Consider the following 72,089-nt stretch of genomic DNA (forward strand, 5'->3'; position numbering starts at 1 on the left):
ATGATGCTAAAGCTGAAACTCCAGTACTTTGGCAACCTCATGCGAAGAGTTGACTCATTGGAAAAGAGTCTGACGCTGAGAGGGATCGGGGGCAGGAGGAGAAGGGGACGACAGAGGATGAGATGGCTGGATGGCATCACTGCCTCGATGGATGTGAGTCTGAGTGAACTCTGGGAGTTGGTGATGGACAGGGAGGCCTGGCGTGCTGTGATACATGGGGTCACAAAGAGTCGGACACGATTGAGCAACTGAACTGAACTGAACTGAGGGAAGGCCAGTTAGAATGTAGAAAAGCTAAGAAATGGTAGGGAGAAGTGGAGAAACTAGCAGGAAAAAAGTGAAAAACTGAATTTAAGAAAAGCATAATGTATAGATGAAACAGCAACTTTCAGAGTTGATTGGACCAAAGTTTAAGAAGACTGTTACATTGTTGACCTCCAGTGGTCCACATCTCTCAATATTTGCCTTTGTATACTTATCTTTGAATCTGAGTTGCAACTATGATTTATTTTAATTAAATGGAAGTGGTAAAGTGATGTGGTGTTAGTTCTTGTTCTAAGCCTTAAACAGTTTGTGTTTTGTTCTCTTCAGAGCCATGATCTGCTTTACAAAATTCTGTTTACCTGCTAGAGCTATATGGAGAGGCCATTGGAGAAGCCACATAAGAGGGAGAGGCCCTGAGAGAGAAGCCTGGTCATCCCAGTATCCCAGCCAAGTCCAGGTCCCTGATGACCTACCAGCTGGATAATCCACATGAGCAGCCATTGGTAAGATCAACAGAAGAATGACCCAACTAAGCCCAGTCCAGACTGCAGAATTATGAGCAGATAAAATGTCCATTGTTTTGAGCCACTAAGCTTTGGGGTGATTTGTTATACAGCAAAATATAGTTGCTGGATGATAATGAAGAGTCAGGGATCAAGACCCAGTGACTGCCCTCTGAGACAGCATTGTGGGGACTGAAGATGCATACCTAGGCCCAAAGCAAGCTTGGTTCAAATCCTTTAGTTCATCACTTTTTAGCTTTTATGGCCTTGGACAAGTTATTTAATCTTTCTGGGCCTCAGTCTTGTTAGCTGTGAAGTGAGATAAATATTCTCTCACAAGATAGTTAAGAAATGAATGAAACTTTGGGTAACAAATTAAGTACCCACCAAATCTTAGTTCTATTCCATTTCTTTTCTAACTCCCTCACTCCCTACACCCACACTGAGGGGATAAAAGTGATCCAAACTACATTAACTACTTAGGGCAGCCATGTGATCTACTAAAGGCAGTTCTCTTTTGCACTGTGTATGTATATTTGATGAACAGTCATTGTGTTTTTATGAACAAGAAGTAAACACCTAAAATATAGGTGATGGATTTTTTAACTGATAGCAGGCTTGGGAGGCATTGCTGGAGTCAATGCATATTTGTGTCCATGTCCCATACTACCTACACCTGCTCCTTTGAAGTACTGCTGTTTATTAGACTAAGCTGGGGTCATAAAGGAATGTTGAAGTTACATTCAGCTTACTTTATTACAGAAGGCATGAAGGCATATGTTGTATTTCCATTTGGTTTTCACAAAGAAGCATTAGCATGTTAATTGCTTGTGAAGTTCACTTGGGCAAAAGTTACAGATTTTTGAGGTAGTACTGGATAAAATTTGGTGTTTGTTGAGTCCTTGTCTTCATTTTTTTTTAATTTAATTTTTCAACTTTACAATATCTATTGGTTTTGCCATATATCAAAATGAATCCATCACATGTATACAGAGTCATTGTCTTCATACTGAAAAGAAAAAAGCCCTATAATGTCTAAATTATCTGCAGATACCAAGTTTCGAAGTCTTCCAAGAGAAAACACACACACACACACACAAAATAAAGGATTAAGGAAAAAAGAAATAAACCTGCTCTGGCCTCAGTTTCCAATTTTTAAAATGAGAAAGCCAGACTAGACGGTTCTCCAAGGTCACTTCCAGATCTGAGTGTTAGCTGACATCTCAAATCCTGTGCATGTATTAGCCCTTTGTGAGATTAAAAACACAGGTTGTTCTCCAGCAAAACTTTAATTGCAAAGCTTTAATTAGGAAAAAAAAATAAAAATACTCATTCAGATTATGCTTTTTTAATTTTATTTTTAATTGTATTTTTATTGTTTCCATTTTATTTTAAAGGAGAGATGAGAACTGCAATTTGCCAAATTGCTACACACGTTTCCTTGCCATACAACTGCCCTAGCAAGTTAACTTAAAACAATTTTCTAAAATGCATTTTTAATGAGAACCTGAGACCCCTGAAATTTGTCTTAAACACTTTTTTCCCCCTTCAGACCTCTTATAGGGTTGTAGAGTTTCCATACCTCAGTGCCAAAAGCATGGCAGAGGAATTTGGCTCAGCTTAGTAATTGCCTTGTGTTAGTCTAGCTCAAAGTTGTTTTTCTCTTAATGGTTAAAGAGAGCCATTCAAATGCTTTGATTCTAGTAATAAAAGTCCCAATGGGCAGGATAGGTGAATGCCCATGTGATGTTTAGCCTATTAAAATGGCCATATCCAAGCTTATGCAGAGTAAATGTTGCTAGGACAGGTCAGAAAAAAAATATGAGAAAATAAGAGAACTAAAGTAAGTACAAGAGTGTCCTTCCTCTCTCCAAATAAGATCCTACAATTATAACGGACATTTATTTTTGCCTTTTCTCATGGCAAGAGGGAAGGATCTCCCCAAAGTTTCACTGTGTGCTTCCAGAATGCTGTCAGCTATAGGCTTCACAGTAGTGCACAGTACCTGAGAGCACAAACTATCTTTGGTGAAGGACCAGTTTGTTTTATCTCCCACACTCCCATCCACTGAGGACTGGTACTTGTGTAAAATACAATGAAAATGAAGTACTGGAAAAATGCCTTTCAAACAATGACATATAAAATATATGCCTCAATTTTTTAATTATTAGATTTAATTACTCTGTCAAATTGTAATAAGTTTCTAGCCATTCTCAGTTTCTATAGTTATCTTGCTTCAGATGGTAACAAAAATGTGGAAACAGGCACTGGTCCATGGACCACTAGGCCAGTAGTATTCTTTGATTCCCACTAATTATTTCAGGGGTGATTTTATGACCTGAAAGTGTGAAAGTGTTAGTCGATCAATCGTGTCTGATTATTTGCAACCCCATGGACTGTAGCCTGCCAGGCTCCTCTGTCCATGGGATTCTCCAGGCAAGAATACTGGAATGGGTAGTCATTCCTCTTCTTCAGGGGATCTTCCTGACTCAGGGATGGAACCTGGGTCTCCTGCATTGCAGGAAGATTCTTCACCGTCTGAGCCACCAGGGAAACCCCTGGTGACCTGAGCTGGTCCCAATCACTTGAATGTCTGGGCTTTAATTGAGAAACTGGGACAGTTCTGTTTTCCCTGGCTGGATACCACCTTGAGACTACAAGAGAAGGGATCAATACCATGAAAGCAGAACCAAAAGATAGTGAGTCAGATGAATCTGCTCCTGTGTTGTGGAAAAACAGAAGCCAGTAAATTAAAATTTTTGCTTAAGCTAGAGTTCAGGTTTTCTATTATCTGCAAGAGAAAGAGTCCCGTATGATAGAGTGATTGATATGCATACTTCCCTCTAATTCTCAATCAGCTTGCCAGTCATCTTTCCAAAACAGAGATCTGGGAAAAACATTCTTCTGGTTATGAAAACCTTAGCTTCCCACTGCCTTGATACAGAATTCAAGCTTCCTAAACCATCATTTAAAGTCTTTCACAACTGAGTACCCTTCTTTTTCACCCTTTTTTATTTTTTTGCTACTCTCATCCTCAAGTACATGCCTGATGCTTTAGGGTAATCAGACATACACTTTTATGTATGTTTTAGGTCTGCTTATATTCCCTTTGGCTGAATTGCATTTTCTCTTCCTACACTCTTTTCTGGTTTTCTAAGGATAGAAGCTTGAGAACATAAGGTATTCATTACTTTTAAATGTTAAGCATTATGCATCACCACCATTCCTGCTGATTCAAGGGCTAATTCGGAGAGTGTTGGCATAAGGGCAACTTGACACATCCAGACATTTGATAAAAACTGCATCTAGACCCCAAAGATTTCATTTCATAAGGAGTCTGACATGGTTATATTACCAAAATCTCAGAAAAACAACAAACTTAGATAAAGTGTGAGTTTAAGTTATGGCAAAAATAAATAAGAAATAAAAACATACATTTGCACCAGTATGTGTACACATGTTCATAGCAGCTTTATTCATAATAGTCAAAACTGGAAACAACCTAAATGTTCACCAACTGATTAATGTATAAACAGAATGTGGTATATCTGTACAATGGAATATTATTTGCCATATAAACAAATGAAGTATTGATACATATTACAACACCGACTAACCCTACAAACATTGTGTTAAGTCAAAGAAGCCATATATGAAAGGCCACATGTTGTATAATTCCATTTATATAAATGTACGGAATTGACAAATATATAGAAGAGGTGGCAAAAATACACAGAAGAACTATACAAAAAAGATCTTCATGACCAGATAATCATGATGGTGTGATCACTCACCTAGAGCCAGACATCCTGGAACGCGAAGTCAAGTGGGCCTTAGGAAACATCACTATGAACAAAGCTAGTGGAGGTGATGGAATTCCAGTTGAGCCATTTCAAATCTTAAAAGATGATGCTGTGAAAGTACCGCACTCAATATGCCAGCAAATTTGGAAAACTCAGAAGTGGCCACAGGACTGGAAAAGGTCAGTTTTCATTCCAATCCCGAAGAAAGGCAATGCCAAAGAATGCTCAAACTACCATACAATTGCATTCATCTCACATGCTAACAAAGTAATGCTCAAAATTCTCCAAGCCAGGCTTCAACAATATGTGAACTGTGAAATTCCTGATGTTCAAGCAGGATTTAGAAAAGGCACAGGAACCAGAGATCAAATTGCCAACATCTGTTGGATCATCAAAAAAGCAAGAGAGTTCCAGAAAAACATCTATTTCTGCTTTAGTGACTATGCCAAAGCCTTTGACTATGTGGATCACAATGAACTGTGGAAAAATTCTGAAAGAGATGGGAATACCAGACCACCTGACCTGCCTCCTGAGAAATCTGTATGCAGGTCAGGAAGCAACAGTTAGAACTGGACATGATTGAGCCACTAAACTGAGGGCTGGGGAGAGTGAAGAGATCGAAAGGTGAAGGCTAAGTGTAGCAGAGTGTCTTTTTTAGAGTGATAATAACAGAAGACTCTACACATGGACATCACCAGATGGTCAACACCGAAATCAGATGGATTATATTCTTTACAGCCGAAGATGGAGATGCTCTATACAGTCAGCAAAAACAAGACCAGGAGCTGACTGTGGCTCAGATCATGAACTCCTTATTGCCAAATTCAGACTTAAATTGAAGAAAGTAGGGAAAACCACTAGACCATTCAGGTCTAAATCAAAATCAAATTCCTTATGATTATACAGTGGAAGTGAGAAATAGATTTAAGGGACTAGATCTGATAGAGCACCTGATGAACTATGGACGGAGGTTCATGATACTGTACAGGAGACAGGGATCAAGACCATCCCCATGGAAAAGAAATGCAAATAAGCAAAATGGCTGTCTGGGGAGGCCTTACAAATAGCTGTGAAAAGAATAGAAGCGAAAAGCAAAGGAGAAAAGGAAAGATATAAGCATCTGAATGCAGAGTTCCAAAGAACAGCAAGGAGAGATAAGAAAGCCTTCCTCAGTGATCAATGCAAAGAAATAGAGGAAAACAACAGAATGGGAAAGACTAGAGATCTCTTCAAGAAAATTAGAGATATCAAGGGAACATTTCATGCAAAGATGGGCTCGATAAAGGACAGAAATGGTATGGACCTAACAGAAGCAGAAGGTATTAAGAAGAGGCAGCAAGAACACACAGAAGAACTGTACAAAAAAGATATTCACAACCCAGATAATCACAATGGTGTGATTACTCACCTAGAGCTAGACATCCTGGAATGTGAAGTCAAGTGGGCCTTAGAAAGCATCACTACAAACAAAGCTAGTGGAGGTGATGGAATTCCAGTTGAGCTATTTCAAATCCTGAAAGATGATGCTGTGAAAGTACTGCACTCAATATGCCAGCAAATTTGGAAAACTCAGCAGTGGCCACAGGACTGGAAAAGGTCAGTTTTCATTCCAATCCCAAAGAAAGGCAATGCCAAAGAATGCTCAAACTACCGTACAATTGCACTCATCTCACACGCTAGTAAAGTAATGCTCAAAATTCTCCAAGCCAGGCTTCAGCAATACGTGAACTGTGAAATTCCAGATGTTCAAGCTGGTTTTAGAAAAGGCAGAGGACCAGAGATAAAACTGATAACATCCGCTGGATCATCGAAGGAGCAAGAGAGTTCCAGAAAAACATCTATTTCTCCTTTATTGACTATGCCAAAGCCTTTGACTGCGTGGACCACAATAAATTGTGGAAAATTCTGAGAGATGGAATACCAGACCACCTGATCTGCCTCTTGAAAAACCTATATGCAGGTCAGGAAGCAACAGTTAGAACTGGACATGGAACAACAGACTGGTTCCAAATAGGAAAAGGAGTATGTCAAGGCCTGCTTATTTAATTTATATGCAGAGTACATCATGAGAAACGCTGGGCTGGAAGAAGCACAAGCTGGAATCAAGATTGCTGGGAGAAATATCAATAACCTCAGATATGCAGATGACACCACCCTTATGGCAGAAAGTGAAGAGGAACTCAAGAGCCTCTTGATGAAGGTGAAAGTGGAGAGTGAAAAAGTTGGCTTAAAGCTCAACATTCAGAAAACGAAGATCATGGCATCTGGTCCCATCAGGTCATGGGAATTAGATGGGAAAACAGTGCAAACAGTGTCAGACTTTATTTTTTGGAGCTCCAAAATCACTGCAGATGGTGATTGCAGCCATGAAATTAAAAGATGCTTACTCCTTGGAAGGAAAGTTATCAACCTAGATAGCATATTAAAAAGCAGAGAGATTACTTTGACAACAAAGGTCCATCTAGTCAAGGCTATGGTTTTTCCAGTGGTCATGTATGGATGTGAGAGTTGGAATGTGAAGAAAGCTGAGCGCCAAAGAATTGATGCTTCTGAAGTGTGGTGTTGGAGAAGACTCTTGAGAGTCTCTTGGACTGCAAGGGTATCCAACCAGTCCATTCTAAAGGAGATCAGTCCTGGGTGTTCTTTGGAAGGACTGATGCTAAAGCTGAAACTCCAGTACTTTGGCCACCTCATGTGAAGAGCTGACTCGTCTGGAAAAGAATCTGATGTTGGGAGGGATTGGGGGCAGGAGGAGAAGGGGACGACAGAGGATGAGATGGCTGGATGGCATCACCGACTCAATGGATATGAGTTTGAGAGAACTCCGGGAGTTGGTTATGGACAGGGAGGCCTGGCGTGCTGCAGTTCATGGGGTCGCAAAGAGTTAGACACAACTGAGCGACTAAACTGAATGATAAAAATGTTCTCAAATTGATTGTAATGATGGATGCACAACATTGTGAATATACTAAAAGTCATCGAATTGTACACTTTTAATGGGTGAATTATATGGTATGTGAACTATGCCTCAATAATGTGGTCTTTAAAAACAGTTTAGAGGAGCTGTATTCATAAGTGTCAAAACTGAGAAGAAACAAGATATCCAGTTGAATGGATAAATCAACTGTGGTACACCCAGGTAATTGAATAGTATTAAGCACAAAAAGAAATGAGCTATTAAGCCACAAAAATACATGCAGGTAGCTTAAATGCATATTACTAAGTGAAAGAAGCCAATCTGAAAAGGCTACATGCATACTATATGATTTAAACTATATGACATTCTGAAAAGGCAAAACTCTGGAGACAGTAAAAAGGTTGGTGGTTGCCAGGGGGTGTAGGATGGGGTGACTAGGCAGAGCATGGAGGATTTCTAGGGCAGTGAAACTACACTGTATGATACTGCAGTGGTGGATACATGCCATTAGACACTTGTCTAAACTCATGCAAGCTATGGGCTCTGGGTGATAATGATGTGTCAGTGTAGGTTTGGTTGGAACAAATGTCCCACTGTGGTGCTGGAAGCTGATAGTGGGAGAGGCTGTGTGTGTGGGTGGAGGGGTATGAGGAGGGTCAGATCACACATGGGAACTCTTTTCTGCTCAAATTTGCTATCAACCTTAAACTCCTCTAAAAAATAAAAGTCTGAAGGAAGAAGACAAGGAGGATGAGGAGAAAGGGGGTAAAGAACAGAAAAAAGGCCAGGGGAAGGAGGGAGAGGAGGAGGTGATGACCTCACAAGGCCCATCTCAGTTGGCACCAACTCTGAAATTTTCCCTGCCTTTTCTCGTTTCCCTTCTGGTGGATTAATTGCTCTCTTATCTGTATTTTTATTATGCTCTTAAAAAAAACCCATGTATTTATTTATTTGGCTGTGCTGGGTCTTAGTTGTGACACACAGGATCTTTAGTTGTAGCATGTGAACTCTTAGTTGCAGCATGTGGGATCTGGTTTCCCTGACCAGGGATAGAACCTGAGCCCCATGCGTGGTGAGCTCAGAGTCTTAGCCACCCGACCACCAGAGAAGTACCTCATTGTGTTCTTATTCTACTTCTTTTATCATATCACTTTATTATAGTTGTTTTCAGGTCTTACTTACTGAACTCTGACCAGTCTGAGGGCAGAGGCAATGACTCATTTTCTTGATATTTCTACTAGAAATACGACAGAGTTCAATGACAGTATGGTGTGTGTATGAATGAAGAACATCTTAAAGCTACTGATTTAAGTGCAGTTTTAAAGGATCCTTCCCTAGAATCTGTTTTTCTTCAGGTTTTTTGGTAACCTAAAGATAATTCCCTCCATCCCTGGGACAGTGACCAGGATGTGAATGAGAGCACTGAGGACATGCGACAATCCTAAATGAATGACATCACTACTGAGTCTCCTCCAATAGCAGCACATTACTCTAGTAGAGTTTTTGGAAAATACTCCCCCTTGGTGATAACATAACTATGTCCAGCCTGAAATCTGGGAGCAGGCTTCTGTGTGGTGACGCAGGTCAACTGGGAAGATGTCATTGGGTAGAGAGGAGAAGATCTCTCTCTACTGAAAGTCAGCACTGCCACCTCAGGATGGCTACCTGAAATGTTCTAGTGAGAGCTTTATTACAAGGGTTTGGTGTTGCTGCTGCTGCTACTGCCAAGTCGCTTCAGTCGTGTCCGACTCTGTGCGACTCCATAGACGGCCTCCTACCAGGCCCCTCTGTCCCTGGGATTCTCCAGGCAAGAACACTGGAGTGGGTTGCCATTTCCTTCTCCAATGCATGAAAGTGAAAAGTGAAAGTGAAGTCGCTCAGTCGTGTCCGACTCTTAGCGACCCCATGGACTGCAGCCTACCAGGCTCCACTGTTCATGGGATTTGCCAGGCAAGAGTACTGGAGTGGGGTGCCATTGCCTTCGTATGGCCAAAATGTATGAAATGTGTTCCTGGAAGGGAGGACATTTTAAAATTTATTCCTTACCATGAATCATATGAAATAGAATTCTTGAAAGCAGGTTTTAAGAGGACAATAGAGAAAACCTATCAAGATACTGGTGCTAAGAATGAAAAGGAAAAGGTACATAAGAGGGGATAGGGTGCCAAATATAGTTTTCTTTACTTTCCAAATTTGGCAACATTTCATGGACAAAGTGAATATTCTCAGTCCCATAACCAGCTTTAATTTTAGGACGAGGGAATATTTTTTAAGAAGTCACTTATTTCTCCTTTTTAAAATAGAAGCATTGGGAAGGTGAGGAATTTGGTAGTCAGGGCTCTACTACTTACTTGTTGAATGATCTAGGGAAGTCACTTCCCCCTCTGAGCTTCAATTTTTTCATTGATAAAATGGCATAATAGTACCTGTTCTGTTTATATCACAGGATGTTTGTGAAAATCCACTGAGATCACTGAATGCAAAATGTTTTATAACTTAGACAAATTTATAATTGATATTAGTCTAAGAAGGATAAGTGCTATAAACCTCTCCTACTAAATATCAATGGAGTTCATTTGTGGTTGGTACAAAAAGTTAAAAACAAACTTAAAAAACATTGTACATTTAATCCTTTGTTTCTTTAAATTTTGAAGGAGTTTCTATCAGATTCTGAAAAGGAATCATTAACATTTTGGGAAAAGCCTTTTTATTGAAATTTCTTGTAGGTATAACATAAGGCATACAAATGTATGTAGGAATTCCTAAGCAACAGGTGCTCTTTTAGAATAGAAAAGTTTTTAACCATCTTCTCAAAGAATCATTAATTTGTATCAGAAAATTGGAGAGGGTAGGCATGCAAGGATACTTTCCTAAGGAGCTAAATATGTCTGGGCAGTTACCACCCACAGCGTCTATCCCTTCTCTGGTCTATTCCAGAGATCACTTGGCAATTCACAAATGCCATGGGGACCTCACCTGTGCAGTTATATAAATCTTGACCTGTCAGGGCTTTTCCCTAAAACTGTACCATAATGTCCTTAAGGACTGAGACCAGGACTTACAGGTACTTGTGTCTCCTACTTTCCAGCAGTAAATATTTATTAAATGAAAACTAGACTGAGGCTGCATATCAAGGCGAGAAGGAAGTAGCCCCTCTTTGCCGATTTTATACTCAGGGCAGGTTACCTGTTCCTGCATAATTGAAAGAAGACTCTGGAGGTTTGAAGGCTGTCTCACCCCTTCACAGGAGATAAGTAACTGTATTAGGCCATGGGTGTTAAATAAAGGGCATCACAGTTTAAGAAAGTCATGAGAAATTAGGAGACAGTTCAGAGGACAGCTGTTATGAAGATAAAGAGATTAGAAAGGAAGATGTAGAAAGAAGGGAAGGAAATACTGGTATTATTTAAACCTTACAAGAGAAGCCTGAAAAAAAGCATGGTTAGTTGTTGATTTTCAACATATATAGGGATGCTTAAATAGAGCAGAGCTTTTAAACCATTGTGTGTATGTGTGTGTGGTGGGGGAAAGGCACTCTTTGGAAAAGATTATATTTATAGGGCCCACAAAGACAATCAGGTAAGGCTGTCAAGACTTGATTTCGCCCTAAGTTTTGATACTCCTAGGTCCCACCCTGTCACTATGGGACTTAGCGTGTAACCTGTATCACCATTCTGACAGAATGTTTGTGTCCCACCAAATTCATATGTTGAAATCCTATACCCAATATGATGGCATTAGTAGATGAGGCCTTTGGGAGGTGATTTGATCATAACAGTGGAGGCTTCATGAATGGAATTAGTGCTCTTCTTATAAAAGAGACCTCACAGAGCTCTCTTACTCTCTGTTTCTGTCATGTGAAGTTGCAGAGAGATGACAGCTGTATCACCAGGAAGTGGGTCTCACCAGACACAGAATCTGCTGTTGCCTTCATTTTGAACTCTCCAGCTTTCAGAACTATGAGAAATAAGTATGTGTTGTTTAAGCACAAAGTCAAATGTATTTTGTTACAGTTGCCCAAAATGACTAGGACAGGGGTTTGTATACATGTTAGGAAATTGATGTAGAGTGCAGGACTGTCTGTATTTTAGGTAGAATAAAAAAAAGTAGAGTTAAAATAAAAGATGAAAGACTGAAGTGAAGAAACACTTTATTCTTAGATTTGAAAACACCAGGTTGGTTTGTCAAAGGGTATGTGTGTCTGTGTGTGTCTAGTATGTCCTAAAAATCTTTATGCAGCTTAACCTTTACTAACTTTAGAAAAATAACTGCTACAGACTTATCCTCAAGATCATGTGAAAGTTTATTTACATTTATCTTATAGGGACTAGTTTTGTGAATATTGAATGGTGAATTATTCATTTCAATTATTTGAGTCACACCCCACTGACTCAAGATGGTAAAGGCTGACTGAAACAAAAAACAAATTTTCCCATTTAACATTCACAAAACTAGATAAAAGAACTTTTAAGTTCTATATCTGGGTTCCTGTAGCAAAAACATTCTGTAGGAAAGATGGATTTAAGGACATATATGATCCTGAGGCTTCCCTGGTAGCTCAGTTGGTAAAGAATCCACCTGCAATGCAGGAGACCCTGGTTTGATTCCTGGGCAGGGAAGATCTGCTGGAGAAGGGATGGGCTACCCATTCTGGTATTCTTGGGTTTCCCTGGTGGCTCAGCTGGTAAAGAATCCGTCTGCAATGTGGGAGACCTGGATTTGACTCCTGGGTTGGGAAGATCCACTGGAGAAGGGAAAGGCTACCCACTCCAATATTGTGGCCTAGAGAATTCCATGGACTGTCACAAAGAGTTGGACACAACTGAGTGACATTTATTATGATGATGATGATGATCCTGAGTGTAAAAGTGTACAAGCAAAAATTCCAGACAGTATTTTAAGGCAGTGGAACTGGTGAGACCCAAGTCAAGTTTCTCAAACAGTAAAGGGATCCTAGGTAATATTTGGGTTATGGATGGGATAGGCAGAAAATTTTATTAATGTGAATATATGAAGCCATGAAAGGTTGGAGTTGGAAAATATGATGGCAGGGTAGGGCAGAGGGACCTGGAAGGCCCAGGAGGGGTGGAGTTGTCTGCTAGGCTGGTGGATGGGGGAGGGGCGGTGGATGCATTCTCTTCATGTTGTCCCCTCCCCCACCCTCAGAAACCCTTTGTGACTCCTGAGTTCTCAGTGATGCAGGCTTGGGACTATATTCAAGTGACTGCACTCTCAGTGCTCAGTAATCTCAGTCAGCCTTGTGATTCAGACAATGGAATTCAGAAAATGGAATGTTCTCTCATTTTTGAATAGCCCTACTGACCCATGTCTGAGCTTTGGCTCCACCTCCTTGGATATTGACTCTGACCTCATTTTCCTGTGTGGGCTGGGGTTGTTCCTTCTGTTCCTGTGGTACCTGGTGGGGTTTCCATGTTTGCCAACCTTCTGTAAAATTAAACGCATCCAAAAGGTAAGTAAGTAACCCTGGGTGCACCCCCAACAGAGATTCTTTATTGCTGTTTCCATTTCTATTCCACATTTTAAGATGAGTTTGGTTGGGTCAGAGAGACACCTAAGATAGGAATTTCAAGGAGAGGATAAAACTAGGCAGGGCCAGTGGTTCAGGGAGTACTAAGGCTTTCATTTGAAGCCCACAGACCAGCTGAGTGTTTGGAGGATTCCAGGAGAAAATCCCAAACAGTAATTCTGTGGCCCTGGGTTGGGTTATTTAGAGAGTTTTGGATCTCTGCAGGAGAACAGAGTTCCCCAATGCTTGATCATGAGTTACATTCTCCAGTCAGGCATCACTTGACCAAGCCTTCCTTTGTGCTGAGCTGGTCAGGGCAGCAGTGCTGAGCCTCTGAGAGCCTCCAGAGCAGAGGCTGAAGCCTGAGTTTTCAGGACCCAAAGTCCTATCTGAGGGACACAGATGTTGACTGTTAGCCTCAGATGCTATGCCCTCCTTAGGCAGGTGACTTCTGACTGAGACTATCAAGGGTGGGCTTCAGAGACAAAAGTCTTTCTTTGGGTTTTTTAAGGAAAAAAAAGTTGAAAACATTTTAAACCTTTAAAATTGACAAAAGGAAGGAACACAAAGATTAGAGTCATATTATTCCTGGATAATGAATATCTGAGTTTTCTAGAGAGGACTGAGAGAAATGAGCCCCAGCACTTCATTCTTTTCGTTTTCAGTGTCAGGGCAGAACCAGGAGGAGAAGGAAAGGTGTCACACTGAAAGGTAAGGCTCTGCCTGTTTCACCGGATCTCTCCAAGGGTGACCCTTCCTGCCTTTTCCATGAGATCCCAGGTCCGTGACTTCTGACGATGTCTGTGGCTAGATACCGTTTCTCTCAGAAACCAGAGGTATCTGGAGGGAGGCTCATGGGGAGGCAGTCCGAGCCTGAGACACTTCTCGGATTCCCTGTTATTCTCATGGCTCGGCATGAAGCCATGATGGACCTGGGCAATGGGTGTTTCCCCACAGGTGGCCATGTGAGATGTCAAGAGTCAGAACGTCTGTGTCCTGACTTTGTATAAGTCCTCTGACTTCCTGGATAACCAGATTGCTCTCTGAGGCCACACTGATCTCTGTGTTTCACATGGTGGTTTTGAGCATCACAGGAGATATAAGGCATGTGAAAGTACTACAAGTGAAGCAACATACATATAAAGTAATTGACCATTTGATCTCATCTACTAATTCTTGGGTCTTTCAGAGTCTAGTATCCCAAGGGTTTCCCATAAGGGGACTCTTACATTATACCTATGCTTCTACCTTCCTTACATGTAACCCACTCTCCTGGTTTCTCAGGTTGGAGATTTCACCAGATAGAAACAGAGGAAAAAACGAAGCTGATTTCTATTCTGAAAAGGTGACTAGTCTTTCCCCTTCTTTCCTGATCCCTCCTTAGTATGTTCTCTGCAATTCCTGGGATTCAGTGCAACCTACTGTAGTCACAGGACGGGGTAGCATAGGAATGAGTATGTGATGAAGGCCTTAAGGTGACAGTTATTGAGCATGTTGTGAAGTCAGGGATGTGGAGCAATATAAAGGGGCAGTAGGCTCCAGCCCACCCCTGCCAGGCCAGCAGGTCCCCCTTTCATTATTCTGGTCCTGGTTGCATCTTTGTACTTCCTGTCTCCTGCAGCCCCCTGGGCCGGCATGATGATACCATCCGCTTTCGTCAGCTCTTATGTCCAGATCCCTTCTGTGATGTGTGTAATAATGCAACTGCTGAAGTCAATTGGCTGCTGTCCCCGGAGACCCTGGAAGATTCTGCTTCCTCTATGTCACCTTTGGCTTCCACAGCTCCTGTGGCCGATTCATCATTGACTCTGTCCCCTGCCTTCTCAGCAGTCTCTCCAGGAGATCTACTACCAGCCTCTCTGCCTGAGCCTTCCCCGTTGCCCCCCTCCATTCTTTCACCTAGCTCCATGACCCCTTTAGCTGACTTTTTGTCACCCTCACCATTGGGTCACACTCTGGCATTAGAGCCTTTTACTTCCTTGGATTCCGAATTCCCAGTAGATTATTCCTCACCCCAACCCCTTGCCTTTCCCCCTCTCTTACCACATGACATGCAGACAGCAGATCCTGTTCTCCCACCAGAGGCCACTTTGTCTCTGAATACCATCTTTTCCCTTGACCCCACTCTTTCCCATGATATCAACCGCTTATCAGATTTGTCCCAAGCAATGAAGCCCGCTGATTCTTTTGCACCACCAACTCTGTCTGTTTTACCACAGCCAGACTGCACTTTAACTGTCACTCAGTCTAAATCAATTGCTATCTTACTGACACCTGTTCCTGAGAATTTGCCTACAGAAAGCCCTGGCATGTTGTCCACTTATGTCCCAACACTCACAGGCATTGATCATTCAAGCCTGTCAATTTCAGACTTCTCCTGGTGGCAAGCTCATGCCAAAGACTTAATCCCTTCCACGTTGGCACAATGTGATTTCAATCAAGAGTTTCTTGCCCTCCACTCTTCAGAGGCCTCTTTTGGTGGAGACCCTGCAGCCAACCTCATAGAGCCTGGTAATCTCTCATGTCTCAGCCCTGATGTCCTGGCACTCCTGGAGAGACAAGTACAAAAGAGGAGCGATTTCCTGATGTGGAAAGAAAAGGAAAAGAAAAAAGATTCTTTTCCAGAACAATTGAGGCCAGACTATCAACTAAATTCCTCAGGGATAAAGTTAGAGTCAGTTGCTGATAAGCCTGTGCATCAACAACCCCCATATCCTAAGACCTTGGAGGACCAATTACAGCAAAAACCTACCCAGCTCTTCTGGGGTCTCCCATCTCTACACAGTGAGTCCTTGCCCTCTGCTGTTCATGTCTCCAGTGACAATTCCTCAAACTTTATTTTCAATAGAAACTCAAATGCCTCTACAGGCCAAGAATCCCCAGGACTTCCCCATCCCCAACCTCTGTCCTTGCCTGAGATTCAGCCTGAATCCTTGCCTCAAACCCTGCCTCAATCTCAGCCCCTACCTCTCACTCAGGTCCAGTCCCAAGCTGACCCAAAATCCCCACTCCTGGTCACGCCACCCGGTCCTCTACCCCAGATTAGGATCTGTGGAGTGTATTTCCATAGACCTCAGAATGAATCAGAATCTCTCTCCTCATCTGAAATTCAACAGCTGGAATGGAACGTGTTGCAGAAACAACATGAAAGTTTGTGGGGTTTACCCTCTGTGATCCAAAGATCTCAGGAAGACTTTTGTCCATTAGCTCCTAACACTTCTCACCACCAGCACCCTCAGGCCCATGTTTCAGTCTCCATCCTTCCTGGGGAGTTTGTGCTCAGTGATGAACTTCGGAAGAAACTAGAGCATCACCTTCGAAAGAGGCTCATTCAACACCGGTGGGGCCTGCCCCGGAGAATCAGAGAGTCTGTGTCACTGATGTTGCCTCCAACTGGTTTTTTAGAGGCATCTAAATCAGAAAGCAGTGGTGGAGTCTCACTGATCTCTGTGTTTAAGGGTCAGAGTAGCAAACATGTAAATGTTGAATTGATTCAACCTGGAAGTTTCCATGAGAGAAGCTCGGAAATGCTCCAGCTAGAGAAAGATGTGGGGAAAGATCAGGAACATAGCCAAGAGAATGGACAGGAAGATCACCTGTTGAAAGACCCAAACAGCTCTTCAGATAAGGATCTGGGATATGACTCTGAGAAAAACATAAACATTCAGATCGTGAGTCTCTCAGAGAAAAATTTAAGGGTGTCAGCAGAGAGTCTACAACTTGAAAATGTCCTAAAAGTACATTTGAGTAAGAAGTTTGAGGAAATAAATGAGGGTCGACTTCCTGGGACTGTGCATAGTTCATGGCATGCCATCAAGCAAACATTGATTCTTTCTGCGAAATCCCACACCGAAATAAAAGAGAGAAGTTTGACATCATCAGTGGGTGAGTCCTATTCCTTGAATACCTTCCAGGACCTGACTTTTGTTGATCCCAGTGCACAGCAGATGCTGGAAGCACATATTAAAAGGTTTCGTATGAGGATGTTGTGGGGCCTTCCTTCCAAGGTCCTTGAATCCATACAAATTTTTAAACTGAAAGATGCCTCATCCCAGTCCTTGTCCCATGCCAGTTTTTCCTCCTCAACCAATTCAATTTCTGAGGCAGACTCCAAATTTGGGAGCTCCAAGTCCTTTAGAAGAAGCTCTCAATCTTTCCATGGAGACAAAGTGGGAACACTCTGCATCACAGGGAGAGGAAGTCATAGACAGGCGCAACTAGCTGACAGATATCCCCGAAAGCTGCTTGCAAAGCAATCTGGAGCCAGATATGAGCCAAAGTATAAGAGTGTGAGTTCCAGTGATAAAGGAAAAATGCAACAGGGCAAAAAGGTGGAGAAGTCAGAACCTGTTTCTATGCCCAAACTGTCTAGGGAGATATTCAAGGCTGAGGCGCTTGACACTCTTCAATTAAAAACGAATGACATGTTGACAACCAACAAGTCAGGGAGCTCCCAAATAACAAATGTGAATGAGAATAAAGTAGAAACTACTGTGACCACTAAAAGCCCCCCACCCAAACTACCAGTTCCCCTAGATCCTAAATGCTTATCCCTTAAAGAACAACTGTTCGATGAGTTAAAGTTTAGATTGGAGAAGAGGGAACAGAGCCAAGCTCAAGGTCAACCCACGGACATGTCCCTTGCTTCAGATAACTTGACTTATAAAGCTTCACTGACTCCTGCCCAGGGCGTCTCAGGTGGGGACACAGGAGAGTCCCAGGTGCTGCATGTCCACGTGGAGGACAGAGGAATCAGGATGGAACAGCAGCAGGAACCCTGGGTCCCTAAGCATGGCTTCCAGAGGTGCCAGGATAAGAATTTCCCACCAACTGTGAAGAGAGTGAGCTCCCCAGGGTGCAGAGCAGAAGAGCTAGGTGGAGGGGATGCAGGGCTGGGGACATCCCAGCTTAGGAGGACGAGTTTCCCTCCTCAAGAGACGGTACTAGAGGAGATGCTTGTGAGCAAGTCTTCCCAGACCTTTTCAAAGAAAGGACAGTCTCTTCCTGAAGGCCATATCAGAAAAAGAATGAAGCACTTTTTGCAGTGGCTTTATCCTGGGGAAAAATGCAAAAGGAAAGAAGATCCCCAGGAAAAGGGCAGCCCCATATCAAGCGTGCAGAGCAGAGGCCTAGTTAAAAGTAGAGCTGCTGCTACTGGATCAACAGAGGCTCAGAAAATCGTGACAGACATCGGGAAGTTCCTAGAGGAGAAACTGGGGTATCAGCATGCATTAGATGCCACTAGCTCTCAAGAGGACCCTCCTTCCCCGGTGCACTTTGGGCAATCTCAACAAAAGGCTGGAGTACAGGTCCACACAGAGCCTGTCCGGGGACATCCTTTCAACTCCAAGGCTCCCTCTAAAGTGACAAATACCAAGTCCTGCCACCAAGAAGCTATCTTGGCTGGCCAGAGCTATCCTCCAAGTACAAGACAGATCAGAAACAAGAAAAGACAGCCCCAGAAAGCTGTGGCATTTAAGGACCAGCAATTGTATCAGAAACATCCCCCACCAGTGCCCCACAGGGAGCCTGTGCCCCACCCAAGCCCCACCCACAGGTGTCAAGCTGGCCAGGCCCGTCCAGCTGTGCCCACCACTGCTGAAGGCACTGTGTTCAGAGATCTGTCTCTACTGTTTAGACAGAAAACACTTCTCCAGAATTTCCAAGGAGGAAAACTTCCCATCCAAAAATAATTCCTTCCTTGTGGAGAATGTTGATCCTTCCCAATAAATGTTTCTCTAATAGTAAGATGTCTTTTCTGTGTACTGTGTTGAGGGCATGGGTTTGGTAACTCAGGGATTATATTTAAGGGAAGAATATAGTTTTGCTCTTACTTACTGCTTCCTTTGGCTTTGGTGCAAAGGTGACCAGCCCTCTGGAGTTCTTGTTGAGAAATAGATACCATGTACTCCCCACTCCCACCCTCTGCAAAAGACCATTTCCTTCTTGATGACATTTGAGGAGATGGGCTTTGTCTCCTGCCTCTTAGCTTAGCCTTAAAGAAAATGTATAGTAGACCACACACCTCCTTCACTGAATGTTTTACATCCTTTAGAGAAGTAGGAAAGACAGGTCTTCTATATCTGAAGAGGCTTAAGGGCGGGTTTACTTTCTGAAAATATTCCTGAAGAAGAAATAAATCTTAATCATTATTGAGAACTCAGTGACCAGAGGCTCCTACATGGAGCTGAATCCCTTGAATGGCAGTGTTTGGGTGTGGATGTTACTGTACTGGATGCTGGGCTGGTTGCCAAAGGGTCCAGGAATAGCATAAAACCTGCTTAAGAATCTGTTTCACGTGGGTCATGTTAATGTAATGTGCTGGTCAGGAAAGCATACTTTAAACTTGACATTGAGGTTTCCCTATGAGAAAGACACTTTGGGGAAGTAGTTCCCTTCCTTGGGTATTTTTTTCAGGCTGCTCAATTGATGAATTTTTTTTACAGAGCAAAATCACCACTCAGCTGTCAGTGGTAGGAATGTTGACTAGGCAGTCACCTATCTTCCAGGGTAAAGTACAGCTGAGAGTAAGGAAAAGATGTCTTAAAGTGAGACATCTTAAAGAATGTACTTGCTGGTGGAACAAAGGTTAATGCCTCATTATTCCCATACTGTGACCCTGTCCTGCTCCCCTACTCCTCAATCTGATCCAAGCACCACATGCTTGAGGCTGACCAGAGAACAGCACAGCACACTGATGCTTTATACCAGAAAGGCATGAGGGCATCTTAGAGTACTGAAACAGCATCTCCAAGGATGTCATCAAGATGGCATCCCCCTCTTTGGGGAAGGTGATGAAGGTGATTATGGTGCTTTCCTTCCATCTATGTTTGATGGCAATATACAAGATACTGCCCTTACCCTTAGTGCGTATAGTTCACCAATCAGGATTAAGTGCCACCTTTAATATTAATAGTCTTGGTGGAGCCATGGTAGACCTCCCCCAGAATACCTGCAGCTCATGAACCAGAGGTGAGTCCTAGAACTATGCCCTGGGGTTATAGATATTTGGGGTTCACCATGGACCTTTTTTTGGCCAAGGCTGCACACACACCCACCCTTACAAGGAGGTCTAGAGAGGGAGGACAATTCCACTTGTGCAGACTGGGACTCAAAAATCTGGTGAGTAGCCTAGTGAACACTTAAGATAGTTTTTCCAGAAAGACTTGTGGATGCTGGGTGTTAAAACAAAAAACTAAACTAAAATAAATGTCCACTACAGCCTTCTCTCAGTACTTTTATCTTATCCAGAGTTATGACATTGATCCTACAATATCTTAAGCTTATGGTCACAGAAAGAAGGCAGATTCTGTGGAGGCCCTGGGAGAGGGACAAAAGGTGGGATGGGGCCTAGGGTGGGGAACATGAGGAGGTGAGGAGCAGTGGAGGGCACTGACCTCCATGTAGATACACCTGTCAATAACCCAGCTTCCCTATTCCTACAATATCTCATTTCTACTTCCATCCCAGTGCAGTCACTGCACACTGTAGAGCTTATTACTAGAAACACTTCTGCCATCTGGAATAATAGTCTGACATGCCACCCTTTGGCCTCATCCCCCTTATCCTTCCAGCTTATAAACCACTTGCTAATTTTTCAGCATCAGGTCATTTTCCCACTTACTCTTCATCTGTCCATCAAGCTCTTGCTTCTTTTTCTTCTTCTCCAAGGTAGGTTTGATGGTCTCTCATGTAAGCAACATTTAAAAAGCTCTACTACAAACAGGCCCCATCCAATCACCTTTAATCCTTCCTGCCTGGTAAAATTAACTCTCTCTGCTTTTTTCAGATTCCTATAAGTAGCAGATCACTATTGGATTAAATCTCACAATCAGGTCTACTGATGCCACGATAAATTCAGCCCTAACACTACTTGGAAATAATGCATTCATTCCTCAAATTCTTATATCATGCTTACTATCAGGTGAACAAAACAAATGGAGCTTAGCTGTTTCCTAAGTCCATTTTCTCTCCAATGCTACTCAAATCTATTTCAAATCTCCTTTACTTTCTTCAAATCTCCACTTGTTCAGCAGTTGTGCCAAACCACATTCATAGAGGAACTAGTAGCCATGAGATGGGAACTTTTCATCAAAAACCCTAATAAAAACAAACCCCCAAACCCACTCTCCAATTTCTACTTTCCTTCTTCTTTCCTGTTACATGGAAATAAGTTTTTCTCCCCCAACCTCAAAGGAATTACATCTCCTGAGATTTTCATATTGAGACAGCTAAACTCTAGTCTTGATGGACTGATTCAACCTGGCCAGGAATCCTTTTGTTCCCTCCTTTTCCTTACGAGTTACTCAACATCTTTTATTATTTTCAAAGCTTTTCATATAAAAATGTTTAAATGTGCACAAAAGCAGAATACTGTAACATCCCATATATCCCTCACCCAACTTTCATAATTATCATTGGCATGTGTGATATGTCCCATCTTTTACACTATGATTAAAGTGTAAAAGCCCATTTAAACCTCTTCTTATCTACCTCTTAGATATATGCTATATGCCCAATTAAAGCTCTCATAATTCTTTGATCTTTATAACCTGTGGTAACTCTTATTCACAACAGATGTACACAGCACTGGTTACAAAAAGGCATTGTGCTTTATAGGCTCTGGCAATCAGTTCTGCTCAGCGTTTTAGTCAACGCCAAGGAGTCAGTTGAGTGGATCCCTCCTTCAACCCCATTCAAGAAGCAATCTTATAGACCAAATTGAGCACACAGTATTGCTGTCCCCTAATCACACAGTAACTATAACATGCAAAAAGTACAGAAGTATTAAACTGTGCATATTGATAAAGATTTGACATTGCTATCAGTTCAGTTCAGTTGCTCAGTTGTGTTCAACTATTTGCGACCCCATGGACTGTAGCACTCCAGGCTTCCCTGTCCATCACCAACTCCCAGAGCTTGCTTAAACTCATGTCCATTGAGTCCATGATGCCATCCAACCAGCTCATCCTTTGTCGTACCCTCTCCTCCTTCCCTCAATCTTTCCCAGCAACAGGGTCTTTTCCAATGAATCAATTCTTAGCATCAGGTGGCCAAAGTATTGGAGTTTCAGCTTCAACATCAGTCCTTCCAATGAATATTTGGGACCAATTTCCTTCAGGATTGACTGGTTTGATCCCTTGTGATTCAAGAGACTCTCAAGAGTCTTCCCCAACACCACAGTTCAAAAACATCAATTCTTTGGCACTCAGCTTTCTATATAGCCCAACTCTCACATCCATACATGACTACTGGAAAAACCATAGCTTTGACCAGATGGATCTTTGTTGGAAAAGTAATGTCTTTGCTTTTTAATATGCTGTCTAGGTTGGTCACAGATTTTCTTCCAAGGAGCAAGCATCTTTTAATTTCACGGCTGCAATCACCATCTGCAGTGATTTTGGAGCCCAAGAAAAAGTCTGTAATGGTTTCCATTGCTTCCCCATCTATTTGCCATGAAGTGATGGGACTGGAAGCCATGATCTTTGTTTTTTGAATGTTGAGTTTTAAGCCAACTTTTTCACTCTCCTCTTTAACTTTCATTAAGAGGCTCTTCAGTTCTTCACTTTCTGCCATAAGGGTGGTGTCATCTGCGTATCTGAGGTTATTGATATTTCTCCTGGCAACCTTGATTCCAGCTTGTGCTTCATCCAGCCTGGCATTTTGCATGATGTATTCTGCACTTAAGTTTAAAGCAGGGTGACAGTATACAGCCTTGATGTACTCCTTTCCCAATTAGAAAGCAGTCCATGTTCCATGTCCGGTTCTAATTGTTGCTTTTTGACCGCATACAGATTTCTCAGGAGGCAGGTAAGGTGGTTTGATATTCACATCTCTTTAAGGATTTTCCACAGTTTGTTGTGATCCACACAGTCAAAGGCTTTGGAATAGTCAATAAAGCAGAGAAGTAGATGTTTTTCTGGAACTCTCTTGCTTATTCAACGATCCAACAGATGTTGGCAATTTGATCTCTGGTTCCTTTGGCTTTTCTAAACCCAGCTTGAACATCTTGAAGTTCATAGTTCATGTACTGCTGAAGCCTGGCTTGGAGAATTTTGAGCATTACTTTGCTAGCCTGTGAGATGAGTGCCATTGTGCAGTAGTTGCAGCATTCTTTGGCATTGCCTTTCTTTGGGATTGGAATGAAAACGGACCTTTTCCAGTCCCGTGGCCACTGCTGAGTTCTCCAAATTTGCTGGCATATTGAGTCCAGCACATTCACAGCATCATCTTTTAGGATCTGAAATAGCTCAACTGGAATTCCATCACCTCCAAGCTTTGTTCATAGTGATGCTTCCTAGATGAATTCACATTCCAGGATGTCTGGCTCTAGGTGAATGATCATAGCATCGTGGCTAGCTGGGTCATGAAGATCTTTTTTGTATAGTTCTTCTGTGTATGCTTGCCACCTCTTCTTAATATCTTCTGCTTCTGTTAGGTCTATACCATTTCTGTCCTATTTTATGCCCATCTTTGCATGCAAAATTCCCTTGGTATCTCAATTTTCTTCAAGAGATTTCCAGTCTTTCCCATTCTATTGTTTCCCTCTATTTCTTTGCATTGATTACTAAGGAATGCTTTCTTATCTCTCCTTGCTATCTTTGGAACTTTGCATTCAATTGGTTATATGTTTCCTTTTCTCCTTTGCCTTTAGCTTCTCTTGTCAGCTATCTGTAAGGCCTTCTCAGACAACCATTTTGCCTTTTTGCATGTCTTTTTCTTGGGGATGGTCTGATCACTGCCTCCTGTACAATGTCACAAACCTCCATCCATAGTTCTTCAGGCACTCTATCAGATCTAATCCCTTGAATCTGTCTGTCCCTTCCACTGTATAATTGTAAATGATTTGATTTAGGTCATACCTGAAAGGTCTAGTGGTTTTCCCTAATTTCTTCAATTTAAGTCTGAATTTGGCAATAAGGAGTTCATGATTTGAGTTCAGGATCAGCTCCTGGTTTTGTTTTTGCTGACTGTATAGAGCTTCTCCATCTTCGGCTGCAAAGAATATAATCAATCTGATTTTGGTACTGACCATCTGGTGATGTCCATGTGTAGAGTCTTCTCTTGTGTTGTTAGAAGAGGGTGTTTGCTATGACCAACCAGTGCATTCTCTTGGCAAAATTCTGTTAGCCTTTGCCCTGCTTCATTTTGTATTTCAAGGCCATACTTGCAGTTACTCCAGGTATCTCTTGACTTCCTACTTTTGCATTTCAGTCCCCTATGATGAAAAGGACATCTTTTTTTGGTGTTAGTTCTAGAAGGTCTTGTAGGTATTCATATAACCATTGAACTTCAGCTTCTTCAGCATTAGTGGTTGGGGCATAGACTTGGATTACTGTGATACTGAATGGTTTGACTTGGAAATGAACAGAGATCATTCTGTTGTTTTTGAGACTGCACCCAAGTACTGCATTTTGGACTCTTTTGTTGACTATGAGGGCTACTCCATTTCTTCTAAGGGATTCTTGCCTACAGTAGTAGATATAATGGTCATCTGAATTAAATTCACCCATTCCAGTCCATTTTAGTTCATTGATTCCTAAAATGTCGATGTTCACTCTTGCCATCTTGTTTGACCACTTCCAATTTACCTTGATTCATGGACCTAACATTCCAGGTTCCTATGCAATACTGTTTTCTATAGAATCAGATTTTACTTCTATCACCAGTCACATGCAAAACTGGGTTTTTGCTTTGGCTCTGTCTCTTCATTCTTTTTGGAGTCATTTCTCCACTCTTCTCCAGTAGCATACTGGGCACCTACCAACCTGGGGTGTTAATCTTTCATGTCATATCTTTTTGCCTTATCATACTGTTCATGCGCTTTCAAATACATACAACAAAATATTTTTCTTGTCACACAGTTAAAATGAGCTACTGTGTTATGATTAAACATAGTAGATCAAATACACTTGCTTATTATTATAATATCTTCTCAAATACCATTAAAAGAGTAGATGAAAAGAGGCTCAACATCACTAGCCATCACGGAAATGAAAACCAAAGTTGCTATGAGATAACATTTCACACACACAGGAATGGCTATAATCAAAAAGTCAGATTCGAACAACTGTTAGTGAGAATTAAAAAAAACTTGAACCCTGATACACTGCTTCTGGTAATGAAAACTGGGGCAAATGTTTTGGAAAACAGTCTGGCAGTGCCTCAGAATATTAAACATAGAGTTACCATGAAAGAAGTGAAAGTGAAAACTGCTCAGTTGTATCAGACTCTTTGTGACCCCATGGACGATACAATCCATGGAATTCTCCAGGCCAGAATACCAGAGTGGGTAGCCTTTCCCTTCTCCAGAAAATCTTCCTAACCCAGGGATCGAACCCAAGTCCCCCACATTGCAGGTGGATTCTTTACCAGCTGAGCCATCAGGGAAGCCCAGAGTTACCATGTGACCCAGCAATTCCACTTCTAGGTATAATATATAATCAAGAGAAATGAAAATATATGTCCGCAAAAAACCTGTAAACAAATGTCTATAGCAATTGTATTCATAAGAGTTAATGGTAGAAATAACCCAAATGTCCATCAACTGATGAATAGGTAAATCAAATACGTTCTATCTATGCAGTTAATATTATTTTGGCATAAAAAGCCATAAACTGATACATGTTTCAACATGGCTGAACTGTGAAAACATTATGCTAATGAAAGAAGCCAGTCACAAATGACTACATATGACTCCATTCATATGAAATATCCAATTAGGGAAACCAAGACAGAACAGAACATAGATTATTGGTTGCTTAGAGCTGCAAGATGGGGGAAGGGGATTATGAGGCTAAAGGTTATGAGGTTCTTTTTAAAGCCATGAAAATATTTTAAAAATTGACTGTAGTAATGCACATATCTGAGTATAATAAAAATCAAGGAATTACACACTGTAAATGAGTGAATTGTATGGTGTGCTGTAGTGTGTGCTTAGTCGCTCAGTCATGTCCAACTCTTTGTGATTCCATGGACTGTAGCCCTGCCAAGCTTCTCTGTCCATGGGGATTCTCCAGGCAAGAATATTGGAGTGGGTTGCCATGCCCTCCTCCAGGAAATCTTCCCAACCCAGGGATTGAATCCTGGTCTCCTGCACTGTGGGCAGATTCTATACCATCTGAGCCACTAGGGAAGCCCAAGAATACTAGAGTGGGTAGTCTATCCCCTATCCAGGAGAACTTTCTGACTCAGGAATCGAAATGGGGTCTCCTGCATTGGAGGCGGATTCATTACCAGCTGAGCTACCCGGGAAGCCCTAATTGTATGGTATGTGTGAACTGTGTTTCAATAAACTGTAGAAACAAAGGATTCCAAAGAAGTGCTTGAGGATGACAAGAAGGAGAGAGGATATGGCAATAGATGTCAACATATTTTTGGAAGATGGAAATCTGGCGGAGGAATGGTAACTGACAAGCAGAAGAGGCAAAGTACTGGCAAACCAATTCACACCACAAAATCCTGGAAGATGAATGACCTGGTGGCACCAGATAAGAAAAATCAGCGGATCCAAGCTGTAAACGTGTTGACCATTTTTTTTGTTCTGCATTGGGTATAATTAAAATTTTTGTGGGGGGTGGTACTCTTCTTCAACATTTTCTAAAATCCTGTCGAAATGTGCAGAGGATCCCAGATGTCTTGCTGGGGACAGAGCCTGAGATAACTTTTATGCTGGCATTGTTTACTTCAGGGGTCTGAAGATGGTGGTGGTGGTAGCTGTAGGAATCAAAGCTAGAAATCTCAACAGTTTGGTAAAATCCAGGACAGCAAGCAATGTTCTGTTTTTTAAGTGTATTTATATGAAAATAATTAAACTTGTGGAAAAGTTGCATGGATGGTAAAACCATGTACCCTTTATCCAGACTTACCTAACATTTTGACCTATTTGAGATCCCTCCCTTTTCTGTCTCTTTGACTCTGCTTCTGTCTTTTTCCCTCCCTTCCTCTCCTTTCTGTTTATATATGAATATACACATATATGAAAAATATGCATATATTTCTGAATATTTGAGAAAATACTTTATGTATTATGCACCTTCTCATTGAATATTTCATTGTGTATTTAAGAGTAAAAGATTCTCTTACATATAGTACAATTATTTATCCTCTTCAGTAAATGTAACAATGATTTAACAATGGCATAAAACTTTTAACTGATCTATTCATATTCAATTTTTTTTCAATTTATTGAGTAATGTCCTTTGTAATTGTTTTTTTCAAAACCTTCATTAAAGGATTCAGTGTAAAATCACAGATTGCATTTAGTTGTCTTGTGTCTTTAGTCTCCTTTAATATGGATTAGTGTTTTTTAGTCTTCCTTTTTTGTGACAAGGCCATTTTTTGAAGAATATATTTGATGTGTCATCTTTATAACCTCTTTTCTTTTGGTGGAACTTATCTTGCTCAGACTTTAGAGAATGTTTTTACAGTTGGGAATCCTAGGGACCTCAGGGACAGTCAGGACCAGCCTTCCTCTGGAAAAAAAAAAAAAAAGAAAAAAAACCCCAAAATAACACCAGAGATACAAAGATATGTGGAGGGATTTTTTTTAAATAAATACACCTCCAAGGGTCAAGGGAGGTGGGTATGGACAATGGAGTGGGCTTGAAGTGCATATTCCTTTTGGATAGAAACAATGGTGGCACTGTGGATGCAGGAGAAGACAGGTGAAGGAAGGAGCTGTCATTGCTGGTAAACCCTCCTCAGAGGGGAGGGAAAGAATTAGGTATCTGGGGTCAAGACTGATTCATCAGACTCAATGAGAGAATGCAGGCAAGCAAAGTATGGAAATGACACAGGGGTTAATTTCAGCAGTTTATAATCTAAGGAAGCTATAAGGGGTACAACTAGTAAATGACTATAACTAGTAAATGACTAATAACTAGCATAGGGAGATTAAATAAATGCATGTACACCATTGTGTACATGCATCAACAAAAGTAATGTTATGTCTACAAAGGTATGGAGATGCCAACAGAAATTTTAGTGAAAAGAAAGTAGATGAGAAAAAAATCATAAAACTTTTCATGGAAGAAGTAACTATTAATGTGAGTCAAAAAAGTCAAAAAGTATCACTAAATATAACTGTGTTTGTTAGAAGTTATGCTAAAGAGAAGCCCACTCCTTAAATCAGAGTTTATTTGGTCCTGCAGGTTGTGTTCTGTAAAATAAATAAAAAATTTTAAATGTTGTGAGGAGAAGAAGGGATTTGTCAGATGAAAGAGGGAGCAGCAGGAAGAGACACTCTATGGGTGGAGGGGGCTTGGTTTGAGAACCTTAAGGGGCTGAATAGCTGAAGAGGGATTTTGGGAAAAAAGAATTACCCAAGATTTCTAAGTTGTTTGCTATAGGGTCATGAGTGTGCCATGCCCTTGTTTCTCTTTTTGTCATGCTTCCTATTTATTAATATATGCCACTCTGCACACTTGTGCTTTTTGGTGAATTCTTTTGAGGAGATACAGGGGGAGTGGGTGACATATATTTGTGCCTCTGGCTCCATGCAGGTAAAGACACATTATATATGAGGGGAAGCTGTAGTTGAAGGCAGAGTAGACCTTGGAGGTGTAAATCCCTTGGCACAGCAGTTTTATATATTATGTGAGGTCCAAAGGGTGACCATTAGGCAATAAGAAGGTCTCAGTTAATATCTAGGTAACAGGTGGAATAAATAGGAATTTTCACTAAAGTAAATATATGGTATGTGAATGTGTGGTTGGAAAGGTAGATCAGAAGTATCTAAAGGGCCCTGGAGGGATGGATGGATCTGCTGGGTTGGGTGGTAGGGAAGGACTGTGGTTTCATCTTTCTTGTGTTGTCCCCTCCCCCACCCTCAAGAACCTTTGGTGTTTATGCTAAACCTCTGTGATGTGGGCCTAGAACTCTAGTCTAGAATGTGCACTTTAAATGCCCAGATGCCTGAGGCAGCAATGCACTTCTGATGATTTGGATCATCATCTTTGTCTGAAGAAACTTACTGCACCATGGCTGAGTTCCAGCTCAACTTCCTAAGTTTTCCCATCCTTGCCTTGGTGTGTTGGGTGGGGCTCCTTCTTCTGTCACTATGCTACCTAAAGGGGAACTCAAGTTTCTCAATATTTTGGAAACAGGGAGACATCGACCAGGTCAGTAAGCCAGAGTCCCTCAAAGATATTAAATCTTTCTTTTCAAATGGATGCATTCAGTGCTATCAGTTTCCCTCCAGGTACTGTTTCTTTTGTATCTCACAAACTTTGACAAGTTGTATTTTAATTTTCATTTAGTTAAAAATTTTTCTTTTTTCTGAGATTTCTTCCTTGACCCATTTGTTAGTAGCATGCTGTTTACTCTTCAAACATTTTGGCATTTTGGCCTTTCTAACTATCTGTAAATGATTTCTAGTTTAATTCTATTATCATCTAAAAACACATTTTGTATGATTTCTAGTTTGCATTTGTTAAGATGCATTTCATGGTCCAGAATGTGGTCTATTTTGGTCAATGTTCCATGTGTGCTTGAGAAGAATGTGTATTCTGCTGTTGGATGAAGTATTCTATAAATGTCAATTAGATCAATTTGACTGATGCTTCTGGTTAGGTCAACTCTATCATTACTGATTTTCTGCCTGCTGAATCTGTCCATTTCTGATAGAGGGGAGTTGAAGTCTCCAAAAATAACAGTAGATTCATCTAATTGTCCTTACAGTTGGGCCTGTTTTTGCTTCACATATTTTGACAGTCTGTTGTTAGACTGTATACATGTTAAGGATTGTTGTGTCTTCTTAGAGAACTGACCCTTTTGTTGTTATGTACTGTCCCTCTTTATCCCTCATAACTCTCCTTGTTCTGAAATCTGCTTTGTCTGAAATTAATATAGCTCCTCCTGCTTCTTTCATCAGTGTTAGCATGGTACAGTATCTTTAAAGTGGGTGTTTGGTAGGCAACACATAATTGGATCTTATTTTATCCACTGACAATCTAGCTTTTAATTGAATGTATTTAGACCACTTACATTTAGCAATTTTCTATATGGTTGGATTAATATCCATCATGTCTGTAACTGTTTAGTATTTATTATAAGTATTCTTTTCTTCTTCCCCTCTTGTTGTGCCTTTTCTGGTTTCAAACAAGTACTTTATAGGATTCCCTCTCTCTCTTCTCTTAGCATATCAAGTATTCTATAAAAAATATTTTAGTGGTTGCCATAGAATTTGCAATATATTCAATACATTAACAACTAATGTACTGACAACTAATACACTGAACTCAAATCTACTTTCATATAAACACTATACCACTTCATAAGTAGTACAGGTTCTGTTATAACAGAGTTCCCAATTCCTCCCTCCTATCCCTTGTAACACTGATGTCATTTATTTCACCTATCCATATACTATGATCACTCAATACATTATCAGTAGTATCATTAAGTCAATTAAGAATAAGAAAAATGAAAGTGTTTTTTTTTCTTTTACCATCATTGATTCCTTTTCCTCTCTTCCTTTATGAAGACTTGAGATGTTGTTTTCCTTCTTCCTACAGAACTTTTTTTAACATTTATTCCAGGGAAGATCTGATGTTGCTGACTATCTCAGTTTTTGTTTGTCTTGAGACGGTTTTTATTTCTCCTTTACTTTTGAAGGATAATTTCACTAGATAAAGAGTTCTGGAGTGATTTTTTTCTTTCAACACTTTAATATTTCAGTCAATTTTCTTTTTGCTTGCATCGTTTATGATCAAAAGTGAAAGTGAAAGTCACTCAGTCAACTTTTTGTGTCCAATGTCCAATTCTTTGCAACCCATGGACTATACAGTCCATGGAATTCTCCAGGTGAGAATACTGGAGTGGGTAGCCTTTCCCTTCTCCAGGGGATCTTCCTAACCCAGGGATCAAATCCAGGTCTCCTGCATTGCAAGTGATTCTTTACCAGCAGAGCCACAAGGAAAGCCCAAGAATACTGGAGTATATAGCCTATTCTTTCTCCAGCAGATCTTTAAGACCCAGGAATCAAACCAGGGTCTCCTGTACTGCAGGTGGATTCTTTACCAACTGAGCTATCAGGGAAGCTCCGATTTATGATGAGAAGCCCATAATTCTCATCCTTGTTCCTCTAGAGGTACGGCATTATTTTCTTCTGTTTTCTTTCAAGATTTTATCTTTCAGGTTCCTACAGCTTTAATAAAATATGTCCAGGTTTAGACTTTCTTAGTATTTATGCTGCTTGGTGTTCTCTGAGCTTCCATAATCTATGGTTAGTCTATCATTAATTTTGGAAAATCTTGGGCTGTTACTTCTTCAAATGTTTCTTCTGCTCTGTTCTTTCTTCTCATTTTAATATTTCTGTTGCATGTATTGATATACTACACATTTTGAGACTGTCTCACAATTCTTGGATATTCTGGGTTTAAATATTAAATTTTTTTCTCTTTGCATTTCAATTTGGAAAGTTTCTATTGCTATACATTCAAAGTCACTTATTTTTTTAAGAAGAAAAAATTAAAAACATTTTAAACCTTTAAAATTCATAAAAAGAACATAAAAGTCTATTAATTAGAGTCATATTATTCATGGATAATGAATATATGAGTTTTCTAGAGAGGACTGAGAGAAATGAGCCCCAGGGCTTCATTCTTTTGTTTTTGTTCTCAGCGTCAGGGCAGAACCAAGAGGAGAAGGAAAGGTGGCACACTGAAAGGTAAGGCTCTGCTTGTTTCACCGGATCTCTCCAAGGGTGACCCTTCCTGCCTTTTCCATGAGATCCCAGGTCCGTGACCTCTGACGATGTCAGTGGCTAGATACCGTTTCTCTCAGAAACCAGAGGTATCTGGGGAGAGGCTCATGGGGAGGCAGTCCAAGCCTGAGACACTTCTCGGATTCCCTGTTTTTCTCATTGCTGGGCTTGAAACCATGATGGACCTGGGTAATGGGTGTTTCCCCACAGGTGGCCATGTGAGTGAGATGTCAAGAGTCAGAACTTCTGTGTCCTGACTTTGTATAAGTCCTCTGACTTCCTGGATGATCAGATTCCTCTTTGAGGTAAATAACCATTGACCTATATTCCTCAAAGGGCAGTTCTGAATATCACATGGGAGAATACATATGAAAGCCCTTTGTGAATGATAAGGCAACATATATATTTGAGCCTTGCTATTATTATCACTGACCATGTGATCTTATATTCTAGTTCTTGAGACTCTCCAATCCACCAAGGGTACCACTAAAGGACATTCTACTTAGTCTCCTATAAGTTCTCTTTGTTCCTACCTTCATCACTCTCCTGGTTTCCCAGGTTGGAGAACTTGCCAGAGCAAAGCAGAGGAGGCAAGGAAGGAGCTTTATCTTCTGCAAAGGTGACTAAACATTACCTTCTTTCCTGTATCCCACTTTTTTAGTGGAGTCTTTGAATTTCTAGGGCCTCAGTGAAGCCTGGGATTGACATGGGAGGGAATATCCTCAGATTCAGAATGTGGAAGCCTTGGGGAGAGGGATTAAAAGATACATTGTGAGATTTAAGAAGTCGAAGAATGTGAAAAGATAGTATACATTGGGCAGCCATACTTTTGCCAGAGGTACCAGGGCCTCATGTTTTTTCCTGGTCCTGGCTGTAGTTTTGTACTTCCTATCTTCTGCAGCCCCCTGGGCCAGCATGATGATACCACCTGCTTTCGTCAACTCTTATGTCCAGACTCCTTCTGTGAGGTGTGTAATAACGCAACTGCTGAGGTCAATCGGCTGCTGTTCCTGGAGGCCCTGGAAGATGCTACTTCCCCTGTGTCTCCTTTGGCTTCCACAGCTCCTGTGACTGAGTCATCGTTTACTCGGTCCCCGGCCTTCTCAGCAGTCCCTCCAGGAAACCTACCACCAGCCTCTCTGCCAGAGCCTTCCTCACTGCCCTCCTCTATTCTCTCCCCTAGCCCAATGACCCCCTTAACTGACTTTTTTTCACCCTCACCAATGGGCCACTCTCTGGCCTCAGAGCCTTTTTCTTCCTTGGATTCTGAATTCCCAGTGGATTATTCCCTACCCCAAACCATTGCTTTCCCCCTTCTCCTACCACATGACACTCAGACAGCAGACCCTGTTGTCCCAGCAGAGGCCACATTGTTTCTGGATACCATTTCCTCTCTTGACCCCACCCATTCCCAAGATATCAACCCCTTATCAGATTTGTCCCAGGCGATGGATCCCACTGATTCTTTTGCTTGTCCTCATGTACCACCAACCCCATTTGTTTCACCACCGTCAGACTGCACTTTATCTGTGACTCAACCTAAATCAATTTCCACTTTACTGAAGCCTGTTCTGGAGAAGTCATCTCCAGATAGCCCTAGTGAGTTGTCCACTTGTGTTTCAACAATCAGAGGCACTGAGCATTCAAGCCTATCAATTTCAGACTTCTCTTTGTGGCAAGCTCAGGCCATGAACGTGCTCCTCCCATCATTACCACACTCTGATTTTCAGCGAGAGCATGTTTCCCTCCATCCACAAGACACTTATCTCTGGGGAGACTCTGTTACAAAGCACAAGGAGGCCAATAGCCATTCTTTCTCTGGCTTTAACATCCATGGACTCTTGGAGAGACAAATAAAAAACAGAATGGCTTTCCAGAGTTTAGAGAAGAAAGAAAAGGAAGAGGGTCCATTTTCAAAACAAATGTGGTCAGAATACCAACGGACATCTTCAGGGAATTTGTTGCAGTCTCTTGATGTGCAGAACACTACAGCCCCCCAAACTGGCTGGAACAGTGAAAGCAAACCAGAGAAACTTCACATTTGTCAGCAGCTCTTATATGTCAAGACTTTGGGGGGAAACTTGCAGCAGAAATATAGCCAGCTCTTCTGGGGTCTTCCCTCTTTGCACAGTGAATCCCTAGTGGCTACTCTTCTGGTTTCTAGTAGTAGTTCCCCTCTAGAGTCTCACTTTGTCTTATTCAATGGAATCTGTAATGCTCCTGCAGTCAAAATGCGGGATCAAGAATCTCCACCACTTCTTCATTCCCGTCCCCATCTCCTTCCCCATGTATATCCACCACAATCCTTGCCTCAAACTAAGCCACAATCCCAGTCTCTACCTTTCACTCAGGTCCAGCCCCAGGCCCACCTTCAAGCCCGACTCCCAATCCTATCATCCTCTTCTCCATCCCAAATTAGGGACTGTGGAGTGTCTTTCCACAGATTCCAGAATGAGTCAGACTTTCATATTGCAACTGAAAATCAACATCTGGAGTGGCATGTGTTACAGAAGCAACAGGAAAGTTTGTGGGGTTTAGTTCCTGTGCTCCAAAAATCTCAAGCCACTTGTTCTCAAGCTCATAACCTCCCATTGGTCAACCAGCCATCCCATGCCTATGTACCAGTCTCTATCCTTCCTGGCCATTTTCATGTCACCAGTGAACCCCAGGAGAAACTGGAGCTCCACGTTCCAAGGAGGCTAATTCCACGCTGGTACCTCCAAGCCTGTAGGAATCTAGAGTCTCTAGCACTGATGGGGCCTCAATGCAAATTAGCAGAAGTACCTCAGCAGAGAGGCAGGCATGTTCAGTTACAACTTTCCGAGCTTCAGGGCCAGGGTAGCAACAATATAGAGAAGACTGAATTGGCTCTCCCAGGAAATTTCCATGAGAGGGTCTCAACAAAGTTTCAGCTAAGGGATGACATGAGGAAGAATCTTGGCTATATCCTTGAGAAAAGCCCAGAAGACAGCCCACAAGATAGCTCAGAATGCTACCTAGTACAGGGTCTGAGGGCTGCCTTGGGGACAAAAACTAACTGTGTGTGCCACTCAAGGAATCACTCAAGGAATGAATTACTAAATGTCTCAAGAAAGGACATAGATAGGAATCAAATAAAAAACATTCTTAGATTACATGTGAGCACAAAGTCTTGGCAGATTAGTGTGGGTAGGATTCCTACAGGTGTGTGTCGTTCATGGCTGGCTGATGACAATACTTTGCTTCCTTCTGCAAGCTCCCAAACCAATGTGGAAGACCCACATTCAAAAAACACAATTGTAGGTAAAGTATGCCACCAGATTAGCACTCTAGAGCTTTCTTTTCTTGATCACAATACCCTAAAGGTGCTAGAAGCCCATATTTTAAGGTTTCGTGTGACTCAGAGATGGGGCCTACCCCTCAAGGTTCTTGAATCCATAAAATTCTATATGTTGAGAGAAGCCAAAACATGGCCTCTTCCTCAATTTGACTTTCCCTCCTCAACCACCCATATTTCTGGGGTGGACTCCAAAGATGAGCTTTCCAAGCCTCTTGAAGAAAGATCTAAAACTTCTCAGGGAAATAAGGTGAGAACCACAAATTCAACCCCCATGCTGGATCATCCTCTCCCTGTTATCTCATCTGTGGGCCAAGAAGGACAGAGGGCCCCACAACCATCATACTCTGATACCTACCAAAAGCTTGCAGAGGACATTCAGACAATTGAGTGTGGCAGACAGACTTTTCAGCCCGTCACACACAGAAACAAAGACAAAGTAAGTCAGAATGAGACTCTACTGGATGACAGACGCAGCCCAGTGGTGCCCATAAGGCAAGGTGGGTATGGACCTGAGCCAAGGGATGAGACCATGAACTTCAGTGATAGAGTAGAAATGATTCAGGGCCAAAAGATAGCGAGGAAGAATTCAGAACATTCCACAATGTTCAGTGTGTCCAGGGAGATATTCAGGGCCAAGGAGCTTCATGCTCTTGAATCACAATCCTGTAACATCTTGCCAACCAGCAAATTGAGAAGCTCCCAAATGACAAAGGTCAAAATGATTAAAGCAGAAACTACCCTGACCACTCAATGTCCCCCACCAAAAATATCTGTTCCCCAAGATTCTGATATATCAGACTTTCAAAAACAGATCCTTACTGAGTTAAAGTTAAAATTCAAGAATAAGGAGCATAGCCAGGCTGACCATTGTCCCACAGACATGACCCCGACTTCAAGTAGGTTGCCTTCCAAGTCTTCACAGACTGTTGCCCAGAGTGTCTCCACTGGGGACATGGCAGCTTCCCAGGTGCCACACACCCACTCGGAGGACAGTGGGACCAGCATGGAGCAGAGGCAGGATCCCTCTAAGCATGTACTATTGAAGTGCCAGGATAATAACTTCCCACCTGCTGCAGAGAGAAAGCCTTTGGGTTCCAAAGCAGGAGAATACAGAAGTGAAGACTCAGGAGCAGGGATGTCTACAGGCAGAAAGAAGTGCCACCTTGTTGAGGAAAGAGAATTAAAGGACACTTCCTCATCTCTGTCACAGAATGAGCAGCTTCCTCCTGAAAATTTCTTCAGAAAAAAGATGAGGCGATTTTTTCAGTGGATTGATTTCATGAGAAAAACCAAAGACCAGGAAAGTCCCCAGCAAAAAGCCAAATTCATGTCAACCTTTGCACAGAACCAACACTCAATGGAAAGTGCAGCTCTCTTTGTGAGTCATGGGCCCCTTGAAGCTCACGAGCTCATGAGAGCCATTGGGAAGATCCTAGAAGAGAAGATGGCATGTAGGTTTGAATCTGAGGCCTTGGAATTAAGTCAGCACAAGAAGGAACTGCAGACCCAGGTAATGCCTGGTAAGGGACATCCCTCCAACTATGGTGCTCTCCCTGACTTACAGCAAGAGGAATGGGTAAGTCCCAAGTCCTCAAACCAAGAAGTTGTTTATGCTGATCAGAGTTGTCTTACAAGTGTCAGACAGAACAGAGATGGGGTCAGACATCCCCCAAAAGATGTGGCCTTTGAGGATCAGGTATTACGTCAGAGTCAACCCTCTTCCCTGCCCTCCAGGGAGCTGGTAAGCCATCCAAGCCCCACCTGTGTGCATCAAGAATGCCAGATCCCTCCAGCCCCCCTCACTCCTGAAGAAGACACTGTGTTCAGAGATCTAACTCTTCTATTCAAACAGAAATCACTTCTCCAGCATTTTGAGGGAGAAGAAATTTCTCCAAACAACTCATTCAGTCACTGAGAAAACCTTGCAGTTTTCATGATAAGACATTCTCAGATGAAAACAACCTTCCTTTAGTAAATCGAGAATTTTGATCCTCCTCAATAAATGTTCTAATAGAGAAACACTAATGCTCTCTGTGTACTGCACTGGGTGCATGGGTTTTAGTTATCCTGGTACTTGTATGTGGGAAATGGAAGGAGTAGTTCAGCTCATTCTGATTTCCTCTTGGTGTCTAAGAGGCTTCCTTGCGGGGAGCCTGACAGTGGTCTTCTCAGTTTTATCCTGGAGTCCTTTATTTGATCCTGCTCTGATACCCTCTACCTAAAAAACTTAATTATTTTTATTAAAAAGTACAAAAATTTACTCTAGAAATTTTCAGGCTTTTGAAAAATGAGAAGATATCTTAAAGTCTAGAACTTGGCTTAAACTATCTTTTCATCTGCTCTCAAACTATCCTGAACCATATACAGCTATAGGGTGGAATGAGTTACTCTAGCATAATATAGCCAGATTTGACTCTTGTTGCCTCAAAAAGTTTTAGAGAATGTTTAGGCCTTGAGGTTAGTGGTAGACAGAAATCTTCCTCTTAGATCTCTTGGTGAGGAGTAAATGTCCTGCAATGAAGAACTCTTTTATCCTTCATGAATTTTGTGGTGATGGGCCACATCTCCCACTCCTTGCTGCTGCTAAGTCACTTCAGTCGTGTCCGACTCTGTGCGACCCCATAGATGGCAGCCCACCAGGCTCCCCCATCCCTGGGATTCTCCAGGCAGTAACACTGGAGTGGGTTGCCATTTCCTGCTAAGATGCATGAAAGTGAAAGTGAAGTCGCTCAGTCGTGTCCGACTCTTAGCGACCCCATGGACTGCAGCCTTCCATGCTCCTCCGTCCATGGGATTTTCCAGGCAAGAGTACTGGAGTGGGGTGCCACTGCCTTCTCCGTCTCCCACGCCTTACCTGACCCTAATGAAAATAAGTAGCAGTTCACCCTTTACCTTTCCTCTACCCTTACTGGAGCAGTAGCGAAGACAGAATTTGCAGCTCTGAAAAGGCTGAGGGATATGAATATTTTCTTGAAGATGGTCTTACTTTTGTTTAGAAAATGTTTCTGATCCCAGAGTAACTCACAGGTAGGTGGTCATTGAATGAGGTGTATATAGATAGATAGGCTTTACAATTGTGGATACTGGCCTGGCCAGGGTCAGAATTCTGCAGATTCTTCTGGCTGAAGAATCTGCTGCACGTGGGATGTTTAATCTGGAAAGCATATTTTGAGCTTGATGATGAGGTCTCCCTGCTTGTGAAAGCACCTCAAGGAACAGGAAGAGCTGTTCTTCAAGGAAATCTCTTCAGGGTGGTATTACTGTAAGACGAAGAGATCACCTGGCCACTGTTTGCAGGAATGGTCATTGGGCAGCCACCCAGAATTTTGGGGAAAATGAGAGAGTAAATAAAATGTAATGGTGGAGTGAGTGGGAAAGGAAGACAAAAAATGAGAAGGGAAAGAATGACACCATCATCACTACTTATGATCCCATACTGACCACCCACCCACTTCACCCAACACAACCCTACCTATGCCTCCAGCAGCTCCTGGAGACTAATCAGGGCTTTTAGAGTATGATGATACCATTTAAGCGTAAGAGTATATTGGGTAATTTCTGAGAACGAAGACAGTATTCCTAGGGATGACATCAGAGGGATGTACTCCTATTCAGTGCCTGACTTTCTAGTCATGCTACATCTTTCACCAAGATCACAGTAATTTAGGGGTGTATTAGTTATCTACTACTGTATAACATGAAAGTGAAAGCCACTCAGTCGTGTCTGACTCTTTGTGACCGTATGAACTGTATAGTCCGTGGAATACTATACAGTCTGTATAGTCCGTGGAATACTATACAGTCCATGGAATTCTCCAGACCAGAATACTGAAATGGATAGCCATTCCCTTCTCCAGGGGATCTTCCCAACCAAGGGAGCAAACACAGGTCTCCTGCATTGCAGGCAGATTCTTTATCAGCTGAGCCACCAGGGAAGCCCCCTGCTCTAAAATGGACATCCTCAAATTCAGAGGCTTAAAAAAAAACACTTATTTACTATCTCACAGTTTTTGTGGTCAGGAATTCAGGCAGGACCTATCTGGGTTCTCTGCTTTAAGGTCTCTCACATGGCTGCATTTAAGGTATCAGCTGGGGCTGGGGTATCATCTAAAGGTATGACTGTAGAAAGACCCACTTCAGTGATCACTTACATAACTGCTGGCACGAGGAAGTTCCTCAAAGCCTGCTGGACTGAGATCTTCAATTCCTTGACTGTTGGCTGGAGCTGGCTGGAGTCTATCCTCAGTTCCTTGCCATGTGGGCCTCTCCAGTGCTTCATCAGGTTCAGAAGACAGTCTGCTAGGAAGAAAGAAGTTACAATATTTTGTAAACTAATAGTGGAATTGATATTCCATTACCTTTTTCCTTATTCTATTAAAAGCAAATTACTAAGTTCAACCTACATTCAAGGGGATGAGTAATTACTCCAGGGTGTGACTATCAGGAGGTAGGGATCATTGGGACCTTCTTAGAAGTCTTCCTAAGACAAGGTTTTCTTCTTGGACACCCAACTCAGTTAACTGAAGCAAAATTGGCCAGAGGTGTCAAGTGTATCCTTGCCTTCATTCACATTCATATCATCAAGGTCAAAGCTATTTAATGGTTAAGTAGAGCAGTGGCTGGTAAGAAAAACAAAGAGGTTGGAGCGTCCAAAGGAGGTGGGAAAGTAGGCATGGAGGTAAAGGTGGTCTGGGGTCACCTCGAATAATCAAGTGAAAGGAGGCCTTACAACTACCTGACTCACTACCGCCAGTTTGCAGACTTGAGAGAGAAAAAAATTAGATGCAATATATTTCATCCTGCCTCCCCCAATATCTCCCCTCTGCTCTAGCTTTCAGATCGTAGGGCTAAAGAAGCTAACTTCAACTTCTGTAGACAGCCATGCTTACAGAGGAAGCAAATCCTACAGATTTCAAGGTTTAAATCTGCTCTTATCAGTGTATTTAATATAGAGTTGGGAAACAACTACTTCACTTGCACATGGGCTGAGACTGTAAATGGGGTTAGTTTCCCAGAGGACAACAGAGGAACTGTTTACAGAAGGTAAGTGAAGGCTGAGTCTTCAAAAAAAAAAAAAAAAAATCAGGTATCTATCATAGCCCTCTGTCTCACTGCCCCACTTTACCTTCCTGTCCAGAGTCATGACACTGGTTGAAGGTTAGAATTGCAGGAAATGCAAATCCTGTGTAGATTTGGGGAGAGGAAAGAGTCTCTGGACAGGAACTCAAAGTGGGAGGAATCAATCAGAGGTCTAATATTCATGTGAATAGACCATCCAATAATCTGACCTCTCACTGTCTATCCCTTTTCAACCTATGGCTCTTTACCTCCATTCCAGTTCAGTTATGGCCATATTCTAGAACTCGTCATCAGAATATTTTTTTGCTCTGAAAAAATATAGTTTGACATTTCACCCTTTACTCTTTCAGCTTATGCCCTTGGTATGTCAATTCCTCAACCTGCTCAGGAACTACAAGCCACTCATTCATCTGACAACCTTCTATCTTTATCTCCTCCTCCAAGGAAAACTTCATGGTCTATCACTTAACCACACACTTAAATAGCTCTAAAGTTGTTTAGTCAATAAGTTGTGTCTGACTCTTTTGCAACCCCAAGGACTACCAGGCTCCTCTGTCCATGGGATTCTCCAGGCAAGAATACTGGAGTGGGTTGCCATTTCCTTCTACAGGGGATCTTACCGACCCAGGGATCGAACCCACATCTCCTGCATTGGCAGGCGGATTCTTTACCACAGAGCCACCAGAGAAGTCTTCAAAAAATAGCTCTAAAGCACCTTCCCAATTTTCCTTTCATATGTCGTTGCCTGGCTGCTACTGCTAAGTTGTTTCAGTCATATCCGACTCTGTGCAACCCCATAGACAGCAGCCCACCAGGCTCCCCCGTCCTTGGGATTCTCCAGGCAAGAACACAGGAGTGGGTTGCCATTTCCTTCTCCAATGCATGGAAGTGAAAAGTGAAAGTGAAGTCGCTCAGTCCTATCCGACTCCCAGTGACCCCATGGACCACAGCCTACCAGGCCCCTCCATCCATGGGATTTTCCAGGCAAGAGTACTGGAGTGGGTTGCCATTGCCTTCCTGGCAAAACCTAACTATACCTTTTCTAGTGCATGCAGGCCAGTGTTATCAGTGGCTCTATCATGTCTGACTCTTCGGGATCCCAGGGATTATAGCCTGACATGTTCCTTTAGATTATCCTGGCAGAAATACTGAGGTGGGTTGCCATTTCCTCCTTCAGGGGCTCTTCCCAATCCAAGGATTGAACCCATGCATGAGGCTCCTGCATTGGCAGGCGGATTCTTTACCACTGAGCCACCTGGGAAGCCCTGCCTTCTAATAAACGTCTGATCCCTCTTGGGTAAAATCATACAATTAAGTATGTTGGTACCATCATAAATTGGTATTTATGTTCTACAACTAATGGTCAGCTCCAACACTGTCTGAAAACAATCCATTCATTCTTTCTACGTTTACTATGTATTTGGCACTTAGGACACACCAGTGAAGGACACAAAGCTCCTGTCTTTGTGGAGCTCATGATTGTTTTCTTAATCAATTCTCTTGCCTACTTTCAGGTTCCTACAACTTCTCCACATTCTTAACTCTTACAGCATATGTGCTGGACCACCACATGGGAATGAATACTCACAAAATGAGGACTTTTCATCATAAAAACTTCAAAACAACAAGACCAAACATGAGTCCTCATACTTTCTCTCCTCTTTCCTTCGTATTATACTGAAAGGTTTCACTCAGATGCTGTCTTTGATTCCCCCACACTGGGATCTGTCCTTGTTTTCCAATTCATAACACTTTTCACATGGTGTAGAACACGTTTGGCGTAATCACCTTCTCAGAGGACAGAAATAAAGTTTACCTCATCACAGCTGCACATACCTAGTGGAGCTCAGAAACTTCTGGAGAAAATGGAAAATGAAGGAATTTCTACACGGAGGCTCATCCCAGTGTGCTCTGCGGATGGTGTCACGCCCAGGGGTGTGGACATGTTCAGAGGCGGGGCCATGTCGGGGGCAAGGCCTGAGAGGCTGTGGCGTATCGCTTCCTAATGGCGACTGCACCTGGCTGTTTCGGGAGACGTCTTACCTCAGGATTCTGAGTCCTATTTCCATCACTTGTGGAAGACAGAAGTTGAGATTTCACTCAAAGACAGGTTCTGACCAAGGTTTCTGGACACCTCCCCTTGTCCTGTTTGAAGAGTCGTCAGCCATTTTCATCCCAGTCTGCCGGCCTCGAAGCTTCTCATTCCTGAAACTCCCACGCCAGGACGTTGCCTCGGAAGCCCTGGGGGCAGGGCTGCGCCTGCCCGAGACACGCCCCTCCGTGCAGGGGACTCTCGGGGAACTCCGTGGGAGCAGTCTTAGTCTCAGATATGGTAACCACATTGACGACCGTTAAGTCTACACCTTGCAGTGGCTGCCTGGGCTTGCTCAGGTGACCTGAGTCTCAGCTCTCATCCGTGAGGTGCTGAGATGCTAATATGAACTAATGGGGTTGACCTTGAGAACGAATGGACAAGTGAAGAGCTTTGAACAGTCTTAAGGGCCGATGTTAAGGAATGGGCTGGGGGCCCTAAGGCAGTTACCATGGGAGTCTTGCCAGTGCTCCGAGTCCAGGGCCGTGCAAGTGCCTGCACAGCTTAGAAGGATGGTGAAACACCCAGTGTGCCGCTAAGTTGCTTCAGTCGTGTCCGACCCCTATGAACTGTAGCTAGCCAGGCTCCTCTGTCTATGGGGTTCTCCTGGCAAGAATAGGAGTGGGTGGCTATGCCGTCCTCCAGGGGATTTTCCCAACCCAGAGACCAAACCTGCTCTCCTGCATTGGCAAATTGTTTGTACTAGCGCCTCCTGGGAAGCTTCTCCGCGCGCACCTACCTCTCCCCCTCTCCCCCCACCTCCAGTCCATACACTGCATTAAGAAATCATCTCTGATTCTCTGCAGGATCAAAGTATAAGAAGGATGCTCACAGTCCTCAGGTGGTGGTTTTCAGAGGTACCCAAAGTGCTTTAATTCCCCTTGGGACTGATCAGTGAGGAGTAGTTGTGGGAACCCCCAGATAAATGCCAATCAAGGCGTTAGTGTCAGTGGACAGAGAGGGCAGAGGCTGAACCATCCCTTGTGCTCTGCAAGATCCAGGACAGCAAGACATGAGGCTCTCAGGTAGAAAGGATTCGGCTTTTTTGCAGGGCAGAAGATCTCAGGTGATGTGCTCGGTCGCTTCTATCACTTCTGACTCCTGGCGACCCCAAGGATTGTAGCTCTCCAGGCTCCTCTGTCTATGGTATTTTCCAGACAATACTGGAGCGTGTAGCCATTTCCTTCTCCAGAGGATCTTCCCCACCCAGCGATGGAACTGGAGTCTCCGTAGTTTCCCGCACTGCAGGCAGAGTCCTTACTCTTGAGCCACCGGGAAATCCTGAACATCTCAGGTCATGTCTTCAATTGCAGATATTGATATGTTCTTGGATTATTGAGGGCTTAACAGTGTATTCAGGTTCTGTGTTAATTAGGAACTGTAGCTGTGTTTACCTTAATAAGAGGGAAGATAATCCCTTTTTTTGGTGACTATTTTCCCTTTTAGAAAGTATTATTTAGTGAATTTCAAAGATGTGGAAAAGTAGAAGAAAGAATTTCATAGATTCTTGCCATCAAAATAGTTACTGTTAACTTTTTGATGCATCTGTTTCCCAGGTTTTGCTATGCCTAATTTTACATTGCTTAAATAATATGTACTTTAAAAGAAAAACAACTGCTATCATAAACATTTTAATGTTATTATAAACTTTCAGAAGTAACATTTTTAATCATGACATCCTAAGTGCTATAGTATTAAATTCTAATTTTTGTTGACATTTGCAAAGTTTATATTTTTAAAAAAAATTTAATATTTGACTGCATGTTTGGTCATAATTGTACTTGTTTATAAACTTTCTTATTACAAAGTTTACAAAGCATAAAGCTCTTCCTAAATATCTGATTAACCCAGGGATGTGCCCTGATATGGATGTTTTTTTCTTTCTCCAGCCTCTTTCAATGAGTAATTCATTTAATGTGGTTAGCTATTTCAGTGCTAGTGTCAAGTCAGTGAAATCAACTGCTTGGTAAAACATCCTCAGTGTAGAGTCTTCTAAACTTAACCCATTGTCCGCCTTGTTCCCAGTCTTTGTTTCCTCCCTCTTATCTTCCCAGTATCAGTAGCATCTGGACATCAAGCAAGAAACACAAGAGCCATTTTGTGCTCCTCCCTCTTCATTTTCCCTATTGCTAGTCAGCTACTACATGGATGAACTGATAAAATATGCTGGGCAGAGAAATTCTGGAGTTCTGACAGTGACCTCTGTCCTTTCTAAATAGATGGTAAGATCCTTCAGGTACATTTTTGCAATTAATTTGAAAATATAGCATTGTAAAACAAAAACAGATATTTGATTCCATGTCAAAATTTCTATTTATTTACTTTCTTTTTTGTCCTAATTAAAACATCTTTATTTTTAAAATTAAAAAGATTTACAGTTTTTGAAGATTACTTTCCATTTGCAGTTATTTCAAAATATTGGCTTTGTTCCCTTTGTTGTTCATTACATCCTTGAGCCTATCTTACACTCAGTAGTTTGTACCTCCCAATTCCTAATCCCTGTATTTCCCGTCCTTTTGCTTCCCTCTGGTAACCACTAGTTTGTTCTCCCATATCTATGAGTCTGCTTCTATTTTGTATTTACTACTTTGTTGTATTTTTTATATTCCACATATAAATAATATCATACAGTATTTGTCTTTTTCTGTGTGACTTATTTCACTTAGCATAATGCCTTCCAACACAACCCATGCTGCTGCAAATGGCAAAATTTATTTATTTTTTTAAAATGGTTGAGTGGTAATTCATTGTATGTGTGTGTGTGTGTGTGTGTGTACATACCACATCTTCTTTATCCATTCATTTGCTGATGGACACTTAGATTGCTTCCATATCTAGGCAGTTGTAAATAGTGCTGCTATGAACATTGGGGTGCATGTATCTATTGAAATGGTGCTTTTGGGTTTTTTTTGATATACATCCAGGAGTGGAATAGCCGGGTTATATGGTAGTTCTAGTTTTACTTTTTTGAGAAACCTCTGTCCTGTTTTCCATAATTGTTGTTTAGTCAGTAAGTCATATCTGACTCTTTGCGACCCCATGGACTGTAGCCTGCCAGGCTCCTCTGTCCATGGGATTTTCCAGGCGAGAATACAGGAGTGGGTTGCCTTTTCCTTCTCCAGTTTTCCATAGTGGCTGCAATAATTCACATTCCCCCAGCAGTGTACGAGGTTTCTCTTTTCTTCATATACTCCCCAACATTAGTCCTTTGTGTTCTTTTTTTAATTTATTATTTTTTTATTGAAGAATAATTGCTTTACAGAATTTTGCTGTTTTCTGTCAAACCTCAGCATGAATCAGCCGTAGGTATACATATATCCCCTTCCTTTTGAACCTCCCTCCCATCTTCCTCCCCATTCTACCCCTCTAGGTTGATACAGAGTGCCTGTTTGAGTTTCCTGAGCCATACAGCAAATTCCCATTGGCTATCTATTTTACATAGGGTAATATGTTTCCATGTTACGCTTTCCATACATCTCACCCTCTCCTCCCCTCTCTGCATGTCCATATGTCTATTCTCTATATCTGTTTCTCCATTGTTGCCCTGTAAATAAATTCTTCAGTACCATTTTTCTAGATTCCAATGATATGCATTAGAATATGGTATTTATCTTTCTCTTTCTGACTCACTTCACTCTGTATAATAGATTCTAGGTTCATTCACCTCATTAGAACGGACTCAAATGTGTTCCTTTTTATGGTTGAGTAATATTCCATTGTGTATATGTACCACAAATTCTTTATCCATTCATCTGTCGATGTACATCTAGGTTGTTTCCATGTTCTAGCTACTGTAAATAGTGCTTCAGTAAACAGTGGGATACATGTGTCTCTTTCAATTTTGGTTTCCTTGGGGTATGTGCCTAGGAGTGGGATTTCTGGGTCATATGGTAGTTTTATTCCTAGTTTTTTAAGGAATCTCCATACCGTCTTCCATAGTGGCTGCATCAGTCTACATTCCCACCAACAGTGCAAGAACGTTCCCTTTTCCCCACACCCTCTCCAGCATTTACTGTTCGTAGACTTTTTGATGAGGGCCATTTTGTCCAGTGTTAGGTAGTTTTGATTTGCATTTCTCTAATGATAAACAATGTTGAGCATCTTTTCATGTGTCTGTTAGCCATCTATATATCTTCTTTGGAGAAATGTATATTTAGGTCTTTCCCCACTTTTTGATTGGGTTGCTTGTTTTTCTGGTATTGAATTGTTAGAGCTGCTTGTATATTTTTGAAATTAATCCTTTGTCAGTTGTTTCATTTGCTATTATTTTCTCCCATTCTGATGGTTGTCTTTTCAACTTGCTTATAGTTTCCTTTGCTGTGTAAAAGCTTTTAAGTTTAACCAGGTCTGACCTGTTTACTTTTGTTTTTATTTCCATTACTCTAGGAGGTGGGTCATAGAGGATCTTGCTTTGATTTATGTCATTGACTGTTCTGCCTATGTTTTCCTCTAAGAGTTTTATAGTTTCTGGTCTTACATTTAGGCCTTTAATCCATTTCGAGTTTATCTTTGTGTGTGGTGTTAGGACGTGTTCTAATTTTATTCTTTTACATGTAGCTGTCCAGTTTTCCCAGCACCATTTATGGAAGAGGCTGTCTTTGCCCCAGTGTATATTCTTGATTCTTTTGTCAAAAATAAGGTACCCATAGGTGCATGGGTTTATTTCTGGGCTTTATATCTTGTTCCATTGGTCTATATTTCTGTTTTTGTGCCAGTACCATACTGTCTTGATAACTGTAGTTTTGTAGTATAATCTGAAGTTGGGAAGGTTGATTCCTCCAGCTCCATTCTTCTTTCTCAAGACTGCTTTGGATATTCAGGTCTTTTGTATTTCCATATGAATTGTGAATTTTTTTGTTCTAGTTCTGTGAAAAATGCCATTGGTAATTTGATAGGGATCGCATTAAATCTGTAGATTGCATTTGGTAATATGTCATTTTCACAGTATTGATTCTTCATACCCAGGAACATGGAATATCTCTCCATCTGTTATGTCATCTTTGATTTCTTTCATTAGCATCTTATGATTTTCTGTGTACAGTTTTTTTTGTCTCTTTAGGTAGGTTTATTCCTAGATATTTAATTCTTTTTGTTGCAGTGGTGGATGAGATTGATTCCTTAATTTCTCTTTCTGATTTTTCATTGTTAGTCTAGAGAAATGCAAGTGATTTCTGTGTATTGATTTTGTATCCTGCAACTTTGCTAAATTCACTGAATAGCTCTAGTAATTTTCTGATACTATCTTTAGGGTTTTCTATGTACAGTATCATGTCAACTGCAAACAGTGAGAGCTTTACTTCTTTTCTTATCTGGATTCCTTTTATTTCTTCTTAGATCGCTAATAATATGGTATATCATGTTGATTGATTTGCATGTATTGAAGAATCCTTGCATCCCTGGAATAAACCCAACTTGATCATGGTGTATGAGCTTTTTGATGTGTTGCTGAATTCTGCTAGCTACAGTTTTGTTGAGGATTTTTGCATCTATGTTCATCAGTGATATTGGCCTGTAGTTTTCTTTTTTTGTCTTGTCTTTGTCTGGTTTTGGTATCAGGGTGATGGTGGCCTTGTAGAATGAAAGTGTTCCTTCCTCTGCAACTTTTTGAAAAAGTTTTGGAAGGATAAGCATTAGCTCTTCTCTGAATGTTTAATAGAATTCTCCTGTGAAACCACCTGGTTCTGGCTTTTGTTTTTTGGGAGATTTTTGAGCACAGCTTCAATCTCAGTGCTTGTAATTGAGTTGTTCCTAATTTCTATTTCTTCATAGTTCAGTCTTGGAAGATTGAACTTTTCTAAGAATCTGTCCATTTCTTCCAGGTTATTTTATTGGCATATAGTTGTTCATAATAGTCTTTTATAATCCTTTGTATTTTTGCATTGTCTCTTGTAATCTCTCCTTTTTCATTTCTAATTTTGCTGATTTGATTCTTCTCTTTTTTTTTCTTGATGAGTCTGGCTAAAGGTTTGTCAGTTTTGTTTATCTTCTCAAAGAACCAGCTCTTAATTTTATTAATCTTTACTATTGTTTCTTTCATTTCTTTCTGCTTGGATCTTTATGATTTCTTTCCTTCTACTAATTTTGCGGTTTTATTGTTCTTCTTTTCCCAGTTGTTTTAGATGTAAAGTTGCTGCTGCTGCTGCTGCTAAGTCACTTCAGTCATGTCTGAATCTGTGCGACCCCATAGACGGCATCCCACCAGGCTCCTCCGTCCCTGGGATTCTCTAGGCAAGAATACTGGAGTGGGTTGCCATTTCCTTCTCCAATGCATGCATGCATGCCGAGTCTCTTCAGTTGTATCCGACTCTGTGCGACCCTGTGGACAGCAGCCCACCAGGCTCCTCTGTCCATGGAATTCTCTAGGCAAGAATACTGGAATGGTTGCCGTTTCCTTCTCCTGGTGTAAAGTTGTCTGTTTGATGTTTTTCTTGTTTCTTGGGGTAGGATTGTATTGTGATAAACTTCCCTCTTAGAACTGCTTTTGCTGCATCCCATAGGTTTTGAGTTGTCCTGTTTTTATTGTTATTTGTTTCTAGAAATTTTTTGATTTCCCTTTTGATTTCTTCAATAACCTTTTGGTTATTTAGAAACGTGTTGTTTAATCTCCATGTATTTGTGTTTCTTACACTTTTTTCCTTGTAATTGATGTCTAGTCTCATAGCATTGTGGTCAGAGAAGATGCTTAATATGATTTCAATTTTCTTAAATTTACTGATGTTTGAATTGTGACCCAAGAAGTGGTCTATCCTGGAGAATGTTCCATGTCCACTTGAGAAGAAGGTGTATTCTTCTGCATTTGGATGAAACGTCCTGAAGATAACAACGAGATCTGTCTCATCTAATGTTTCATTTAAGACTTGTGTTTCCTTATTAATTTTATGTTTTGATGATCTGTCCATTGGTGTAAGTGGGGTGTTCAAGTCTCCTACTATTATTGTGTTACTGTCAATTTCTCCTTTTATGTCTGTTAATTTTTGTCTTATGTATTGAAGTGCTCCTATGTTGGGTGCATAGATATTTGCAATTGTTAGGTCTTCCTCTTGGATTGATCCCTTGATCATTATGTAGTGTCCTTCCTTATCTGTTGTAAACTTCTTTATTTTAAGGTCTGTTTTGTCTGGTATGAGGATTGCTACTCCAGCTTTCTTTCGCTTCCCATTTGCATAGAATATAATTTTCTATGCTCTCAGTTTCGGTCTATATGTGTCTTGAGGTCTGAGTGGGTTTCTTGTAGACAGAATATATATGGGTCTTGTTTTTGTATTCATTCAGCCAGTCTGTGTCTTTTGGTCAGAGCATTTAATCCATTTACATTTAAAGTAATTATTGATATATATGTTCCTATCGTCATTTTCTTGGAGAAGGCAATGGAGAGATGGGCACAACCAAGCAACTGAAGTTGCTTTCAATTTTCACTTTCATGCATTGGAGAAGGAAATGGCAACCCACTCTAGTATTCTTGCCTGGAGAATCCCAGGGATGGAGGAGCCTGGTGGGCTGCCATCTATAGGGTCACACAGAGTTGGACATGACTGACGTGACTTAGCAGCAGCAGCAGCATTGCCATTTTCTTAATTGTTTGGGGTTGTTTTTGTAGATCTTTTTTTTTTTTATGTTTTATTTCTTGGCTATATAAGCCCCTTTAACATTTGTTGTAAAGCTGGTTTGGTGGTACTGAGTTTTCTTAGCTTTTGCTTGTCTGAAAAGCTTTTTATTTCTCCATCAATTTTGAATGAGATCCTTGCCAGGTACGGTAATCTTGGTTGTAGATTTTTCCTTTTCAGTACTTTAAATATATCCTGCCATTCCCTTCTGGCCTGAAGCGTTTCTGCTGAAAGATCCTCTGTTAAGTGTATGGGGTTTCCCTTGTATGTTACTTGTTGCTTATCCCTTGCTGCTTTTAATATTCTTTCTTTGTGTTTAGTCTTTGTTAGTTTGATTAACATGTGTCATAGCATGTTTCTCCTTGGGTGTATCCTGTATGGGACTCTTTGTGCCTCTTGGACTTGACTATTTCCTTTTCCATGTTGGGGAAATTTTCAATTATAATCTCTTCAAAAATTTTCTCCTACCCTTTCTTTTTCTCTTCTTCTTCTGGGACCCCTATAATTCGAATGTTGGTGTGTTTGATATGGTTCCAGAGGTCTCTGAGCCTGTCCCCAGCTCTTTTCATTCTTTTTACTTTATTCTGCTCTTCAGAAGTTATTTCCACCATTTTATCTTCCAGCTCACTGATTCATTCTTCTGCTTCATATATTCTGCTATTGATTCCTTCCAGAGTATTTTTAATTTCAGTAATTATCTTGTTTGTCTCTTTATATTTATTCTGTAATTCTTCCAGGTCTTTGTTAATTGATTCTTGCAGTTTCTCCATTTTGTTTTCAAGGTTTTTGATCATCTTTACTATCATTATTGTGAATTCTTTTTCAGGTAGTTTGCCTGTTTCCTCTTCATTTATTTGGACTTGTGTGTTTCTAGTTTGTTCCTTCATTTATGCAGTATTTCTATGCCTTTTCATTATTTTTTTTTAAGTCATTGTGTTTGAGGTCTCCTTTCCCAGGCTTCAAGGAAAGTTGAATTCTTTCCGTGAAGAAGGTTGAATTCTTTCTTCCTTTTGGTTTCTGCCCTCCTAAGATTGGTCCAGTGGTTTGTGTGAGCTTCATATAGGGTGAGATTTGTGCTGAATTTTTGTTTGTTTGTTTTTCCTCTGATGGCCAAGACTAAGTGAGGTGATAAATCTGTCTGCTGATGATTGGGTTTGAATTTTTGTTTTGTTTCTTGTTTAGATGAGGCGTCCTGCACTGGTGGTTAGGTGATGCAGGGTCTTGTATTCAAGTGGTTTCCTTTGTGTGAGTTCTCACTATTTGATACTGCTTAGGGGTAGTTCTCTGGTAGTCTAGGGTCTTGGAGTCAGTGCTCCTACTCCAAAGGCTTGCTCTCTGTTCAGGAATGAAGATTCCACAAGTGGTTTATTATGGCATTAAGTGAGTTTAAAACAAATATTCAAAAATGAGAAACCAAAGATGAACCCCAGACAAATGGCATTACAAAATCAGGCAAATAATAATTAAAATAATGGAATATACACATATACATATACACCTATGAGGAAAGTAAAAACAGTCCAACAAAAAGAAAGTACAGTAGATTGATCTGGGAAACAAAGGAAATCAAAAATTATATTTACCAGTTAAGAATGAAACTAACTTAAGCACAAACTGGAAAACAAAACTAAAGTAAAGTGCCAAGTGGGGAATAAAACAATGAAAACAAAACGAACAAATATGTTGAGAGGAAAGGAAAGAAAGAAAAGAAAAAGAATAGATATGCAAAGTTAAATAGAGGTAGATGAACAAGATTTATATACATTAAAGATTAGCTGCAAAGGGAAAAAACAATAGGAAATGCAAACAAAGGAATAAATGTAGAAAAAATATAATAGGTTTTAAAAAATTAAAAATTAAAATTATAAAAAAGAGAAAAAAAAAAAAAAAAAAAACCAGAAGAAAAAAGGAAAACTCCACAGAACTGCAAAAGTCCAATGCAGAGGCTGAGGTTTATAACAATATAAAGTGTGACTGAATATACACATATACATATATACCCATAATCAAAATCAAAATAGTCCAACAAAAATAAAGCACAATAGATTGACCCAGTGAACAAAGGAAACCCAAAATTATATCTATCAGAACAAAACTAATTAAAGCACAAACTGGAAGACAAAACTAAAGCAAGGTGCCAATTGGAGAATAAAGCAATGAAAATAAAACTAACAAATATGTTGAGAGGAAAGGAGAGAAAGAAAAGAAAGAAAGAACAGATATGCAAAATTAAGTAGAGCTAGATCTATATATGTTAAACATTAACTGCAAGGAAAAAAAAACAGTAGGAAAAACAAACAAAGGAATAAATGTAGGAAAAATAATAGTAAGTTTAAAAAATTAAAATTAAAGAGAAAGCAAAAAAAGGAAAACTCCATAGAACTGCAAAAGCCCAACGTCAAGGTAGAGGTTTATGACAACAATAAAAAATGTGACTGAGGGAAAAAAAAAGCTCAAAAGCTTAATTTGACTTCTTAGTACCCACTCCAGTGTTCTTGCCTGGAGAATCCCAGGGATGGGGTAGCCTGGTGGGCTGCCATCTATGGGGTCGCACAGAGTCAGACATGACTGAAGCGACACAGCAGCAGCAGCAGCAGCAGTACCAATTAAAGCTACAAGTACAACAGAGCAGGGAAAAGGAAAAGAAAAAAAGAAAAAAAATCCAAAAGAATCTACAGAACAAGTCAAAAAATAAGAATAATGTTTTTCTTGAGTCACTGCTGTCAGAGTCCTTTCCCTCCCTGGGAATCACAGTCTACCTTACCCCCCTAGGATGTTCTCTCAACACTGTACTGGTCTCTGGACCTGCTGTGGGGGCTGCTCAGATTCTAATCTGGTCCTACTCCTGTGTGTTCTTGCCTCCAATGTCCGCAGCTATCAAAGCTAGTGCGTTTTCTTTTGTGGGAGCTCTCAATAGCCTTTTGTAAATTCTGTAGACACAGAGTCTGCCTAGTTGATCATGTGGATTCAATCTGCAGCTTGTACAGCTGGTAGCAAGGTTTGGGGTCTTCTTCCTTAGCCACACTGCCCCTAGGTTTCAATTGTGGTTTTATTTCCACCTCTACATGTGGGTCGTCCACTGGGGTTCAGCTCCTGAGGCTGCCCTGGAGGGCTTGGGTTTGCCCCTGTGAGGGCCAGGTGTGGAGGTGGTGCAGCTGCCTGGGTCTTAGGGGTTCTGGCAGCACCAGGTACTCAGGGGGTTTGGTGGCTAGGGCAGCAGGAAATACAGTGCTCTAGAAGGGTATGGCGACCAGTATTGGCCAATACGCTCCAGTCTTCTTGCCTGGAGAACCCACCTCCCTGACAGAGAAGCCTGGCAGGCCAAAGTCTACAGGGCGGCAGAGTCGGACACGATTGAAGCGACCCAGTGTGCATAGACGCAAGACTTTTTTGCCTGTGGTAGCTCTGCCCCAGTGAGAGTTGAGCATGAAGGTCGCACAGCTGCTTGGTTTGCAGGGACCCTGGCAGTGCCAGTTGTGCAGGGACACAGACTGCCTTCGCCGGAGTTATGGCCCTATCACAGTCTTTTTTCCAGCCTCTTGTAGCTGGCAATCAGAAGGCCTCTTTGGCCGATCTTTCTTTGTAACTCTCTGCCCCTCCAGGCACTTAAAGGGCTCCCTTGCCTGGGGTCCTTCTCTGTTGTTCCACATGTCAGGGATATAGAGGGGCCTCCCTGGCTGTGGTCCTACTCTATAGTTCAGTGGATCAGTCACTAAAAGGTGTACCCTGGGTGTGGTCCTACTCTGTATTTCAGTGCATCAGGCATTTGATGGACCAGCCTCTCTGTTGTTCAGTGGCCGATGCTGGCTTGTGGGGGTGAGTGAGGCTATGTTGATGGCTCCACCCCCTACACGTGACTCAGCAGTATCACCTTACTTCCTTCACTGCCTGGCTTTCCTCCACCAGCATTTTCCACCGTAATCTCCTCTGTCACATCCCCTCAATCCATCTCTCTGCAGTCAACAGCAGCGGTTGCCCTGGGATTGCTCCACAGTCCCTAAACTCCAGCTCCCAGCTGCTGTGCCTTCTAGGAGGCCAGCGTTCCTGTCTGGGGTATGTATGGCAAGGACTGTCTGATTCTCATTCCATTTAGGCTGCCAGAGATCAGCTGTTTCACTCTCAGCCTTAAATGTTTCTCTTCTGATTCAGACAGTTGCCCCACTGTGGGGAACAGACCCCTGTTTCTGTTCCCCCACCTACTGAGGTCAGGTCCAGTCCTATTAACACTCTTGTTTTTCCCCCTAGATCATTCGTCCTACTGAGTTTTGCGTGGTTCTATATATTCTTTTCCACTGGTCAGGTACTCCTGTCCACTCTGAGCTGGTATTCTGCATGCACTTCTGTGTCTGAAGGTGTATCCCTGATGTATCCGTGGAGAGACATGTACTCCACATCCACCTGTTCCTCTGCCATCTTGTTCTTCTCTTTTTGTGTTCTTTTTGATGATAGCTGCTCTGACAGGTGTTAGGTGATATGTCATTGTAGTTTTGATTTATATTTCTTGGATGATTAGTGATGTTGAACAGCTTTTCATGTGCTTGTTGGCCATCTGCATTTCTACTTTGGAAAAATGTCTCTTCAATTCTGCCCATTTTTAAATTGGGTTGTTTGTTCTTTTTTAAAAAAATTAATTGATTACTTTATAGCTGTGCTGGGTCTTTGTTCCTGTGCACAGACTCTAACTGGGGCAAGCTGGCGCTATTCTCTAGTTGCAGTGGGTGGGGACTATTCTCTAGTTGAGGCACACAAGCCCTAGAGCACATGGGCATCAGTAATTGTGGCACATGGGCTTATTTGCCATGTGGTATGTAGAATCTTCTAGACCAGGGATTGAACCTGTGTCCCCTGCATTGGAAGGCTGATTGTTAACCACTGGACCTCCAGGGAAGTCCTGTTTGTTCTTTTGATGTTGAATTGTATGAACTGTATATGTGTTGGATATTAATCCCTTATTGGTCATACTATTTGCAAATATATTCTCCCATTCAGTAGGTTGTCTTTTCATTTTGTTTATGGTTTTCCTTGCTGTGCAAAATCTTTTAAGTTTAATTAGATCCCGCTTGTCTATTTTTTACTTTTGTTCCTCTAGGAGGCAGACCAAAACATTTTTCTGGGATTTTTTCAGAGTATTCTGCTTATGATTTCTTCTAGTAGTTTTATAGTTTCTGGTCTTATATTTAGGTCTGTAATCCATTTTGTGTCTATTTTTGTGTATGGCATTAAGGATTGTTCTAATTTCTTTCATTTACATGTAGATGCCGAATTTTTCTAGCACCACTTACTGAAGAGACCATCTTTTCTCCATTATATATACTTGCCTCATTTGTCATAGATTAGGTGACCATAGGTACATGGATTTATCCCTGGGCTTTCTATCCTGTTCCATTGATCTATATTTTGGTTTTTGTGACAGTACCATGCTGTCTTGATGACTTTAGCTTTGTAGTATATTCTGAAGTCAGGGAACCTGATTCCTCTAGCTCCATTTTTCTTTTTCAAGATTGCTTGGGCTATTTGGGGTCTTTTGTGTTTCCATACAAATTATACATTTTTTTGTTCTAATTCTGTGAAAACTGCCACTGGTAATTTGATTGGATTGTACTGAATCTGTAGATTGCTTTGGGTAATATAGTCATTTTCACAATATTGATTTCTTTCAGTCCAAAAACATGGTATGTCTCTCCATGTTTATGTCATCTTTGATTTCTTTCATCAGTATCCTATATCTTTTTCTGAGTAGAAGTCTTTTGTCTCCTTATATAGTTTTATTCTTAGGTATTTTATTCTATTTTGTTGCAATGGGAGATGGGATTGTTACTTTAATTTTCTGATCTTTTATTGTCAGTGTATAGGAATGCATGAGATTGCTGTGTATTAATTTTGTATCCTGCAACTTTACCAAATTCATTGATAAGCTCTAGTGGTTTTCTGGTGGCCTTTTAAGAATTTTCTATGTATAGTATCATGTCATTTGCAAACAGTGAGTTTTACTTCTTTTCCAATTTAGACTCCTTTTATTTCATTTTCTTCTCTGATTGCTGTGGCTAGGACTTCCAAAACTATGTTGATAACAGTGGTGAGAATGGACATCCATGTCTTGTTCCTGATCTTAGAGGAAATGCTTTTAATTTTTCACCACAGAGAATGATGTTTGCTGTGGGTTTGTCATATATGGCCTTTATTATGTTGAGGTAGGTTCTCTTTACATCCACTTTCTAGAAAGTTTTATCATAAATGGGTACTGAATTTTGTCAAAAAACTTTTTCTGCATCTATTGAGACGATCATATGGTTTTGTCCTTTAATTTGTTAATATGGTGTATCACATTGATTAATTTACATATATTGAAGAATCTTTGCATCCCTGGGATAAATCCCATTTGATCACGGTGTATGATCGTCTTGATGTATTATTAGATTCTGTTTGCCAGTATCTTGTTGAGGAGTTTTGTGTCTATGTTCACTAGTGCTATTGGCCTCTAATTTTCTTTTTTTTGTGATATCTTTGTCTGGTTTTAGGTAATGGTAGCCTCATAGAATGAGTTGGGACTGTTCTTCCCCTCTGCAATTTTTTGGAAGAGTTTGAAGATAGGTGTTAGCTGTTCGGTAAAGAAGAATTTTGATTTACTTGTAAATCTGTCAAGTCCTGAACTTTTGTTTGTTGGAAGATTTTAAATCACAGTTTCAATTTCAGTGCTTGTGACTGGTCTGTTCACATTTTCAGTTTCTTCCAGTTCAGTCTAGGAAGTTTGTACCTTTCTAAGAATTCGTCCATTTCTTCCAGGTTGTCCATTTTATTGGCATATAGTTTCTTGTGGTAGTCTCCTAATGATCCTTTGTATTTCTGTAGTGTTTGTTGTAACTTTTCCTTTCTCATTTCTAATTTTATTGATTTGAGTCCTCCCTTTTTTTCTTCATGAGTCTGGCTAAAGGTTTATCAATTTTGTTTATCTTTCAAAGAACCAGCTTTTAGTTTCATCGATCTTTGCTATTGTTTTCTTTATTTCTACTTCATTTATTTCTGCTCTGATCATCATGATTTCTTTCCTTCTACTAACTTATTTTTGTTGCTGTTTTTTTTTTCCTTCCCACTAGTTGTTTTAGGTGTAAGTTTAGGTTGTTTGAGATATTTTTTGTTCCTTGAGGTGGGAACTTAGAACTGCTTCTGCTGCATCCCATATGTTTTGGGTCATTGTGTTTTTGTTGTCATTTGTTCCTAGGTATTTTTTAATTTTGTCTTTGGTTTCTTCAGTGATCAATTGGTTATTAGTAGCATATTGTTTAGTCTCTGTATGTTTGTGTTTTTTTTTTTTATAGTTTTTTTTTGTGTAATTGATTTCTAATCACATAGCATTGTGGTCAGAAAGGATGCTTGATACAATTTCAGTTTTCTTAAATTTACCAAGGCTTGATTTGTGACCCAGGATGTGATCTATCCTGGAGAATTTTCTGTTGTGCACTTAAGAAGAAGAAAGTGTATTCTGCTGCTTTTGGGTGAAATGTCCTATAAATAGCAGTTAAGTCTCTCTGATCTAATGTTTCATTTAAATGTAAACATTTAAATTAATGTTTCATTAATTTTTTGGATGATCTGTCCATTGGTTTCATTCTGTGTTCCATTCTGAGAATGAGTTTGTAAGTCCAATTTGTTTATAAGTCCAACAGAGTTAGCCTAGGTATCAAACACAATCGGTTATATAGTACTGTATTGTAATAGGTTTATAATACTTTTTGCACAAATAGGACATAAAAAAAAAACAAACACAAAAATAAACATTTAAAATCTTATAGTAAAGTTCCTTGAAAAATAGGGTAGTACAGTCAACAGCTAGCATACAGGGGCTGGCATTGAGTGAACAGGCAAGAAAAGTTACTGATTAGAGGAGGGAGAGGGGGTGGAAGATGTTATAGATGAAGGATCATTGGCAATAGGAGACAGAGGGCAAACTGCAACTTCACTCATGCCTGACGTTGATGCCACAGGTTCTGGTTCCTTGCTGGATTCAATTATATCTACCCTCTTGAAAGAACAATCCAGTGATGTCTGGGTATTCACTTTTTGTTTCTCATCATAGATGACACCGCTGCACTGGGTTGCATTCTGAATGGTTGCTGCAACCTTCATGTACTGTTCTAGGTTTGGCTTCTGTGCCTCAAAAACTAACAGTGCCTCCTCAAATAAGGGAAATTCCCTTGCCATTTCCTGCGTTGTGAATCTCTTCGGGTCTTCAGTTGCTTCTTCCTCTGGTTGCTGCACTCTCTCAATTATTTTCACTTTTGTTTCCATCATTATTGCTTGGCACTTCTTAGCAGTGCCAGCTTCATCACCCCGGCTTTTATGCTTGTTTCCAGACAGACATCCTGAGCTTGAAATAAAGATATTGTACTATACTCTATGAAGGACTGTACAGTAAAGTACACAGAAACACAGCCATGTGTGGAGGATGCATGCATGTGACAGTGTATGCCAGACATGTGAACTAACAATGTAATTGGACATGTGAACACATAATCACATCTTTTAAAGTTTGCAACTTGAAGGTTCATAAGTAGGGGACTTATAGTAATCGTGCACCTGGACCTGCTGTGGGAGCTATGTAGGCAGCTCAGACTCTGGTCTGGCCCTACCCTGATGTGTATGGGCCCACAGAGCCCACAGCTACTAAAGTCAGAGACGTGATAGGCAGTTTGACTAGTGTTGTGGTGACCCGAGCTCTGCTCTGGATATTGAGTGGGGCCTTCTCTTTGCTCTGTGGTTGACACTGTCCTGTCAGTGGCAGAGTCTGCTCCCCAGTTGTTGGAGTAAGGGCCCCCAGATCTGCTTCTTAGCTGTGTGTCTCATCTGTGGTGTGAGGTAGGCAGGGTCGGAGCACTCCCACTGGGAGGGAAGCTACTGAGTATTTCTCCTTTGGAGCTGTTCACCTGTGCATGTGCTCTGTTGTGTCACCTTTCACCTGTTGTGCAAGCTCTCAGATTACGCTGATGTTGGCACTGCTCTTGGCTCCACTGTAACTGTGGGTATGCTAGTAGTTGGCCCTAGTGTGTCTCAGAATGTTGCTTTCACCAGTCACCAGAGTAGATCCACTGAAGTCAAGTCCCAGGATTGTAGTAATCGTGGATCTGTTGTGGGTGTTAGGGGGGCAGCTCAGACTTTAGCCTGGCCCAGCCCCCATGTGTATGGGCCCACAAAGGCTACAGCAGCTAAAGCTAGGTCTGCCTTGGCTGTGAAAGCACTTGTCCATTCAGATGTTTTGTAGGTGCTGACTTTTTACCAAGCTGGTTGTGGGAGTGTCAGTTCATGGTTTGAGCAGCTGTGAGGAGAGATTTCAGATTGTCTTCCTTAGTTGTATGGCCTGTGGGGCTCATATGTGGTTTTAGCCCCATCTCTGCATGTGGACCACCCACAGGGGCCTGCTTCCAAGGCTGGCCTGGAGCACTTGGGTCTGCCCCAGTGAGGACAGAGCATGGAGGTGGCATGGCTGCCAGCTGTGGGAGCCCTGGTGGTGACAGGTGCATGGGGCAATCAGTGGCTGTGAGAGATCTGGTCCCGTCAGTGATGAGGTGTGTGGGAAAGCCAGTAGCCATGGACATGAGAGATCTGGCCCTAGGAAAGGTGGGAACCTTTCCTAGATCCCACTACCAGCACAAGATGGCCAGCCCTGGTGGGGGCCACTTTTAGTGCCCAACAGGAGGTGCGTGCAGGCCAGCCCAGGCCAAGCTCATGGTTTTCTATTTTATTTAGTTAATTATGGTCTGTAATCAATATTTATTTATTTTTCTTTTTGTCTGCACCAAGTGGCTTGTGGGATCTTAGTTTCCTGAGCAGGATTCAAACCCAGCCCTCCTGTAGTGGAAACATGGGGTCCTAACCACTGGACCACCAGGGAATCTCCATGTAGTCATATTTATTTTGATGTTTATATTGTCACATTTAGACAGTGGGAGCCCCTTCAAACTGGCTTCTGGATCCTTTTGACATATCTCTATCATTCTTTGAACATTTTCTTACTTTATCATGCAACATGTATCAGGAGCATCTTGTATTTTCTGGCAACCAATCCTAGAATCATCCATTTTTCCAAAATGCCCTGGTTTAATTTGCTGGAGTATGGTATTTAGAAGCCATTATGTAAGATCTCAACTGACATCCTTTTGAAACTTACTACTACTCTTCTGTGGTTTTGATGGACTTCCCTTGTAGCTCAGACGGTAAAGCGTCTGCCTACAATGCGGGAGACCGGGGTTCAATCCCTGGGTCAGGAAGATCCCCTGGAGAAGGAAACGGCAACCTACTCCAGTATTCATGCCTGGAAAATCCCATGGACCGAGGAGCCAGGTGGGCTACAATCCATGGGGTCACAAAGAGTTGGACATGACTGAGCGACTTCTGTGTGTATGTAAGTTCTCAGTGTGGTAAGTGTGTTCATTGCTGTTGGGGTGTTGCTGTTTCCATGTCTTTTCAATGGACAGGGAGGCCTGGCATGCTGCGATTCATGGGGTCACAAAGAGTCGGACACAACTGAGCGACTGATCTGATCTGATCTGATATATATAACATGTATAATATATAATGTGCATATAATATGCATCTATTTTTTGGTATCTATATACAAGATAAAACTATGAGTTCACACTAATACCTCCAATTCCAGTTAAATGCCCAACTCTGTAGAATTCATTTTAGTTTTCTTCCTTCCCACTCTCTGTAACTTCCTTCTCTAGTAGTGAGAAATCTGTCTCCCATTAATCTTAATATAGGAAACACTTGCAGTGTTTGGTAGACCAGTATTAATTCTTCCTCTCTTAACTTGGCGTGTACATAGGACAGTAATCATATGGCATGAAAACATGGACAGTAGAGCTTTGTTTGATAGTTTACCTGCACTTGATAGTTTAATCTTTGAAAGTATCAAATGGAGTAGAATCTTTAATTTTACGTTTGTAGGTATTTATACTATGTTATCATTGTCAAGAGAAGCAAAATCAGTTAACATGAGTAGCAGAGGAGGGGGTGAATGCATCTTCACTTACACTGGTTTTACCACTTAAAATATTCAATCTCCCAGTGGCATGTATGGTACAGTAGGAGATTATAAGCTCAACTGGTTTACATAAATACAATCTATAATTTATAGTCCATGCTGCTGCTGCTGCTGCTAAGTCGCTTCAGTCGTGTCCGACTCTGTGCAACCTCATAGACGGCAGCCCATCAGGCTCCACCGTCCCTGGGATTCTCCAGGCAAGAACACTGGAGTGGGTTGCCATTTCCTTCTCCAATGCATGAAAGTGAAAAGTGAAAGTGAAGTTGCTCAGTCGTGTCCGACTCTTAGCGACCCCATGGACTGCGGCCCACCAGGCTCCTCCATCCATGGGATTTTCCAGGCAAGAGTGCTGGAGTGGGGTGCCATTGCCTTCTCCCCTTACCTCCCTAGCACTTATTTATTTTATAATTGAAAGTTTGTGTCTTTTGACCGCTTTTATCCAATTCCACCTCCTTCCACTTCTGCCTCTGTTAACCATAAAATCTGATCTCTTTTTCTAAGTTTGTTTGTTTTTGAAGTATATTCGATCTGTAACACTATGTAAGTTCCTAGTATACAACATAGTGTTTTGACATTTTTGTGTGTTACAAAATGATCACCACTATTTCTGTGAGTAGCAACATCCTTTGTTAAGTTTCTGAGGTCATAAACTTTGCAGTTAGTTAACTTTTTCTTCTTCTCATACCCATAATTGGTCCATCATTAAATCTTTTATAGTATATCCAGAATCTAATGTTCCTTACCTGCTTCTTACTACTCAAGCTTAGTGATTCAAGCTACCATTATGTCTTGCCTACATTCTTTTGATAGCCTCTGAATTGTCTTTTTGCTTCTATGCTTGCGGTACCATCTATTCTGCTTGAAGCCAGACTGATATTTAAAAACAAATAACCATTTTACCTCTCTGCTCAAAACTTCCAAGAGCTTCTCTTTTTAACTCAGAAAAAAGCCCTAAGGCCTCTGCATATCTTACATTTGATCTAAGTTTTTCTACTTCCTTGGCTTCGTCGCCAACATTCTTTGCTTTACGTGTTCTGTTCTAGCCATACTACTGGCCTTCTTGTTGTTTTTTGAACATGCTGAATGTTTGCCTACCTCACGGCCTTTGCAGTTATTATTCTCTCAGGCTGGAATGCTCTTTACTCTGATATTTTCTTGGCTTAAATTCTTCAGTTTTTTCAGACATCTTGCTCAAATATTAATATCACCTTATCAGAAAAAGCTTTCCTGACTTCCCTTAGTAAAATAAACCTGCCTCGTCATGGTCCTCCTCCCCTTTTCCTATTTAATTTTTGCCATAGCATTTGTCACCATCTGACATATTTTATTGTGAAGTCAAGTGGGCCTTAGAAAGCATTACTACGAACAAAGCTAGTGGAGGTGATGGAATTCCAGTTGAGCTATTTCAAATCCTGAAAGATGAGGCTGTCAAAGTGCTGCACTCAATATGCCAGCAAATTTGGAAAACTCATCAGTGGCCACAGGCCTGGAAAAGGCCAGTTTTCATTCCAATCCCAAAGAAAGGCAATGCCAAAGAATGCTCAAACTACCACACAATTGCACTCATCTTACACGCTAGTAATAGTAAAGTAATGCTCAAAATTCTCCAAGCCAGGCTTTAGCAATCCATGAACCGTGAACTTCCAGATGTTCAAGCTGGTTTTAGAAAAGGCAGAGGAACCAGAGATCAAATTGCCAACATCCACTGGATCATCGAAAGAGCAAGAGAGTTCCAGAAAAACATCTATTTCTGCTTTATTGACTATGCCAAAGCCTTTGACTGTGTGGATCACAATAAACTGTGGAAAATTCTGAAAGAGATGGGAATACCAGACACCTGACCTGCCTCTTGAGAAACCTATATGCAGGTCAGGAAGCAACAGTTAGAACTGGACATGGAACAACAGATTGGTTCCAAATAGGAAAAGGAGTACGTCAAGGCTGTATATTGTCACCCTGCTTACTTAGCTTACATGCAGAGTAAGTACATCATGAGAAACGTTGGGCTGGAAGAAGCACAAGCTGGTATCAAGATTGCTGGGAGAAACATCAATAACTTCAGATATGCAGACGACACCACCCTTAGAGTAGAAAGTGAAGAGGAACTCAAAAGCCTCTTGATGAAAGTGAAAGAGGAGAGTGAAAAAGTTGGCTTAAACCTCAACATTCAGAAAACTAAGATCATGGCATCTGGTCCCATCACTTCATGGGAAATAGATGGGGAAACAGTGGAAACAGTGTCAGACTTTATTTTTTGGGGCTCCAAAATCACTGCAGATAGTGATTGCAGCCATGAAATTAAAAGATGCTTACTCCTTGGAAGGAAAGTTATGATCAACCTAGATAACATATTCAAAAGCAGAGACATTACTTTGTCAACAAAGGTCCGTCTAGTCCAGGCTATGGTTTTTCCGGTGGTCATGTATGGATGTGAGAGTTGGACTGTGAAAGAAAGCTGAGTGACAAAGAATTGATGCTTCTGAACTGTGGTGTTGGAGAAGACTCTTGAGAGTCCCCTGGACTGCAAGGAGATCCAACCAGTCCATTCTAAAGGAGTTCAGTCCTGGGTGTTCTTTGGAAGGACTGATGCTGAAGCTGAAACTCCAATACTTTGGCCACCTCATGCAAAGTGTTGACTCATTGGAGGAGACTCTGATGCTGGGGGCATTTGGGGGCAGGAGGAGAAGGGGACGACAGAGGATGAGATGGCTGGATGGCATCACCGAGTTGATGGACATGAGTTTGAGTGAACTCCGGAAGTTGGTGATGGACGGGGGGCCTGGCATGCTGCAGTTCTTGGGGTCACAAAGAGTTGAAAATGACTGAGCGACTGAACTGAACGGAACATATTTTATATATAGTTAACATTTTATTTTATATACAATCTACCTGTATAAATTACATTTTAAATATTTAGTATAATTTATGTTGGAGAAGGCAATGGCACCCCACTCCAGTACTCTTGCCTGGAAAATCCCATGGACGGAGGAGCCTGGTAGGCTGCAGTCCATGGGGTCACTAAGAGTCAGACACGACTGAGCGACTTCGCTTTCACTTTTCACTTTCATTCATTGGAGAAGGAAATGGCAACCCACTCCAGTGTTACTGCCTGGAGAATCCCAGGGATGAGGGAGCCTGGTGGGCTGCCGTCTATGGGGTCACACAGAGTCGGACACGACTGAAGTGACTTAGCATAGCATATGGTGACTTAGAGCCCCCACTAGACTATAAAATCCATGAAATCAGGGACTTTGATTTTTTTATTATGTGTCTTCAGTGTTTTTAACAGTTCTTTAAATATAATTGGTGTTTCATTAATATCTGTGGGATAAGTAAATTTACTATATTAGAGAAAGAATTTACTTTGTTCAGATTCTAGTAGTGCCGGTCAGGTTAAGACATTTCCTGACACTTCTCTCTTTGCCTAGTTACATCCCTGTTTGAAACAGAAGTGATTCCGTGTGTAGAAATGGGAGTTGTTGGATGGGTTAAAAAAATGTAGGGGAGGAAATAGGGAAAAAGAAGACTATACCCTCTCTTCCATTTTAAGTCTCCCAGCCTGAAGCTACTACACATTTACAAAGGGAAGAAGTTTTAACTTTAAATGAAGTTGGTGTTTTGATTAATAAACTGGACTGAGGTAGATTATTCTTGGTACTACAGGTATCCTAAAAGAAGATTGTCTAAGAAAATTATGGGACTTCCCTTGCCCAACATTTTCTCAGAGGAGAAGAGAAAAAAATGAATCTGTAGATTGGTTAGAAATGACCTAGTGTAAGGGGAATGAATGAATGCAGTTGTTTGTTTGTTTTTTGGTCTGCATCCTATGGAGTTCTGCTCCATCAACACAAGTTACCTTTCTATTATGCTCTTTAACACGATGGTTAGTAACCTGTTATTTACATATCTGTCTCCCTTACTAGACTATGAGTGCAAGAAGATAGGGCCAGTGTTTTGTTTTTTTTTTTAATTAACTTATTTATTTTAATTGGAGGCTAATTACTTTACAATATTGTAGTGGTTTTTGCCAAACATCGACATGAGTCAGCCTCGGGCGCAGATGTATTCCGCATGCAGAACCCCCGTCCCACCTCCCTCCCCATCCCAGTAAACCAGCTCTGAGCACCCTGTCTCATGCATCAAACCTGGACTGGGGATCTGCTTCACATGTGATAATATACACATTTCAGTGTCACCCTCTCAAATCATCCCATCCTCCCTTCTCCCACAGAATCCAAAAGACTGTTCTTTACATCTGTGTCTCTTTTGCTGTCTTGCATATAGGGCCATCATTACCAAATTTCTAAATTCCATATATGCATTAGTATACTGTATTGGTGTTTTTCTTTCTGACTTACTTCACTCTGTATAATAGGCTCCAGTTTCATCCACCTCATTAGAACTGATTCAAATGCATTCTTTTTAATGGCTGAATAATATCCCATTGTGTATATGTACCACAGCTTTCTTATCTATTCGTCTGCCGATGGACATCTAGGTTGCTTCCATGTCCTGGCTATTGTAAACAGTGCTGCAATGAACATTGGAGTACACGTGTCTCTTTCAATTCTGGTTTCCTCAGTGTGTATGCCCAGCAGTGGGATTGCTGGGTCGGATGGCAGTTCTATTCCCAGTTTTTTAAGGGATCTCCACACTGTTCTCCATAGTGTGGGCCAGTGTTTTATTAAGCTTGTTTATCTAAGACCTGCCATGGTTCCTGAAACATAGCAACCATTTAGTGTTTGTTGAATAGCAACCCCCTCCACCAACCTCTTTTGCTGTTCACCTTGATTCAAAAGTTACCATACCAAACTACCTTGATTGCAAAATATTGCAAGCAAGGTTGAAATATTTTATGATATAAAAGAGGCTTATTGCTTCGCTATTTAAAGAGATTATATTCTATTCCAAGGTTTAGATCCATTTACCACAATGAAAATTTAACACCACTCCATTCTGCACTCTATGGGAAAACAGTTTACTTTGGATGTATCACAGGTTTACCTTTATTCTTTCTTTCTTGCTCAAGCTCTCAGCCACCTAATCTGTCTCCCCTGTTGTAGCAGGGTATGAATGTGGCTTTTTATAGAACCCAGTGTTGGAATAAATGCTGAAAATAATCTTCTTTTCTCTACAGCTGGTATTGCTGTGATTCCTTTTAAAGGCAGAGCTTGAATCCTTATTATTTAAAAGTTTGAAAGTCGATCTCTGTATTCTTATGGAAATTGCAAAGAAAAGGACAATGTTTTGAAAGACTGTGGAGCGAATGTTTTAGTAGAAAAATTACAGCATCGTTGTCACTATGATCCAGAGGTGAAAAGTTATAAAACATTCAGCTCAAAGAGATGGCACATGAATTTAATAATTTTCATGTGGATAATCATTTACCAAACAAACTGTAGCCATGACTTAATCCCTCCTAGAAAGACAGGAGTGTATCTTCAAACAAACTGCCTAAGCTGTTTGTTCACAGTTTGCTTTTTGATTCAGCAAGATGGATTATGAGGGGTAACAACCAGAGCTGTGACAGCTTTGGCTAAATCCCACCTGGCGTTCAATCCCTTTCTCCTTTAAAAAACTCCAAATTCATATTCTACAAAAGGCTTAATCAAAGTCATTGGAGGAGTGCCTTGGCTTAAGGTTAGTGGTAGTGGGGATGCGGTGGGGACTGGCATTGGGGGGAGGGATTTAACATGCCAATTAAAAATCAATTGTTATTGAAAAAGTCTGGTTGTTTTATTTACATAGTGAAAGCAACCCAAGTATGAATCCAAATTGAAAAATGCAGTGCTTGGCTGACTATAAAGTGAAGTAAAAACATTTAAGTCCTATCCCATTGCTTTTAGTGAGTCTTTCTTGGTCAGTGACTCAGACAATAAAGACTCTGCCTGCAATGCAGGAGACCTGGGTACAATCCCTGGGTTGGGAAGATCCCCTGGAGAAGGGAATGTCTATCCACTCCAGTATTCTTGCCTAGAAAATTCCATGGATAGAGGAGCCTGGCAGGCTACAGTTCATGGGGTCACAAAGAGTCAAGCACAGCTGAGTGACTAACACTGTTTTTCCAGCCCAGTGAACCTTCTCAGGACATAATGGGGCTGCCATTTTCCTGGCCTCTAGGCACTGTTTCTTCCATAGCACTCATCCACAATCATATTATATGTATAATACACATGTGAAACCTCCTCTATCATGTTTATCAGCCTGTCTCCTTTCTACTATAGTTACTCTCACTTTCATTTCCCTCATTCTGGCTAAAAGTCTTAGCAGGGATGGAAAGAAAAATTATGGTAGTCTTTCACTGCATATGAGATTTCCTGACAGAGGAGTTGCAAAATATTGGACTGAATGACTATTTCTTTTTTCAGTTTAGAATGCCACGTTAGATTTCTCACAGTTCTTTAGTTCTTTGATTAGAATAGACAAGTTACTGTTAATTATCTATAGTTAGGCAATACCTACTTTGAGATACCAACATATTGATCATTCTTCATTACTCATGAAGTGGGGAGCAGATAATTTGCCATTAATAATTAAAATGCTGACATTTAAGAATAAATTTACTTTTAAAGTGGGAACTAAATCAAAACTATCCTTATTTAAAACAAGCTTTTCTTTACTTGCATTGACGCAGCAGAAGAAAGTGTATAGTTAGCTTAAAGAATTGTTGACAGTGTCTGTGGGAGTACAACATTCCTGGGAGGACAAAATGTTAGGGAACACCAATCTTGGTTTCATAAGCCCTACAAAGTAGAAGAAATAGATGGCAAATTAGATTGCCTTATACTCTTTCATTCCTTGTCATTATTCCTTGTATGGGAAAGTAATTTTGTACCTGACGCTACCTTCCTAAGTCATCTTTGAGACTTGGTTTCTAACGTGTGTGCTGTGCTGTGCTAAGTTGCTTCAGTCCAACTCTTTGCGACCCTGTGGGTGGGCTCCTCTGTCCATGAATTCTCCAGGAAAGAATACTGGAGTGGGTTGCCATGCCCTCCTCCAGGGGATCTTTCCAACCAGGGATTGAACCCATGTCTCTTAGGTCTCCTGCATTAGCAAGGAAGTTCTTTACCACTAGAGCCACCTGGGAAGCCCCTTCTAATGTATAACTACATAGAATACATTGATTGCATATACTAACAAGAAAGGAAAATGATTACTTCAAAACCTTAAGTCCAATCTTGCTTTGAGAATGATCTTTGGATTTCAATTACTATATCAAACTTTATACCTGAATTGTTATTTAGCACCAATGTTATTTACATCTAACTTCCTCTTCCTTTATCTGCATAATTACTATGAAAGTGCTAAGGAGGAGCACAGGGGCATAAGTGTTGTCAACCTATGGGAAAAGAAAATAAATTTAAAAAATTTGATGTTTGGTCTTTGACCATTTAAGAGTGGCAGTTCTGTTAAAACATTGATGTGTGCATATGGTGTCATCTCTTCAGAGTATCCCAGTAGTAACTTGTCTTTGAGACTCAGAGCTAGAAATTTAAGAAAAGCATGGGTTCAAAGTATGGAATTATGTGTTTTTATTTCAATTTTTGATAGGTTGCCTTTGTGGTTGTTCAGTCACTAAGTTGTGTCTGACTCTTTGTGACCTTGTGGACTACAGCATGCCAGGCTTCTCTGTCCTCCACTGTCTCCTGGGGTTTGTGTAATTCATGTCCATTGAGTTGGTGATGCTCTCTAACATCTCATCCTCTGCCACCCTCCTCTCCTTTTGCCTTCAATCTTCCCCAGCATCAGGGTCTTTTCTAATGAATTGGTTCTTTACATCAGGTGGTCAAAGTATTGGAGCTTCAGCTTCAGCAACAGTCCTTCCAATGAATATTCATGGTTGATTTCCTTTAGGATCAACTGATTTGATCTCCTTGAAGTCCAAGGGACTCCTAAGAGTTCTCCAGCACCATAATTCATAATCTTTAATTTTTCAGCACTCAGCCTTCTTTGCTAGATATTGAGTACAATAAATTTGAAGCTTTTTGGCCTTTGATTAAACAGTTTAATTTTTGTATTGTTTTAATATTTTCTGTGGCTTCTGTATTTTTCATGTTTTTTCACCATTATTTCAGATCTTTTGCACCTGTGATGCAAGTACAAGTTGTTGACATTATTGCATTTTTATCAATACCTTAGAAATATATTGGAGTCTGGCATAATCTTATTTTATTATTTTATGTTGGGGTATTTATTAATGTCAGTTAAAAATCATGGCCTTTATATATGTTTATTTATCTGTAACATACAAATGCACTTGTAAATATATATATTGAAAGCATATTTATTTCTAGTGTGTATAAACACATATTGTTTAGTTTATACATATATAGCATTTGTTTTCAGTGTATATGTTCACAGTCACAAATATTTTCCAGTGGCATTTGAAATGAAATTTTAATTTTTCATTCTGTTTTTCTTTTAAATTGATCAGTATAGTTGACTAAGTTTTTATCTTTGCTTTTATCTTTTTGTGTATGAAATGAACATTTTATTTTCTGCTTTTACCTGGTAACATACTTTTAGGGGAGCTGAGGTTTGGGGATAGGGAAGCAGCAGGGAGTTCCCAGGTTGAAAATGCTAACTCCCTGAAGAAAGAGAACTCTGAAGAAATGTTGTGACAGTTTGGCACTAGCAGAGCACAAGCAGGTTTTAACATGCAAATCCTGTTTTGTTGCTCTTATTTTCTTGGTATCCAAACAAAACCCAGATAATAATTTTCATTCCACCTACAACTGCTCACAATGGGCTCTTACTCAATAAAGAAAATAAATATACTTAAAAAAAATTGTTTTTGAGGATCTGAGTTCTATAGAAATAGGCTGAAAACAGGGGGTAGAAAACAAATATTTGTTAAGTGATAAGCCTGTGTCTAACATTAAATTATATGAGTTACCAAAAAATACTAATATTTCTTTAAACAATGACCGATAGATAAGATAGATAAGGCACATGTAAGAGTCAGTTAATAAACATAAACATGGCATTGTTTTCTATAGGATTGACCTTGTGCAAAATTCCAGGTCATGGACTCTTAAAATCTCTTAGTAGATAATACTTAGTTACATAAAATTGCACGCATTTTTACAGAGGAAGGGAGTCTAAGAAACCCTAGAATAAAGAACAATACAGTAATTTTAGCTTGTTCTTTCTTCATTATTTATTCAGAGAAATCCTATATAAGGATATTCAATTCAGTTCAGTTCAGTTCGGTTGCTCAGTCGTGTCCGACTCTTTGCAACCCCATGAATTGCAGCACGCCAGGCCTCCCTGTCCATCACCAACTCCCGGAGTTCACCGAAACTCTTGTCCATCGAGTCGGTGATGCCATCCAACCATCTCATCCTCTGTCGTCCCCTTCTCCTCCTGCCCCCAATCCCTCCCAGCATCAGGGTCTTTTCCAATGAGTCAACTTGGCATGAGGTGGCCAAAGTATTGGAATTTCAGCTTCAGCATCAGTCCTTCCAATGAACACCCAGGACTGATCTCCTTTAGGATGGACTGGTTGGATCGCCTACTCATATATTCTCTCACAGCACCACTTATCTCATCTTAGATGTTCACAGTTATAGATTAACATTTATTTGTGTAATTATTTGCTTAATGTCTGCATCCTTAACTGGACTGTAAACTCCATGCTTGCAGAAATAGCCTCACTCACTATTTCACTCCCTGTTATGGGCACAGTACATAGTAATCACACAAATATTGGTTGAATGAATCAACAACTGATTGTGAATTTGGTATTAAATATACAAGTTAGAGAAGATAGCTCGGTTTACATGTGCTGGAATTGTCAGGGTGAGTTTGATGGAGGAGGCAGCACCAATTCAATCTACATTTATTGTCCACTTATCATAGGTAGGGCCTTTAGCTCTGTGTAGGATGGGGGAAATATCTAGAGCTTAATTTTGAAAGGTGGGGAGTTTTGATGGTCACAGAGGCAGGGAAGAGGCATCTTGGGTGAAGGGAAATAGCAAACTTAAAGAGTGGTGCGGAATAAGCACAGCGGGTGAGAAAAGTAGCATTGCTGGTGGATGTTGGGTAATTGCAGGAAAATGGTGAGAGGTTATGAACTGTTTTGACCAAGATGTTGCCTTGGGTTGGATTCTCCATAAACAGATCTCATGATGAGAATTCATGTGCAAGTGATTTCTAGAGAAGTACTCCCAGGAGAAATTAGTAAGGGTGTAAAGGAAACAGGAAGAAGCCAAGTAAATGCATGTGTTTTTTAGGCAAAGTCCCAGTTTTAGCCTGATTGTGCCAGGGAGTTCTGAAGTGTAAATTACACCTCAGAATATGTCTAAATCCAAGCAGAGGTGCTAGGCGGTCACACTCTCCCATTATTTAGGCATCAACTGCTGGTCACCTCATGGATGTAAACTCCTAGGCCCTTTGTGTTTTCTCTGGAGAAGCAGGGACAAACTAGCTCTAGTGGCTCCAGGGCAGTCACTGGAAGAGATGTGCTGATAACTATTCAAAGCAAATCATTCCAAAGCCAAAGAATGTACACACTGAAAGGTCAAAAGGATGGGAAAGCCTTTTGGGAAGAGCACCTGAAGTGTCCGCTATAGGAGTTCTGCTACTGCTGCTGCTGCTAAGTCGCTTCAGTCGTGTCGGACCCTGTGCGACCCCATAGACGGCAGCCCACCAGGCTCCCCCGTCCCTGGGATTCTCCAGGCAAGAACACTGGAGTGGCTTGCCATTTCCTTCTCCAATGCATGAAAGTGAAAAGTGAAAGTGAAGTCGCTCAGTCGTGTCTGACTCTTAGCGACCCCATCGACTGTAGCCTACCAGGCTCCTCCGTCCCTGGGATTTTCCAGGCAAGAGTACTGGAGTGGGTTGCCATTGCCTTCTCCGAGAGATTGATTGCAGTGGTTCCCAAATCTGGCTGCATTTTAGAAACACCAGAGGAACTTCTAAAGAAAAATTAATGACTTGCTCTGACTCAGATGAATTAAATCAGAAGCTCTTCAGGTAGAACTTAGGCATCAGTAGTTTTTTAAAAAGTTCCTCCCTTGGAATCAAAGGATTAACTGGATTACAGGCTTCTGGACAAGGAGGTGGCAGGATGCAAGTAGTATTTTTAGGGAAATAAAGAGGCAGAGTTTTATAGGCTGTATTTGAGGGAGAAAAAACTGGAAGAGGTAGAGTTTTAATAAAAGGTGAGGTTATGGACTGTGGTGGTGGCAGAGAAAATGAAGATTAAAGTAACAAATTTGAGAGAAATTTTA

General features: G+C 41.1%; 2 protein-coding genes across 2 annotated transcripts; both read left to right on the plus strand.

Annotated features, from left to right (window-relative positions):
- Positions 1-12,476: 12,476 nt before the first annotated feature.
- Positions 12,477-18,734, plus strand: LOC102416182 (spermatogenesis-associated protein 31D4). The gene is made up of 4 exons (XM_025281653.3): positions 12,477-12,957; positions 13,680-13,725; positions 14,299-14,359; positions 14,636-18,734. Exons 1-4 carry the CDS (start codon positions 12,760-12,762, stop codon positions 18,705-18,707), a joined length of 4,377 nt encoding a protein of 1,458 aa, XP_025137438.3. The 5' UTR covers positions 12,477-12,759; the 3' UTR covers positions 18,708-18,734.
- Positions 18,735-31,770: 13,036 nt separating this feature from the next.
- On the plus strand, positions 31,771-41,729 carry LOC112583910 (spermatogenesis-associated protein 31D3-like). Its single transcript, XM_025281651.3, has 4 exons — positions 31,771-31,909; positions 32,675-36,735; positions 39,871-40,082; positions 41,633-41,729. Exons 1-4 carry the CDS (start codon positions 31,771-31,773, stop codon positions 41,727-41,729), a joined length of 4,509 nt encoding a protein of 1,502 aa, XP_025137436.3.
- Positions 41,730-72,089: the final 30,360 nt, after the last annotated feature.

The sequence above is a fragment of the Bubalus bubalis genome, chromosome 3 (genome assembly GCF_019923935.1).
Source record: "Bubalus bubalis isolate 160015118507 breed Murrah chromosome 3, NDDB_SH_1, whole genome shotgun sequence".
Classification (NCBI taxonomy): Eukaryota; Metazoa; Chordata; class Mammalia; order Artiodactyla; family Bovidae; genus Bubalus; species Bubalus bubalis.

Excerpts from the sequence above, each read along its gene's own strand:
- LOC102416182 (XM_025281653.3), top strand. The coding sequence starts at position 12,760 with ATGGAATTCAGAAAATGGAATGTTCTCTCATTTTTGAATAGCCCTACT. Across the intron at positions 12,958-13,679 it reads AAATTAAACGCATCCAAAAG|TGTCAGGGCAGAACCAGGAG; the intron begins GTAAGTAAGTAA and ends TTTCGTTTTCAG. Across the intron at positions 13,726-14,298 it reads GAAAGGTGTCACACTGAAAG|GTTGGAGATTTCACCAGATA; the intron begins GTAAGGCTCTGC and ends CTGGTTTCTCAG.
- LOC112583910 (XM_025281651.3), top strand. The coding sequence starts at position 31,771 with ATGTCAGTGGCTAGATACCGTTTCTCTCAGAAACCAGAGGTATCTGGG. Across the intron at positions 31,910-32,674 it reads TGAAACCATGATGGACCTGG|ACTCCTTCTGTGAGGTGTGT; the intron begins GTAATGGGTGTT and ends TCTTATGTCCAG. Across the intron at positions 40,083-41,632 it reads AGAGGAACTGTTTACAGAAG|GTTCCTACAACTTCTCCACA; the intron begins GTAAGTGAAGGC and ends GCCTACTTTCAG.